This window comes from Setaria viridis, chromosome 8, assembly GCF_005286985.2.
Source record: "Setaria viridis chromosome 8, Setaria_viridis_v4.0, whole genome shotgun sequence".
NCBI classification, from domain to species: Eukaryota; Viridiplantae; Streptophyta; class Magnoliopsida; order Poales; family Poaceae; genus Setaria; species Setaria viridis.
In genome coordinates this window covers 8,473,776-8,544,036 of record NC_048270.2, presented here as the reverse complement: position 1 = coordinate 8,544,036, position 70,261 = coordinate 8,473,776, and the positions used below count along the sequence as shown (strand labels likewise).

General features: G+C 43.7%; 7 protein-coding genes and 2 pseudogenes across 11 annotated transcripts; 4 read left to right on the top strand and 5 right to left on the bottom strand.

The window, feature by feature from the left end:
- Window positions 1–13,084: 13,084 nt before the first annotated feature.
- On the bottom strand, window positions 13,085–18,754 carry LOC117833495 (acetolactate synthase small subunit 1, chloroplastic). Of its 5 annotated transcripts, none has more exons than XR_004635479.2 (13): window positions 18,484–18,751; window positions 16,961–17,177; window positions 16,734–16,817; window positions 16,468–16,536; window positions 16,305–16,388; window positions 16,071–16,223; window positions 15,230–15,316; window positions 14,866–14,970; window positions 14,654–14,776; window positions 14,399–14,551; window positions 13,930–13,995; window positions 13,486–13,721; window positions 13,085–13,384 (listed from the first exon to the last, which is right to left on the bottom strand). XR_004635479.2 is itself a non-coding variant. In XM_034713008.2 (13 exons), the coding sequence occupies exons 1-12, from the start codon at window positions 18,678–18,680 to the stop codon at window positions 13,638–13,640; spliced, it is 1,422 nt and encodes a 473-aa protein (XP_034568899.1). In that variant the 5' UTR covers window positions 18,681–18,752; the 3' UTR covers window positions 13,085–13,384; window positions 13,599–13,637. The 5 variants fall into 5 exon arrangements, 4 of the variants coding, with proteins under 4 accessions (XP_034568899.1, XP_072151650.1, XP_072151648.1 ...); XM_034713008.2 differs by having other exon boundaries at window positions 13,599–13,721; window positions 18,484–18,752; XM_072295549.1 differs by lacking the exon at window positions 13,930–13,995 and having other exon boundaries at window positions 13,599–13,721; window positions 18,484–18,754.
- A 9,874-nt stretch (window positions 18,755–28,628) lies between these two features.
- LOC117866702 (pectinesterase) lies at window positions 28,629–31,329 on the bottom strand. Its single transcript, XM_034750973.2, has 2 exons — window positions 30,202–31,329; window positions 28,629–29,698 (listed from the first exon to the last, which is right to left on the bottom strand). Exons 1-2 carry the CDS (start codon window positions 31,208–31,210, stop codon window positions 29,019–29,021), a joined length of 1,689 nt encoding a protein of 562 aa, XP_034606864.1. The 5' UTR covers window positions 31,211–31,329; the 3' UTR covers window positions 28,629–29,018.
- Window positions 31,330–37,228: 5,899 nt separating this feature from the next.
- LOC117834263 (uncharacterized) lies at window positions 37,229–38,439 on the top strand (annotated as a pseudogene).
- Window positions 38,440–38,832: 393 nt separating this feature from the next.
- Window positions 38,833–39,863, top strand: LOC117834262 (uncharacterized). The gene is made up of 2 exons (XM_034713880.2): window positions 38,833–39,264; window positions 39,342–39,863. The coding sequence occupies exons 1-2, from the start codon at window positions 38,833–38,835 to the stop codon at window positions 39,861–39,863; spliced, it is 954 nt and encodes a 317-aa protein (XP_034569771.2).
- Window positions 39,864–41,660: 1,797 nt separating this feature from the next.
- LOC117834196 (pentatricopeptide repeat-containing protein At3g12770) lies at window positions 41,661–43,575 on the bottom strand. Its single transcript, XM_034713824.2, has one exon. The coding sequence runs from the start codon at window positions 43,550–43,552 to the stop codon at window positions 41,858–41,860; it is 1,695 nt and encodes a 564-aa protein (XP_034569715.1). The 5' UTR covers window positions 43,553–43,575; the 3' UTR covers window positions 41,661–41,857.
- A 329-nt stretch (window positions 43,576–43,904) lies between these two features.
- LOC117834198 (uncharacterized) lies at window positions 43,905–46,782 on the bottom strand. The gene is made up of 3 exons (XM_034713827.2): window positions 46,540–46,782; window positions 45,280–45,417; window positions 43,905–44,361 (listed from the first exon to the last, which is right to left on the bottom strand). Exons 1-3 carry the CDS (start codon window positions 46,666–46,668, stop codon window positions 44,182–44,184), a joined length of 447 nt encoding a protein of 148 aa, XP_034569718.1. The 5' UTR covers window positions 46,669–46,782; the 3' UTR covers window positions 43,905–44,181.
- A 4,204-nt stretch (window positions 46,783–50,986) lies between these two features.
- Window positions 50,987–57,593, bottom strand: LOC117834261 (subtilisin-like protease SBT3.8; annotated as a pseudogene).
- A 6,882-nt stretch (window positions 57,594–64,475) lies between these two features.
- On the top strand, window positions 64,476–65,952 carry LOC117833668 (uncharacterized). The gene is made up of 2 exons (XM_034713254.2): window positions 64,476–64,910; window positions 65,010–65,952. The coding sequence occupies exons 1-2, from the start codon at window positions 64,607–64,609 to the stop codon at window positions 65,735–65,737; spliced, it is 1,032 nt and encodes a 343-aa protein (XP_034569145.1). The 5' UTR covers window positions 64,476–64,606; the 3' UTR covers window positions 65,738–65,952.
- Window positions 65,953–68,425: 2,473 nt separating this feature from the next.
- Window positions 68,426–70,148, top strand: LOC117834032 (shewanella-like protein phosphatase 2). Its single transcript, XM_034713645.2, has one exon. It carries the CDS (start codon window positions 68,503–68,505, stop codon window positions 69,787–69,789), a length of 1,287 nt encoding a protein of 428 aa, XP_034569536.1. The 5' UTR covers window positions 68,426–68,502; the 3' UTR covers window positions 69,790–70,148.
- The last annotated feature ends 113 nt before the right edge of the window (window positions 70,149–70,261 follow it).

The window sequence follows — 70,261 nt, the reverse complement described above, 5'->3', positions numbered from 1 at the left end:
CTCAAACATTACCGAAACAACTACCAAGCACTCTTACCCAAAACTCCTCCCGATATATTGCAACACTCCCATGATACTTGCCACCAATCATGCTAAACATTATATAATCTGTTCAGTATTTTCCCTCTCGCATGCTATCACCAGACAAGGGTAATTTACCACTGATTTCCTATACTATGATGTATCCGCAAAATATTGATTAATCACCACAATTTCGTCTATTTTTTACTGAAAGTATATGGTAGCCAGGCATATGAATAAGCATGAATCATAGTAGATCAAATTGAAGACAACAATAGATTAATATCAGATCGAGTGTACACATACCTTCTTGAATCCAAGGCTTGGCTCTGAAACTCCTCCATGGCTTCGCCAAGCAGGGACGACCATGGCGGCACTGGGACATAAACCATCGCCCAGGCAATTTCGAAGACTTGCGACAACCCTCAACTTTCTATGGTGTGTCTTTCTCTATTTTGTTGAGTTCTACTGAATAGATTGCAGATGCTGGTAGAGCAAGGGGTATTAGAGGCTGAGGGTGTCATGGGACAACGTTAAATGGGACAATAAAAGTCCCAGACCGACCAGCCAAGGAGGGTCAGGCTGATCAGTCTAGCCTTTTTCTTCCTAAAATGCGCGAAGCTTGTGTACGGTCGTATGGAAGTTTGTAGATCTTTTCTACCTACACAGTTTAGACACTAAATTCGTGCCAATCAAAGTCCGAACATGGGAGATATGGCATGTAAAAGATATGTTGCTCATGCAGGTCTTTTGATCTTCCAATCTTGAGCTTTCTTTGGCTTGACCACAAAACTAACTCGTCAAATCATCAAATTGTTTACCTTAAGTCTTCTGTAACGAAGGTTCATTGAATGTGGATACATTTAGAGGCCAAAACGAGCTACACTGATCGGCCTATGGGCTATGGGCCAATCACCCACCACCCTCTTTTAGGTCCTGCTGGTGCTTATATTTCTTACGTAGGGTCCTTACATTATCCAAAATCTAGGCCCATATCAAGATTGTATAAAACTTTCCTATTTATGTCATATTTCCTGCCATTTTGTAACAAAGTCCAAAATACAACACATGCAGATATGAGGTTATTTCAAATGACAAGTGTCAAATTAGTATAAGAAATAGTCCAGTAATTCCACTAAGATAGTATTGAAAAATATGTCATTAACGAGTGCCAATAAGTATCACTAGGGTAACATGCATATTACAGTGTGGCAATAAAATTCACAATAGCATTCACCATGAGATCCCTCGATTTCAATAGATGCACAAACCCATCATCCTTTGAAATAGACATACATATTCAAATCGACGTAGGTAGATAGATAGACCGGCAAACCGATATAGATTGATTGATAGGCTAACATATAGATGGATAGATATACACAGATAGACTAGCAGACATATATAGATTGATAGACAAACCAATAGATATATAGATGGATAGACAGATAGAGATATGGAAATCTCTTCTTCATGAATAATCACATATTTTGCCCCATATATATATTGGAACACGTATCTTTCTCCAATGCCCGATCAAAGAATTCTAACGTCCCAGACATTACTAGTGAGTTTTTTCCCTCCTATATACCATTTCTACACAGCACGTAGCAGTTGTTTGGTCCTTTCTCAATTCCTTCAACAAGTTGGTAACCACCTGCTAAACTAGCAGAACGATGTCCCATGAGAAAGTGGCAGTTTTACTCCTCCTGGTGTTCACAGCAATTTCTACGAACCCCGTGATTGGCACTAATTGCAGCGAGAGGCAGAAGGCACGTATCATGAAGCTATGCGAGCCATACATCAGGAAAGGAAACCTCGTTCAGCTCCCTACCCGAAATGGTCCCTGTTGTCTGAAAGTGAGATCTCTGCAGAAGAAGGACGCGCAAATGATGCAATGCGTCGCGGGACTGCTAAATTCTGAAGATATTCAGAAGTACGATGCGACAAAGGTCAAGTATCTTAGTGTTTCCTGCAAATATCGTAAGGTAAAACTACTCACGAACATATGCTTTTAACACTACTACGGAGTTCTGGACAGCAAGCAGCTGCTGCTGGTAAGCTATCTAAGGAATAGTTTGATCGTGTTTTGCCTTGCAGGCGATGCTGTAAAGCGGCCGGGCGATGGCGTCGATACCCTATAATAAGGTGTTTGGAAGAAGATAGTTTGTTAATTAGTTCGTTGAGATAATGATGAGTTCGTTCTTCAAGTGTAAATCAACCGTGACATGTATCTTTCATTGAGGAAAAGCCTATGATAAAGATTCATGGAGACATGTTGGGCATGGCAATATATTTGGAAAGAAACATTATATTTCAGGGACTTGCTATATATCGAATTACAAGAAATAAAGACCGAGAAAACTAATTGGTGTGCGGTTAGCACTGATGCTGTGTGACATTATTACACTGACGTATCATTCTGCTATCCTATGGTTGAGATTCAAAGACTCGACCCTTACAGAGCTTCTCTACGCGTCAGACCCAGCTAAACAAACCAAAAACCAGACATTATATGCCATACCTGAGGCACCGACAAACATAACCTGAATACAATCAAGTACACTAACGAAATATATATTGAAAATACATTCTGGCTGGATATGCAATTTAATAAAATGAACTCTGGAAAAATAACGAACTACGCCTAAACCGTGGCTAGTTGTGATCACTTCTTGCTGCTTGCATAAGAAATTATGCTTCTTGTTGTGCCATGACACCGTGCCATGACACCTGTGTTTGAAAATCCTCCTCATGATATGGGTAGTGAGGAGAATACTTGACCCCATTGAGCAGCCCCACATGGCAACTGCATCACCTTGTCATGCTTGTGGCTATGTGTCCCTAGACCATAATGATTTTGGTGATCAATGATAACATAGTTACTGGGACTAACGTGTTTGCAAGATGTATCTTTGTAGGTGTCTTATAGGTTCCAAGGATGAATTACAAAACCATCAAAATAAGAAGAAAAAGAAAGACTTAGAAGAATTATATGGCATCCAAATGATAGTAAAAATCTAAATATAGTTTTATTCTAAGGCTTACAAATGATGGTAATGAATCCGGGATAAAGACACGCGAAGATTTGAAGCAAATCTTGCTAGAAATATGCACCGACATATTCTACCGATTCATACTCTAGGAACAGTAACCATCACTGAATCAGTTGGTGACCACAAGCAGGGCCAAGGTAGGCGTGTGTACTATTACCACCGATTCATACTCTAGCAACAGTAACCATCACGAATCAATCGGCTCTGGAAGGTTTGGAGTATAATTTGGACCTCACCGATTCATACGGTGGCTATAGTAACTATGGCAGCGAATGTGAATCGATGATACGCAGAAAGTTACAACGGCTAGTTCTTGGAGCTGGGGCTATATATATCCTATTGTCCGGCCATTTGAGGTGTGTTAGATTTTGGAGAAGCTATAGGCTTGATCCTCACATACACACGAGTGCTCTAGCTACCAAAGTGCTCAAGAGAAGATTAAGGCAATTAACAAAAAGCTTAGGTCTTTATTAGTGCTAGTTTAGGCCTATTGGTGCATTGCTTTAGGGATTAGCCAAGAGTTAGGTGAGGTTTGCACACCTCCTTTGTATCGATGCTTGCGCGCACCAAGAGTTGTAAATCCAGGGCTTGTAACCAACCGTGTTTATGGAGTGGCTGCCGGTGCTTGTGAGAGGGAGGAGAGGCCCTCGGTGTTTTGATGAAGCCCTACCAAGTGAAGAGCATCAAGGAGCATCCGGGAGAGGCTAGGCGAAGACCCACTTGTGCGTGGGGAAGGCTCGTGGACTATCCTATGGAATTACTTGACCAGGGAGTTTATGCCCTTGCACAGGTATTTCCTTTGAGAGGGGCTCCAACAACGAGGACTAGTGGAAAGCTTTGCTTTCCTATACCTTAGTCTAAATCGCTACGTCACCACGCCGGGAGTTTGCTTCTCTACCTCATTTACCTTCCGTATTTCTTATTGCACTTATATTTCGCGTTTACCTTTCCTAGAATTACGATGTGTAGTTTATAGGATTGGATCCTAGGGTGTGAAACTCTTTTGCGGTAGAGATAGCAACATATAAAAAAACCTAGTGCATATCTAGATAGAAATTGATATAGGTTTTTATATATGCTTGGAGCTTTAGTTTTTAGAACATTCAATTCACCCTCCTCTTAGAATGTCACAGCCCCTTCACCTAGTACACCTATGAACAGATGTCCTAAATGCTTTAGTCACATCCGTTAACTAGGCATAATATTCCAAGTTTATTATCGAATCACGACCGTCATATTCTGATCGACAAGTTTACTTCAGCTTTATGTGGATTCCTCTGTAAAACTCTATTGAAAAGACATGCCACTTCATATATCCTATTCTGGGCATGGAGATAAGCGTTCACTACCAGAAATATGAGCATTCATCCTTAACGTTAGTACCAGACGGCTTTTCGTCGTCCAGTACTAATACGCGAAATTAGTACCGGATAGAAATTTTCAGTCCTCGGAAACCTTTTAGTACCAGGAAATAATACGAACCGGTACTAAATGGTCACGATTTAGTACCGGTTGGTGTTATTACCCGATACTACAAGCCTCTTCATGAGTTACATCAAAAGGAAAGCATATCTAACTCAATCACATGTGCTGTGTAGGTGAGATGGTAAGGAAGGTTCGCGCGAGGCTGCAGATCGTGGGTTTGAGGCTTCTTTATTTTTTGGGCGCAAAGCCTTTTAGTACCGGTCGGTAACAGCGACCGGTACTAAATGGCACATTTAGTACTGGGTATTTTGGGTATTTTGGCTGGTACTAAATAGCGTGGCCATTTAGTACCGAACAAGCGATACGAGTCAGGCGCCCGATACTAAAGCTAGAGGGGTTACTGACCGGTACTAAAGGTTGGTTCTCCAGTAGTGATTGTTTTGAGTGAAAACATATTTCTTCCGAAACAGCGAGTACTATTACTTCACGTCCAAATATACTATTCAAAATCCAAAATCTCTCCATCTATTCCTTGACAGACAATTACCTTTGAAAAAAATATAAACAGAACGATTTTTTTGTGCCCGCGTGCATGTACACCCAATGTAGTGCGGCGTTGAAGCATCGTGGACAGAATGTTTTGGATAAGGACGGGTGTAGAGTTATATCTCATGGTAGGACCTAGCACACAACAACCTCATTTTACGACATGCGCCCCAAGTTAGCCTATGCTATCATCACTTCTCTTCTGAGATTTGGATTAGAGAACTATTAGTATGATTGAATCCAAATTGACTTCCAAAAATTCATCAAAAAATAGCTTCAGCCATATTGTTGTAGCATTTTATTTTTTTTAGAAATTGCATCTGTTCGGTAATAATCAGAAATGCCAATCGAACTCCCATGCAATTAAATAATCCAAAAAACACGATGAGTCAATCAAATAAATTTCAGTTCCGATAGCATTTTTGCAAGGAAGAACAACTATAACAACCCGACAGATTCCAACAATAATCAACAAGGAGTAGGAATTAGCGTCTGTCCCAAATAGTCAGCACCATGATGCTAGCAGGAGAATGAGAACGATATGTTAAAAGATTTCACAAAACATATATTCCACTTCTAGCTGCGCGAAGCTTCCAATCCAAAAAAAAATTGTAAACCATCAAGCTTCTTCAACCATTATTGCAGGCTCCTAATTTGGGCTGGCAACGTGCTTCACTACTTACATTCAGATACCTTAAATATAGCTGAACTAATTGTATTGGCAGTTTGGTGTAAGATTAATACTGCCATGCCCATCAGAATGCCAGTCTTTCAGATTTAGCACTCGTATGCACATGAATTCAGATATTGGATGTATAAAACAGGTGTTGCCGGACACAGGAAATGAGCGTATTTGGATCAAATATAAGCTTGCTGCAGATTTTCTCCAAAAGCCAAATTCTAATATATCGTTTTAGTGGCCTTGTTCTAGCATGGATATAAATCTAGAAAATTATATCTCTATATTTGTTTCTCAAAACTGAGTATGAATTATCTGTTACCGTTAATTAAGGCCTTTATCCTTATTGCTAATGTGAGCATATCCCACTGGTTAGTACTCCACTTACATGAATCTTGAATGTCCAGTATTAACCTTCCGTGAAACTAATATTGGATATCTTTGGTACTTAATGGATACTGAGGGTCTGTTTGGCAGGGCTCCGACTCCTGCCAAAACGACTCCGGCTCCTTTGGTGAAGCGACTTTTTTGGTGTAGCTAAAGCCGTTTTGAAAAAACATTTGGCAAAATAACTTCTTCTATTTTTTTCATGAATGGATGGAGGAGGTGAAATGTCCAACATGGCCTTCCCAAATTAATGAATATAAATATAAGTAATTAATAATTTTATTTTTCCTCCATTTTCTTTTTTATTTTTCTCCATTCCTTTCTTTTCTTTTTGTTTTTATCTCCCTTCCTCCCTCTTCCTTATCCATTCATCTTTCTCCTTAGAGTATCTCCAGTAGTCTCCCTTTTCCCAAAAAACTTCTAGTATTGGAAAAAACTTGCTCCAGCAGTCTCCCTATACACCTCCCTTTTCCCAATAGTTTTTGGCCCATCCCAATAATTGCTCCCAACTCTCTCCTCAAATAGAGGGAAAAGTTTGACCTCGCGAAAACAACCGGTTCTGTTCGTGCCCATCTTTTTCCCCCGAAGGTTCTCCTCCCGCGCGTTCTTTCGAGTGCCCGTCGCCGCCCCTGGTCACCGCCGCGCATTGCAAATCACTTTCACCAAAATGTGAAGACACCCTCTAATCGATCAATCAGTTCTCTTAGTCATCGTTGGAGTACAATCCAAAAGAGTTGCAACCGTTGGGTTGTTTGTATTGTTAATGTTGATCGTGCCCAGCCAAGTGGAGTTACACTTCAGGATAGAGTAAGTAACATATATGGAGTATTGCACTCTTAGTTTCTTCGCAGTTTATTCTAAGATGGTCCATCCTTCTATTAAGTAACTATTTGTTCAATTCAACAGATCAACCACATTCAGAAGCTATACAAGAAGAGGGAGCCGCATAACAGGGCATTTGTGATGTTGCATTGTTGGACGTTACTCGAACGCCATGAGAAGTGGATCAATCAGGATAATGATTGTAATCCACTTAAGAAGAAAGCAGACTGGTCCTTTTCAGAGTTTGAGAATGAGGGAGATGACAATGAGGACGATGAGGAGGAGAGTGGAATTCCAAGATCGGTGGTGAACAACAAAAAGAGACCTCCAGGGAGCACTAGTAGAGAACTCACCTTCCATGCGTCCCCTTTAGTCCCGGTTTAAAGTTGGCCCGGGACAAAAGGTGTTTTAGTCCCGGGTCAAATATCAATCGGGACTAAAGACCCCCTTTAGTCCTGGGTCAAAAATCAGCCACCCGTGGGGGACCCTTTAGTCCCGGGTGAAAAAACCAACTACCCGTGAGGGATCTTTTAGTCCCGGGTGGTAAGACCAACTGGGACTAAAGGTCACCATTTTAATCTCGGTTGGTGTTACCACTCGGGACTAAAGCTCACGACACCAACCGGGATAGAATGGGATCTTTTATCCCGGTACCAACCGGGATAAAAGGGTCCCCCACGGGTGGCTAAAACAGAATTAAAGGCCTGGGACCCTTTTTATCCCGGTTTGTAATACCAACCAGGATAAAAGGGGGTTTTAATCCCGGTTGGTGTTTCAAATCGGGATAAAAGAGTCCCCCACGGATGGCTAAAAAATAACTAAATCTCTTGAAACTTTTTATCTCGGTTTGTAATAACAACCGGGATAAAAGGGGGTCTTTTATCCCGGTTGGTATTACAAACCGAGATAAAAGGGTCCCCAAGATTTAGTACAAAAGGATTGCATCCCCTATATAGTCAGATGTGGTGTGTAGGTGGGATGGCAAGGAAGCTACGCACGAGGCTTGAGGTTGTGGGTTCGAATCCCACGGACCATGCACGCGCATATTTCGTGTGAAATCGCATGACTTGTGTACCTTGCGACTTGCGCGTGGGGGACCTCCTGGGATCCTCCGGGGATTTAATTTTTTTTTTTGCAAAACCATTTATCCCGGTTGGTATTTCCAACTAGGACTAAAGGAAGTCTTTTGTCCCGGTTTAGGGACCCGGGACAAAAGGCACCCCCTTTTATCTCGATTGCGTTATCTCGGATTGGTTTTCGGGAGATTTTCACCCTACCAACCGGGAATAATACCGAGTTTTCTACCAGGAGGAAGCAAGAGAAGGAGAGAGTAAAGAAAGGAGGAGAGGGTGTTGTATTCCAATCCGTAGTTCAAGAAATGATCACAACAAAGAAGGAGATGGAGGCCAACAGGAAGCTGAGAAGGAATCAAGGTGGATAGAGGTTAAGGCAATGGAGGAGCGCAAGGAGGCAATTGAAGAGGAAAAATTGAGAGTATTTGGAGAAGAGGCACAAGCGAAGAAGATGGAGCAAGAATACAAGATCATGTTCATAGATACTAGTGTGCTTGCTGAGACACAAAGAGCATATATGGAATCAATACGTGCGCAAATTCTATCAAGGATGGTTGGGAGTGGGAGTGGAAATGGGAGTGTGTGATGCTCTATGTTTTACTTTATCCTTATTTTATTTGGAATATTTGATGCAATTGGACTATATGGTTTTTTGAATTTTCTTAAATTAGAATTTGAAATTTATGGATTTGAAACATTTATGACTTACGTGGGGTGTCACATAATGTTTTAAATTATTTGATATCAAAATTAAGTATTAATAGTTTTCATGCATGTGTGCATAGAGAAATGAAGAGAATTGGTTATTGAGGAAGGTTTTATTGGGAGGCTGCAAAAGCAACTCCTCCAATAATCTAAAACTGGTATTGGGACATGTCCCGATATCCTAAGGATTATTTTGAGACTGCTAGAGATGCTCTTATATCCATTCATTTTCCTATTCGACCTGCAGAACTCCAGAACTAGCGCACTGCTTCCTCTCTCTCTCTTCAGGAACCGCCGTGCGCTCCCTTGCCTGGCCGTTGCTACTGCTGCTGCTATGGCTCTGCCACCGCTCAAGGCCGCGGGGCGCGCGCTTCCCCGCCATTGGACGTTGCGCACTCAGCTGCCCCTGCTGTCCTTCACCGCTGGGCCACGTGCTCACGCCCGTGTCAAGGCGTGGAGAGCAGGCCCGGCTCCGGCGCCGGCATCAGCCGAGGCGAGGACGGTGGGCGGCGTGTAGTGGGGATACGAGGATACTATCACCATTTGCCGCGCATGACGTCAGGAGGAGCTGAGCCGAAGAAGCCACAATTTCTAGCTTCGTTCCCGCAGTGTAAGCCGTTTGGGTTTTTCCTTCGGCTTCAGCAGAAGAGCCGTTTTGGAGATGACCCTTTGGCAGGGCTCCGCCTGAAGCCGATGGTGAAGCCGGTGAGGGAGCCCTGCCAAAGGGGGTCTGAATACCTCTCGACAGATTCATTCTGAAACGACAGAATATCTATCCTATAGATTTTTAGATAAAGCAAAACAATAGGTATCCCCATAAGCCATAGATAAGGGTATCTATCTATCTTTCAGGATGTTGGACCAAAGATTTCGAGCGTCACAAGCATTACTGTATATTGGAGCACGTGCGAGGGAGATCGAGTTCCTCGCAACCGAGACGACGATATCGTTACCCGCCGGAAGAGTAGCTGCTCTCCTCCTCCTAGCTGTGCTTGCCGTCGTAGTTTCTCTTGACCCTGCGATTGCTTGGTGTTGTTTTCCCAAGATATGCACAAAGCAACAGAAGAACCGCATCATCGAAGACTACATCATAGGAAGTATAGTTGCTAGATCGTCTCTGGAGTTCGTTTCTCGCTATTCAGGTGTTAGCAATGGTTTCTGTAATAGGACTGTAAGGGGAGGTCTCATCAAAGGGCAGGCCCTTTGTGCCTAGCTGCTGTTGCTCCTTCTTTTGGTGGTTTGTGACCTGTAGCTTATTTTTGCAATACCTTGCAAACTTTGTAATTTCGTTGCTTCCAAAATAATGAAATTCAGGCGAGGCTCTTGACGGAAAATCATCGAAGAGTGCAAAGACCCCTACCTCAGGAGGGATAACCGCGTCCGCACGCTCCCACGCTTACCCCATGCCTGCTGCCAGCTCGTGAGAGTGTTCATGCACATCGACGACAGCGCCGACCGCCAGGGAGTGTTGCGGTGCATCGCTGGGCGATTCACAAAGAAAGAGGAGGAGTACGATGATCCGATGCTGCTCTTCCACTTTGCAATAAGTTGCAGATCGAATGCCCCCCTACCCCAGCCGTTCTCCTCCTCGATCATCCTGATGGCGAGGTAAAAAAGGTATCATGAGGAGCCCGTGGTCCTTTTGACATTATTAGCATATGCAAATCCTATCCTACGCTGCATGCAAGAGTGCTTGATAAGGTAAACAAGTGACTAATCATTTAACCCTTTTTTTTTTTACGGCCAGGTCATGGGGTAAAAAGAGGACGATGAAGTGCGTGGCCGTAATAAAGTGGTTCGAATGGAGTAGTAAAATCGATGAAAGCGTGAGGATTATTGTAAATTGTATCTTTCATTGAGGAAATTAAAAGTGTCTCGTCAATATCCCCAATACCATTCAGGCTTTCATCACTAGGTATACATTCATCATTTCGGGCTACTGCCGTTGGGCCAAAACTGTAGGATAGCTTTTATATGGTTGGGCTTTTTTGCACTGTAACCGGTCCGTAGAAGTAGAACCGACGACCCTCCCTTTTTTATCTGGTTTGTTATTACCTGGCATCCCAGCCCGGTAAAATGTAACCTGGCCTGACGTACACAAGCTTGTCCGTCTGACTTGGACAAGCATACTCAGCCCAGAGAAATTTTTCTGTTGGGCAGTGCCCTGTAGCTGTAGTAGTTTGACCGGGTTCCGTCACGGGCCTCCATCGCTGGCTACAGCTATCCACTGAAGAACGCCGAATTTTTTTATTTTTATATTTTTTTTAATTTTGCAGAAATATATAGTCGGATGGAAAAATTGTAGATTTGGACTATTGCCGCCGGCCCATCTATTGCCGCCGGCCCAGGCGGCGGAAGGGCGTTACCGCTGCCTCAGCCGGCGGTAAGGTGTCGACCCCACCAGCCCATAACATTACCGCCGGCTGGGCGGCGGAAGGACGTTATCGCCGCCTCAGCCGGCGGTAAGGTGCCGACCTCACCGGCCCATGACGTTACCGCCGGCCCCAGCCGGCGGTAACGTCCTTCCGCCGCCTGGGCCGGTGGGAAGGACCCGCCTCCCTGCTCCGCCACGGTACGGCGCGGTCACCCTCTTTCTCTTTCCCTCCTTTCCTCTTTCTCTTCCCTCTCCCTTCTCTAGCTTCTGCGGGCGAGCACTGGTGCGGGGAGAGGGGAGGGGCGTGGGCGGGTTATAAAGGGGCGACTGTCGCCGACCCAGGTGGCGTAAGGGCGTTACCGCCACCTCAGTTACGCCGGCTGCTGAACATTGGCGGGGGGCTTTGCCCTTCCGCCGCCTGGGTTGGCGGCAATAGCCCAAATCTACAATTTTTTTATTCAACTATATATTTCTGCAAAATCGAAAAAAATATAAAAATAAAAAAAATTCGAAGGACGCCAGCGGAAAAAAAAAGGCAAGGGAAAAAAAAAGCTAGCGCGTGTCCGCTTGAACCGTGTGGCCTGCTCCGGCCCCTTTACTGTACTGGGCTGCCGCGGCCCAGTCTTTTTTATTTTTGTTTCGTCTCGCTAAAAATGGTAACTTTCTTAATTGTTTGTTTTCATTTTATTCTCTATAACAAGATCTACAAAACTAGACCCATGATGCATACATTTCGGCATAAATTTTATGCACTACTAATTTATGTTGAATGTGCAGTAGCTACTTCTATATCAAGTGTGTAGCAATTTATGCGTAAACTTAACAATAAATATATACTTAAGTTGCTACTAATATATTATTTTACCTTTCCTCAAAACATATTATTTTATATAGTACCTAAGTAAGTTGCCAAATTAACTTTACAAAAATTAATACATTGTTATACAACACAACTTGTTATCAAACGCATAATAAGATTTAAATGTACATGCATTATAGTTATAAATTTTACCCTCATATTATTAGCTATCTAAAATATCCACGTAGGTTGTTACATTGTCTCTACATAGGTTATGATATCAGACATACTATATACGTTGTTATAGTTTCTGCACACAAGTGGTTACACATTCTATAAGTTGATAAATTTGTCTCTACATAAATTTGCTACTTAGGTTAGTAAACACATAATATATGTGGCTATATAGTATTTAGATAAGTTTGATACATTACCTCTACATAATATGCTACACTATATCTATAAAAGTTGTTTCTTGACCTATGCATAAGTTTTCATATGTAAACTGCTATACAGTTTGTACAGTGCAATCAATGTAAGTTGGTTGTCACGTCAAAACGCTTCAAAACCTATCAGGTATGGATCTTTTTTTAAATCTTGTTACGAGGAACACAATGGTATAAACGGATCTTATTTTATAGATCTTGTTACGAGGAACATAATGGTGTACACAGATCGGATTTGAAAACGGACGTTTGTGAGAGTTACGGGTGATTGAAGAAATTAAATCAAAATCACCTTGATGATGTCATCCATGATGTAGTTTGAAAGGAACAGGAGCTATTCCTTTCAACCAGCGCATGCTTACCAAAGTATGTGAAGTATGTGGCGGAAGATGATAGGGGTCGAGCGATCGGTCGCGCCTTAACGCGGTCCAAAGGTAAGAGTGCGTGACATTTCTTCATTTCTGAGTCTGCTCTGGGTCATGATTTTCAACACACGCCGCCTATCCGCGTGACATCGCCGGGCAGCTCGGTGGAAAACATCGAACTAGCCTCCCGCGCACCTCGTCACCTCGACGTCAAGCCCCTCCGGTCCTGGTGCCGTTTTGCTTTTTGTGTAATGCAGGGGTGTTTGGATACGAGGTGTTAAACTTTAACAATGTCACATCGGATGTTCGGATGCTAATTAAAACTAAACATGAGCTAATTATAAAACTAATTGCAGAACCCCATGCTAATTCACGAGACGAATCTATTAAACCTAATTAATCCATCATTAGCAAATTGTTACCGTAGCACCATATTGTCAAATCATGAACTAATTAGACTTAATAGATTCGTCTCGCGAATTACACTCCATCTGTACAATTACTTTTGTAATTAGCCTATATTTAATACTTCTAATTAGCATCAAACATCCAATGTGACAGGTGTTAAACTTTAACACCTTATTACCAAACAGGCCCGTAGTCCCCCGGGCTTCTCTCCTTCCCTCGTCACTTTCTGAGTCTGCTAACATCCCGTTGGGTGGTGCATGGCATTTCCATTTTTTCCCCTACAAAATAAGTGACACCTCCATAAGCAAGAAACTTACAGCATAAGCACATAGCAGTCCAGACAACCTATCATTTGTTTAACCAACTAACACGATCGTACAGGATATTCTTCCTATGGTCTTTGAATAATTCTTCTCTACTACAGTCACTCCCAAAGATAAAGAGAAGCGCTGCACGCCTGCACCATTCTTAGAAGACAATGGATGCGTCGACCTGAAATCGTGGAGAGTGGTATGTTGACAAAATGGTGAACTACACAGGGAGGGAAAACCCGCGGAGGTAATTGGAGTCGACTCCAGACTCACGGAGCAGAGCAACCCGGCCAGTTCGTGCAACCTGCAGGAGGCATGTGAAAACAGGAGAGAATTAATGGCATATACTTCAAGCATCTCCTAACGATTGCTAAAGTACAAACATCATTGGAGTCACTACTCCACAAACAAAAAAAACTTGTGCAAATTTTTTCAAAGATAATGCATGAAAAGGGTAAGGTAATGGCAGATATCCGCGAATCCGAATCAGAAGGCCAATAGTCAATACAAACCTCACAGATGCCATATTGCTCTAGCATCTTTTGCAATCTAACCATTTTGTCAATATCTGCTGTAAGCTGCACAAGCCAACAAGGTTATTGTTCACCAAGCATGATACTAATGAAACATGTTTGATTAAAGAAATCGGTGAAGATATGAATGCTTATTAATAAAAAATAAAGAAGGAAAATAATCATTGATCGAGTTCAAAATTTATAAATTTCAAATCACCCTGCTGGTTGCCAAAAATACGTTAATATATGACAACTTTTCACCTATCAGCATCAATATACTAGTCCCTTCATTGGTAGGACTACTACTACATGATGCATAAAAAATGACATACTAGATGAACAATATGACGTTCTATTGTGTACATCAATATGTTGTACATCAAGTCCACTAAATTATCAAGTACACTAAAGAATCTTACAATGACATGGGGCTTGTCCAAGTAAAAGTTCTTTCAGTAACAGTTACCTGCAGTGTAATTGTGTGGTCTGATATGTCAACTCTTTGGGCCTCAAATATTTGAGCAATATCAAGGACATCTCTTCGAGCTGCAGCATTTGCAGCAACCTTTATGATCATCAACTCTCTAGCAGCAAATGGTAAATGAGTAAAATCATGGACCTGAGAAACCAAAAATGAATTTGAGCAAGACTTTGTCTATAACAATCATGCCAACTTCTTTACTTCTATCACAATCATGCAAAGTGCATCATTAATGTTGACCTCATAAACATCAATGAGCTTGTACAGTTGATGTACTAGCTTGGCAATGGATTCATCAGTTCCAGGAACAACAGTAGTGATGCGAGAAGTTCCTTCCTTTTCAGCTGGGCCAACAGCAAGACTCTGAAAATGATGTTTACAGTTTAACATGGACTGGACCCTGCAATGATCTAATTAAAGGGAGCACAGAACACTAAATGAGTTTGAAGAACCTGAATATTGTAGCCCCTTCGGGAGAAAACACCTGTTACAACATTGAGAACTCCAGGGAAATCATTCACAAGAATCGATAGAGTATGTGAACAAAACCCTGTTGGCTGAAGCAACAAGAGATTATTAGTTTAGCTCGTAAATAGGTACATTTAACTGCGGTATAGTATAATTTATAATTCTTCGCTGCGAACCGTAATTTAGTCATATAAACTAGTCTTAAATTTGGATTCTAGGTACTCTTGCAGTCTTGTTTTTTAACTATTAGCAACACATAACTTCATGTGAAAGGACGGGTGGAACTAGATGCAGATCATTTCTAGCTAGCACCAAACAGTTCAAAGTGATTAGAATACAAGAGCTTACATCATTATCAGTGATAACACCCCAATGAGCATCAAGAATTTGATTTGCTGAGAAGCTTTCATAAGACTCCACTGGATAAACATCACCCTGTTTAGAAGAAAAGTTCATATAAAACCCTCATTCCAAATTCAAACTAACATTGTGAGGACGATAAAAGGTATTTCCAGAAAACATTATGCTGACAAAGAAAAAAGAATGTGCGAGCATTTTCTAACTAGTTATATTTAAGTAATTTAATGATACAACCAAAACACTAAGTGTCCAAAGTGAAAGCAAGTATGGCTGGGGAATTAGTAGATTGATTAATGGAGGTGCATAGCAGACATACATATACAGGCAAGGGTGTCTTAGGGTTTCGTTTATAGATAGCACCAATCAAGGAGGCCCTTGCCTAATCTACCAGAGACCCAAGGGGGTTGGGCACGGCAACAGGCCAGCGCAGCACCACCCACGGCCCAAAGGACCAGCCGGGGCCAGCCAGGAATGTAGCACCTAATACAGTCTAATACAAAGGACAAATTAAGTAATGAATTAGCACTATTTGAGTGCAATATCAGATTTATGCAAATATAAAAATATGTAAGTGATGTCATGACATGTACATGTACATGTAATAATCCATTTCTTCATAAAGACCAATGGGTATTTAGTACCCAGATCAACGGAACGAACAGCAATTAAAACCAAATCAAAAGAACAAATCGTTCATGTGAAGCTAATCAACAGGAAGCGTGAGTGCAAATTTATTCAATGCAACCAAGCAAAACTAGCTGTTAAGTGTTGAGAAACTAAACACATAGTACATCAATTACCAGGTAAAAGGACAATTGTGGTTTCTTACCCCTGAAGATTCGTTGGAATTCTGATTGATTGCATCCACTCCAGTGCTAAGTCGAGAAGTTGAAGGTATTGTCACTTCGAGATCAGGATAAGGAGCTGCAGAGAACCCCAAAAATGGAGCAGTTTCTCCCATTTTTTGACGGCGCACAGCTATCTATAAAATCAATAAGGTTCATTAGGTCTAGTGTAGAACAAGATCATGATAATTTTTCACTATTTTCTGAACAAGAATGACCTTGCCAGTTCTAGCAATTTCTTTGATCCCATGTTTGCTCAGAGTCTTCTGTATTGCAACCATCTTTCCTGGATCTCCAGTTACCTTGAACGTAATCACAGGAAAGAACCATAAGCACAACAACATGAGTTATCTTCAAGTCAAGACACACCAAGGACATTACCTCAATAGTTAGTGTATCGTCAGCAAGATCGACCACTTCTGCTTTGAAAATGCGAACCAAACCCATTATCTGCATTCACAACTAGAGATGTCAGCTAAACAATAAAGTTTAATGTGCTAGTTTGCACCAGGTCTGCAGAATTGATTTGTGATTTGTTGCCAATTTATATATTTCTTGCTACCAAAATGACCCATATTAAATGTTAACTTTTAAGTTTACAAGGCCAGAAAGTGCAGATACATTTAGGAAGATTTGTATGCTTATACCTCAGGCAGCTTATCTCGCTCCACATTTACTTTTATAAGCATCAGTTCTCTTTCAACTTGTGGTTCATTTGTTAAGTCAACAACCTGTTTATTAATCCAAATGTTAAGATATGAATACAAGATACACTGTTGAACTGACTCAGGCCAAAACAAAGAGCAATGACTTCTGTGACATATTAGTTACCAATCATTTTTGTAAGTCACATGTTATAAGGAAAAATACTGACCTTTATAACATTAACAAGTTTGTTTAGTTGCTCTACAACTTGGTTCAATATTTTGTCTGTTCCTGACACTACTATTGTAAATAATGCTTTATCCTTGTTCAGCCCAACAGCCAATGACTCGATGTTATATCCTCTTCTAGCAAAAACTCCAGCAATTCGATTGATCATCCCACTTTCGTCACCAACAAAAACTGATAGCGTGTGACGCTTTATAGACCTACAAATTAAAAAGGAAAACTCATCCAGGCACATCAATGAGAAAGTGCAGTAACAACTGTTAATAATAACTTATTAGGGGCACATGCTTAATAATGCTTTGCCACAGAATTGAACAATTTACAGCACTTACAATATAAGAATGCTACTTACAATATAAGGATGCTACAACATAAAGATCCCCACTAAGGCTGCAACACATTTGCCAATAGGATCATTAGTTCCAGTTGCTAACATATATTGACAATGTAGGGTAGAAACATTCCCTATTTTGGCAGCTTATCTAAAAAGGTACCACACCATAATGTATTTTACAAACCATTTGAATTGGCATTTTTGTATTACAAATGGCTTTCCTTTGCGATCTTGGTCGCATTAGGACAATCTAGAGTTCTACATAATAATTAAGAAGTTTTTTCTCCTCAAACGTGCAGGAGAGCTGTGTCATTTCATTAAATAAGACGAATGATAAGTTAAAGAAAGGAAGAATTGGGAAAAAAAAGTAAAGAAATGAAACAACCCTGACTCAAGCCCATATTTGCAAAATAACTGAGAATTTGGAAAGTAATTAAAACAGAGTAATCCCACGGCATAATCCTGGGATCACTCTGGATTTCAAGGGAACCTTGTTCACCATTCCATGCACACCTCTCATGGTCTCATGATATACTTTATCACAGAATTCAATAACCCATTAATTCTTTATGTCATGTGAATTAATCCTTTTTGTCATTTTTTTTAGTTTTTCAATCTGCTTTGTTAATATCAATCATACAGTAGCACGGCCATCAGGTTACATGGCATACATACATAATGATATCATGAAAATGATTGCATATTAATTCATTAATTTTCTTCAATTCTTTCCATATCAAAGATAGAAAAAAAAAGTTTCATATTAGTATGAACCCTAAATGTATACAATATATTTGAAACCAAACCTCACGAATGATCAAGATCGAAATGATTTCAGTCCCTTAAAGAAGTATTAAAATGGCCTATGATATATGAGTGACCACATCTAATTAAAGGCATGGCGATGCAGGATTGCAAATGACCAGCTGATGAGGTCAGCACGATCCATCTGACAAATCTCAGCTAAATCCAAGCCAGACAGCCGCAACCGACAAAGCTCGGCTAAATTCCTCGCACGAGACACATTCTCATCCGTGCCGTACTACAACGCCTTACAAATGGGGGAGAAAATAAACAGAGCTCGAACCGAGAGGGGCTCCTGCAAGCGTCCCCCACTAAACGCCCGTAGGGAACCAGATCCCGCAGGAAATTCTAAGAGAAGGTAGTCTTACGAGCGGCTGGAGCGGGGTGGCACCGGCGTCACCCCGCCGGCCGACGGAGGGGATGCCGCGGCCGCGACGGCCACGGAACGCGCCCTCTGCCCCGCCGGGAAGCCCAGCTTCCGCGTCGGCTGCCGGCGGTGTCCGCGGGACCCAGCCCCGGCGGCGGCGAGGCCGATGCGTGGGGCGACCGAGGCGGCGGCGGCCATGGCTAGCGGCGGGGAGGCCGGGAGGGGACGCCGCGGTGGCGGGGGTTTTGGGAGAGGGCTTTGGGGATCGCGAAACGGGACCACACGCGAGAGGGGATAGAAAGGGGTAGTCAATGCGCGGATGAGCTGTTGCTTCACCGGCAGAGGAGCCGGCTGAGAGGCTGTCCGCTGCGTTTGCTCGCCGACATGTGGGCCCCACCGCGTTCGCTGTACTGACTGGGCCACTGGGGAACGGGAGATAATCTCGTCCGCAAATCACTTTCAAGTTTCAAGGGGTACAAAGTAAAATTGTGCTGGAATAAACATTACTAACTGGGGCCAAATACAAAGCCATCTTTTATTGCATTTGCTTCAGAAAAATATGTGAATTTTCTTTTCTTTTTTCTTGTGAATATAGAACATTATCCTCATGCAAGTTGATTAGTGTAGAGTTTAAGTTTTGATTTATATTTATAGGGGTGTTTTATGGGTGTTACTCCCTCCGTTTCAAATTTTAGATCGTTTTGAATTTTCTAGATCCCCATATATAATTAGAAAAATCTGATAGGAAAAAATTTAAATTACTACCTAAACTATATTTTGGTTCAATTTACCCCTTAAACTATATTGTTTGGTTCAACTTACCCGAATGCATTTTGTCATTTTTGTTTCTCCATACACAAGTTGATTTAATTTAAGACTTTGTAGGGTAGTAGTGGACATCATAATCTATATAAAAAATTATGAATTTTTCATCATTACTTTATATAATTTTATATCTCAAGGATAAAATTTATTATTAAATATCCTACCCTTTCAAAATAATGATAAAAAATTATGATATATTTTTCTAACAAGTCTTATGATGTCTACTATCATCCTGCAAAATTTGAACTTAAGACTCCACTTGTGCATGGAAAAAAAAACAAATTGCATTAAACCAAATGACATAGTTTAGGGGGTAAACTAAACTAAGAAATACTTTAGTAGGATATCCAAACTTTGGTTATATTTGAAGGGAGTAATTTGAACTTTTTTTAAAAAAAATATGCGCATAGAAAAGTCAAAACAGCGTACAAGACGGTACTTCCCGGCTTGCGTTTATTGTTTTTGTCCTCAGGATTTCTGCTGATTGGGATCATTATATTCCCCAGTTATGGATTTTATGCAGACCCATATTATGTGATGTTGGCGGGCTCATAGTTGCTTTTGGTGAGCTGGGTTGTCTTTATTATTTATTTACTAGAAACCAGTCCAATTCTTCGAATCCATAGAAACCAGCCGGGTCAACCGATTTTTACCGGTTCGATTGCATGGATTCTTTTTAAGTGAATCGAGCCATTATAGTCTCCGATTCCTGATTTTTTAAATCCGACCTCGGGTCGTGTCCGATGCTAATAAATATGCTCCGCACTCGCTCGCCGCCATGTAAGCCCCACCCTTGGTACGGGGCTATCTGTTTCATAAGGGGTGAGAAAATCGGGGAATGCGAGACAACCTCCGCGTCATTTTGTAGGGGTGCTAAAGTATAAAATTATACTGATAAATATTGCTGGGGCCAATTCAAAGTTTCTTGAAGGCCTTAAGATAACCAAAAAACCATCTTTTATTGCATTTGCTTCGGGTAACTTAGCTGCATTACATGCAAGAGCAGAGTTGGCCTGTAGATATTGCTCAAAGCAAGGAAACCGTCATGGGCCAGCGCAGCTATTTCACATCAACACCGGGCTTGGATGATGACTTGGGGGGACTCGGGTGGTGTCCTGATGGTGGTGGGCTACCAACTTTAACCTCGCAGCAACACTGATCCGGGAAAGGAGGAGTCTTCAAGCAATACACTTTTTCGTAGCGGTGTTCTTGGCCGTACAACTTTCCGCAGTATTCCACGTGACAGTTTTCTTCACTGCAAATTCCTCCCGGTATGAGATCACAACCTGCAAAAAAATTTGGTTAGTGGATTTTGAACGCTCGAATATTTGTGGAACAAATTGAAATAGGTACGTACGTGCATAGGTGGTGGAAAAGAGTGTACAAGACACGATCACAACAAACATAGCAGCAGCTACCAGGAACACAGCCCTCATCTTGCCGCTTCTGGTGGTTGCCATGACTGAGGAGAAAAAGAGGAAGTTTGCATTTGTACTTCTGCTTAGATGGTGTTTATATAGAGGCTTGGCCTATGGTATAATAAATTGAATGGTTGTTTATATATTAATTTCAGCATATCGCAATGGCATGGCTTGTAATCTTGATATATTCATATAAATGTGACCATATCCAGTTTACATGGTTTCTAAATTCAAATAAATGTGACCATATCCAGTTTACAAAGGCATTACTATCTTTGAATCCCTTTCCCTACGTGGTGGCATTAATTGCTTTTTGAGCACTACACTGTGGACTACATTGTACGATCACTACATTTTATTTGGGCCATGGGTATAGGATCACATAGTTAGAGGGTGTTTGGCAGCACTCCACTTCAAAAAACACAGCTCCACTCCAGCAATTCCTTCCTTTTGCAGCTCCACTCCACCAACTCTGCAAAAACATGGAGTTGTTGTACGTGTTTGGCTGGTTGCAGTGTTCCAGCTCCAGAAACCTGAGGACTTGTTGTGAATAGTCTAGTTTACCCTTTTGTGAATGGTCCCACATGTTAGTCTCTCCTATTTCCCCCTTCCCTTCCTCTCCTCGTGCTTGCCTTGCGGATGATGACGAACTACGCCAGAAAAATTATAGCTTGGCACCGGAGAGCACAAGGGAGCGGGAGGGGGTAGGGATGAAGCAGCTGGCGTCGCCCTTGCCTTCCGGGCCAGTAGCGAGCCATCCCGTGCCGCCCTTTTCAGCCCGGGCCTATGCTGCGCGGGGAGGCCGCCCGGCCGCTTGGCGCTAGATCCGAGCGTGGCAGCAGCACCGGGGCCCTCCTGGAGCTCCTCCTCCGGCCTCCCAGAGGCGACGCGGGGAGCCCCTGGCGGCGTGCTCCTCTCCTCCACCAATAAGCCCAGCATGCTCTCGTCGGGCCGCCTCTCGCCCATCTCCCCACTCCTGCACTCCTCCTCCTCCAAGCACCCCACCCCGAGCTCCTCCTCGGGCTCCTCCGGCTCCGTCTCCCACACCTCCGGCCTTGCCTCGTAGAGGAGCCACTTCACCTCCGGCACCAGCACCTGCTCCAGCTCTGCCACCTCGCCGCTCACCAACGTTCTCCCGATGGGGAACATCTGCCCCTCTGGCTGCATCGCCAAGCCGCTCCCCTCCTCCTACTCCGTGGCCACCCTGCCGCGGTGTCCCGCCACGACGTGCTCGGCTCGGGCACCGCCAACTATGGCCACGGGAGCATCATCCGCTCACGCAGTGGCGATGCCGTGCCACGCCACACCATCATCCGCACGGCGGGAGCCATTTTAGGCCAGAGAGGGGCAGAGCCTGGCGAGACTCGATGGCCGGCGGCGGAGAGAGGTCTCTCCTATCGTCTTGCAGCCTCGGCGCAGCCATTTTCGTCGAAGATTGGGGCCGGTGGTGGCGCTAGTTCGAGGAGGGGGTGATGGGAGGATGGGAGGGGGCGACGGAACCGCCCAATTCACTACACTGTGGACTACATTGTACTATCACTACATTTTATTTGGCCCGTGGGCATATGATCACATAGTTAATACCAATTAAAATTAAATTTAGTTAAACCTATAATAATTTTATGCCAGTTTTGATGTGTACTCCCTCTGTCCCACAAAGACAGTTTGTTTAGAAAATTTTAGACAAGATAGTAGCAATGCTAAAAGTTCAAAGTACCCCTAATAACTTTTTCTTAATCGGATGAATTACCGAGTAGTATTAATTATGCTTGCACGCTTGCAGTAATTGTCGGACCTATTAGCCTTTCTTATTTAGCGAGTTTGGATCAGACATCAATGGTGGAAGTTAATAATCGATTCGTTAACTCCGCCAGAAGGTATTAAGAGGGTATTTGTTAGATGGTCTTTAAAGTTATATAAACACTTTTTGTGGGACAAGTTTTAGAGGCTAAACGAACAATTTTTTTGGAAATTAGCCTTAATATATTCGTCTCGCGAATTAGCCTCCATCTGTGCAATTAGTTTTATAATTAGCTCATGTTTAGTCCTCCTAATTAGTATCTAAACATTCGATGTGATAGTAAGTAGTAACTGAACTTTAGTACGTGGAACCAAACATCCCGTATTGGATACCGGTACTTCATAAATGATATTGCATCTAGGTTGCTCCATAGGGTATCTATCCCCAAATCATTATTGGATCATCAAAGATTTTTTTTTTCAAACATACTTTATTCAATCAAAGATTCACGCATAAAAAAGCATTAAACCCTTCTAATGCCCCCGCTGCATTATTTGCCTCCTATATGTAGGAGCACATTTGTACGCGGGAGTTCTATGCATAACACTAGGCTTAGGGTCCTTGTTCTCGTTAACCCAGTTGGGTCAGCACCTGCTAAAACTAGCACCAAGATGTTAATTGGGAAAGCAGCCGTTCTCCTTCTACTCGTGTTCGCAATAGTTTCCCTTGATCCTGTGAGTGGATGTTGTAATTGTAAGGGTCGATGTACAAAAAGACAGAAGAACTACATTCTGGATGTGTGTCACCCCTACATCCTGAAAACAAATCCCTCCCGTATACTCCCAGGTAAAGATGATATCTGCTGCCAGGAGGTGAGAACGTTGCAGACCAATGTCAAGGGGATGATGCAGTGCATCGTTGATCTGCTTACACTTGAAGAGGAGGGGGAATACGACGCAACAGTGATGCTGTATTTGGGAAGATACTGCACACAACCTCCGTTTCCTACTCCTCCTCTTGAGGTAAAAAGAAAAAGAATCACATGTCATTTTTTCAGATTAGTCCTGCATAACATACAAGTGCAGGATATGCTAAGGGCCTGTTTGGATACACACTCCTAAATATTAGGACTCCACTTTTAGGACACTTTTAGGACTTGTGCATCCAAACATGGGTCCTAAAAGTGCACTCATAAACTTTAGGAGGGTTATTTTCATTAGGAGGTCCAAGGCATCCTAATGGGTCCTTTTTCTCCTAAGGGCCTGTTTGGATACACCCTCATAAACTTTAGGACACTCATAAAATTTAGGAGCTAGAAATTGGTAGTCCTAAAATTTATGAGTGGGCTGTTTGGATGGAATCATAATCTTTAGGATGTTAGAGGGGAAATGACTTTTGTACCCCTAATTACTCCACCCTGCCTTGTTTCTAGCGCCGTGGAGAGAGAAGAGGAGGGGCAATAGGAGTAAAGGATGGGTTGTGGACCACTTTTAGGAGAAAAATGACCCATTATGATGGTTTGATCCTCCTAATGAAAACAACACTCCTAAACATTATGAATGCACTTTTATGACATATGTTTGGATGCACAAGTCCTAAAAGTGGACTAAAAGTGAAGTCCTAAAGATTATGAGTGTGTATCCAAACAGGCCCTAAAAGTGGTCCCCAAACCCCCTTTACCCCTGTTGCCTTCCCCAAGCATTTAATGACGTGAACAGTGCAGGAGCATTTAGAGGAGTAATTGGGGGTAAAAAAGTTATTTTCCCTCTAACATCCTAAATATTAGGATTCCATCCGAACAGCCCTCTCCTAAATTTTAGGACTACCAATTTCTGAATCCTAGGACAATCCTAAACTTTAGGAATTTGTATCCAAACAGGTCCTGAGAAATTTATCAGTCATTTAACCTTGTCTGCCTTCCAGGTCATGATTTGAAGATCCCGACGAAGTGCATGCTCATAAATAAGGAGTTTGAACAGAGATACATCCGCTAGTTAATGAATGAAGTGAATCAAAGCATGATCCTTATGTTGTAACTTGCTGTACCTTCCGTTGAGGAAATGTGTATCATCAAACCAGTCCAATTCTGTCTTTGGTTACAAGTACATTGACATCCTTCCAACGTTACAGAGAAGTATAGCTTATGGTTTGACATCCTTCCAACATTACAGAGAAGTATAGCTTATGGTTTGGCTGTTTTTCGTAGGTAGACAGTACACGCAAGTGGTCTCATAGGGTGTCTCGTATAATTTCATGTGTAATTTATTTTATGATTTTGAAGGAGAAGAACGGATCGGAGGTGAGCAAACGTGATGAATGTTTCGCGGAACTTATTTTGAGTGGGGGCAGTGTAGGCCCTTTTTTAGGCTTGTTTAGTTTGCAATCGAACTGATTAACCTTAGAATGAAGTGTTCTTGCACTTCGTGAGTCACAACCCCGTGGAACGTGTCATGCATGTGCGCTACTAGTGTACATAACAAAAAACAAGCAAAATTGCTTGTATAAGAACTTAATGTAACACCAATGGTGTTTACAAAGAATTAAACCTCACTTAAGCACTAAAGAGGAGAAATATAAAGAAAAAAGAGAAAGGCAAAAGAACATGAAAGCATGGTCAAACAAGGTCAAATTTGGAAGTTGACCAAGTCAACCATGATGACCTCAAGTCAAAGAAATGATTTTGGATCAAAGTGACAATTTAAAATGGACTTAGTTCAAATCCAATTCAAAAATTCAGATTTGAACTGAATTGTGAGAAGTGTCAAATATGGTCAAGTACCTATGTTTGGATCCAGATTTAAAAAGATTTTGTATAGCAACTTTGGAAAACGTTTTTCTGAAAGTTGATGGAAAAGGTTGATGCACACTTTGGACTAGTTGTTGATCACATAAAATGGAGTTTGGCTATTGTGTGTGGAGCTCAAAATTTGAATTGTATGCTGTTTTGGTCACTGTCAGGTATAGCATTGAAGTCTGAAACTGAACGTGGAAGTATCAAGTTTTTGGCCGTGATGTTCAGAGCCTTTGATCTCCCAAACTGTGCATTCCCTGGGAAAACTTCCTACCTATAAATTGTAGCTCTATGGTACATATACAACTTTGGTTAAAGATTCTCGGAGAGTTTGTGTATGATTTTGGACAAGAATCATCAAAGAAGGGGCTGAATTTTTGTGCATTTTGGAGCTCTACCTGACGGCAAACAGCTTGTCTGCTTCACCTGCTTGCTAGCCAGCTCCACCGCCGGTCACCGCTTAAGCTGCTGCGGCCAATTTTAACCGTGCCACGCGCCAGTTCGCTAGTGCGACAGCAGCAAGCAGGCAGACTGGTGCTGGACGCCGGTGAGGCGGTTAGTTTTTGAAGTTTAACCCTGCGGCCGTCGTCGTCATCTGCTCATTCTCTCTGCTTCCCGCCCAAGTTCCAGCCGCCAGAGCTCGCCGCCAGTTTCACCGTCGATAAGCCGTCGCCAGTCGATTCCTCTCACTCACCGCACCGTGACAACCTTCAGAGAACCCCTAGCCATTCCTCGCCCGACGAGATCAACCACAGCGCCGCCGCGACCCCTCCCCTGTTCCGCCGGCCCCCGTCGATGCCCCACGGTGAGAATTCCCTTCCCGACCCTCTCCACTCAAGTTAGCTACGGGAATGATCTCTCCAAGGCTCCGTGGTGCTCGTGCGCGCGCGTGTTGGAGAAGCCCAGGGCTAGGGTGGCCGGAACGCACAACTCTAGCCAGAGCGCGCCGCGGCCATGGCCGCCGATGGGGATGAGCATGCTAGAGCTGTGAGCCGGGGATAAGAGCAAGAGAAGGAGATGTCCGAGCTCGCGTAGGTACTCTAAGCCTAGTCCTTGTCCGGGTTTTGGTCGCCGGGTGACCGGAGCTGCCGCGCCGCCGACGTGTCCGTGCGTCGGCGCCGCCGCCGCGTAAGCTAGCCATCGTTGGTCACCGTCCCGCGTCGATGACTCCACCCGTGGATGCGCCGTGCCAATCCGAGCCGAGCCATGTACTTCTTGTCGCGGGGAAAGCTCCCCGCCGGCGAGGGCGCCGCCGGTCAACCCCGCCAGGTAAAGCCAATGTGGTAGCACTGTATTTTACTCAGCAGAGCAGAGGTACAACATGGAACGCTATGTGAGGAATTGGAGAAATTGAATATTGGAATAATAAAATAAGGGTAGATATCCAATCTAATGGTCACCACAGATATTAGAGATCAAATAATAGTTGCTCAGAAGAAAGATGTTGAGTTCATATTTTTATGTGTGATGCAAGAAAAATCATAAATGGTATAGGAAAATATTTTGTTTTTCCTTTATTTAAACCTCCTTTCAAATTAGGATGTTTTTACTTTAATTACCTCCTTAAATAGATAAAATTAAGGAAAATATTCAAAATAAGAACTAAAATCTATTTTGTAGTTAATAAAAATAAGTGACCATTTAGAATTTATGAAAATGGTTTATTAGATTTAAAATTCTTTAAAACGCTTTTCTTTTATTTAAAATTAGGATAAATCCTATTTAATTGGTTTATAATTATTCCTTGGTATATGGGTAACTCTTGTTCTACAAAAAATATAAGGAGCTCTGATTTCATTAAGTTAACATTTATAAAATTAAGAGGATGCTTATTTTACATTGTTTTTCATTCATTACATCATTTCCGTGTAGATTCGAAGCCGCTAGAGGTGGAGTACATGGAGATCCCATCTGAACCAGCTCAAGAAGGCGAGGACGTGATCATGGTAGAGCAAGGTCCCATAGCTGCCTGAGAGCTCGTCGTCAAGACCGCCGACCCCGAAGAGCAGCAAGGCAAGCCCCGGGGCATTAATCCTATTTAACCTTGCTAATTTGAGTCCAAATTGTTATATTTCATGATTGTGCATCAAGTCTAGGACTTGAGTGGAGTCCTTTTATGCATTCCTAATTCCTTGCTTTAAGGACATCTTTGCCACCTGTTTAAAACTAGAAGGTTAAGTCTAATCTGCTAGTGCCGCAGAAGTTAAGTAATTCCTCGTTACTTGCATAAGGACAACATCTAAAATTTGTTAGAGTGCAAAACAACTTGTTTAATGAAGAGCTGGGCGGGCCATTAGTTTCATGTTAAAGGATGTTGATGAATGTTGTTGGAAACGAAGTTGGAAGTTTTGGTCCTGTCTGGATAATGGATCTAAGGCCCGTTTGATGGGTGGTCCTTTAGGTCAAGCTTTGAACGCACTAATCACATGCCAGTATATGGGACGTGGTAAACTGATGCACTTTTGAGGTGCCAAAGTTTGAACTGTAACTCGCCGTGCTCGACGGATATAAATACCGCTTGATCTCTGACCATCATCGTAAAGTTGCTTGCTAATGATGTTTATAAACGCTTTATGATGTTAGCATGCTTGTTTTGGCTTGGACTCCAAACTTTGAAATATAAGAAGTCTAGCAACTAACTTGAATTAATACATGCTTTTAAGGATTTACTCTTAGTAAGCTTTTTTCGTTTAACCTGAGTTAGCAAGAAACCCAAAGAAAGCCTTGCATAACCTTGAGTCTTTTCCGTTGACGGGTTAGTCTTACTAAGTACCTAGTACTTAGGGTGACCCTTGTTGCAGTTGAAGAAGGTCAGTAGATGGCCTATGCTTGAAGGAAGGAGCTCTCGAAGATGGGGAAATACGTTGTGGGCACGACGTGTTTCTTTAAGTCACGTTTGTTTAAATAAGCCTTTATAATGTTACCGTCCCTGACTATAAATGAAGTGGTTTGTTTTAAAACTCTTAGGTACTAGTATCGTATGTTCAAGACAACTGTCTTATGATTTGTAATAATCCACCGCTGTAAATTTGTTTAAAGCTGTAATGTCTGTAACGAGCTCCTGTGTGTGCGATCTTGGATGTATGGATGTAACAATAATGTGGAGTCTTCGGGTGAATTAAGGACACCCGATGGACTACCGGGTTTACACTGATTCAAATACGCGGTGTGTTGGATGCCCAAGGCCTAACCGACGTACTTGAGTCAGTTTAAACTGGATGGTTCTGCCACACTTAAGCTCCAAGCAAGCAAAGATTTTTGTTTGCAAGGACGAGTCGTACATTTTGCTATAGCCATTGGCGAGCAATAACAAGAATGCTCTGTTTCATCAGCATAGAGAATTCGTCCGAAGGGGAGTTCCATAGAAATGTTCAAATTGTCTCCTTTTCTCCTATGTTCAAATTGTCTCCTTTTCTTTCTATTTGGACAAAGAGAGATATGTTGCCTGATGGGAACTTCCCCCATATTGCTATCAATATCTTCATGTCGCACGACCTCTTAACATTACACCACTAAACGGTTGCTTGCTATGAGCTCTTTTACGGTACACAAAATCAATCTCCAACACTGCTGCCACCACGCACGGGATACGCACAATTGGGCTACGCTCACACTCCTGACTTGTGTGACTTCCCTACAAATCAAGGCAGGGCTCTTGCAGATTTTTTTTTCCAATCTTTTATTTATTTAAATTGGTTCATCCTATCATGGTTAATCATTCCCGATCAATGGCAAATACGGGTAGACCACATCCTGCCTCACAGTCCAGAATCATAGGCCACTCCAGTGCCACCCAACCATGAGTCTCCCATGATAAAATTCGCCACAGTAAACCTCGTGGCATCTGACCTGGACAGTGACGTGTGCACTCCAGTCCACGTCACCCGATTACTTGTCCCGGCACCAGGCCCGGTGTTACCGTACTCCCCATAGTACAGTGTGCTCAGCGCGAACTGTCCCGACCACTCGAGCCACCCGGCCGGTGAGATCGAACTATCGAGAAAGCTCTCCATCACGACGGTCCGCGAGTACTTCTGCCACGGACGGCCCAGATACACCGATGTGCTGCCGAGGTCCGACGCTCCGGTGATCCTGCACTTGTGGATTGAAATCCCCGTGTTCTGGTTCGGGTCGGTCCGGCCCTGGGCTGTGACCGTGTCCTTCTGCCCCGGGCTGGGCCTCCGGGCCTGGATGTCGCAGTTCTGGATGACCACCGCGGAGTTGCCGAAGATGAAGTCCACCGTGCCGGCGATGTCGTCCTCGGCGTAGAACTGGCGGTTGGAGTGCACGTAGAGCGTGTCCTGGTACGCCTGGATGGCGCACTGGTACACGACTGAGAGGTCGCCGCCGACCCGCAGCGCCACGGCCTGGCCCTTCCCTGGCCCGGCGCTGTTGATGATGGTGAGGCCCTTGGCGATGAAGCCCGAGCCCATTGCAGCTGTACCACACGCAAAGATCACAAAGTAAAGGTTTAAGGTGTGAGAATGTATGGAAGACAATGGGAGAGTGTACTGTCGAGCACAAAGGAGAAAGGGGTGAAGAGTGGGCGACATGGCAAGTGAAACGTCGCTGTCGACGCTGCATTTGACGACGGTGCTCCATGTTGTTACAACCACGAACCATGCATTGATGCGTAGGCAGCGTAGCTACTGGTATTCGTGTGCTACATGTAGACGAGATGGCAGCAAAGCCTAGAAAAGTGCAGGCATCTAACGACCAAATCGAAACCAAATAATTGCAAGAACCCTACCATTTTGGGCCTCGGCCTCAAGGCCATGTGCAAGTAAAGTAGGTTGAAGATTTAAATTTACTTTGTCTAAAAGAAGAAGATTTGAATTTACTCTTCTCTCCAAACATGAAGTGTGGTCTGTTGCAACTTTTGCATGTAGGTATGTGTAGCTTTTGTGCATGAGCAGATAGATGCCGACGTATAGCACGTACCGACGGTGGCGGTGGCGTAGGTGGTGTAGCCGTCGGCGGCGCTCTTGTGGCCGGCGATCACCGTCTTCCCCTTGCCGTCGCCCATCAGCATCACGTTCTTTTGCTTGCTGGAGATGCTCACGCTCTCCTCGTACCGCCCGGCCTTCACGTAGATCACCTTCCTCCCTCCGCCGCCACCACCGCCGCCCTTCGCAGCCGTCACGGCCGCGATCGCCTCGTTGATGGTCCTGTGCGTCCCGCTGCCGTCGAGCGCCACCACCGCATCAATGGCGACGCTGTCTACGGGAGAACGAAGGAGTTTCCTGTCATGCTGGGACACCCATGACGGGAACGTCGTCGTCACCGGTGGCGTCGGCGGTGGGCCGCCGCTCGCGTCTGGCTTGAGCTTGCTGGCGTGCAGGGCCAGCGCCGTGGCGATGAACTGCGTGAGCGCGGAGATACGCGCCCGCACGGCGTCGCGCCCCGCGGAGTCCGGCTCGGCGGCGAGGCTGTCGGCGCACGTGCCCTGGTTCGTAAGCGCGGCGCTGAGCCACGTGGTCGCACCGTCCGCGTCGCCGGCGGCGGCGGCGAGCGCGTCGCCGAGCTGGGCGAGGCTGATGTCGAGCAGCTCCGCGCAGTCCATCACGCCCGACGGCGGCGCGCCGCGGTGGGGCGTGGACCGAGAGGCACCCGAGACGTTTCGCGCCAGCGTCCGCGCCGACGCGGCCCGGGCCATCGCGAACTGCACGGACGCCGCGAACGGGTCGTCCCTGGCCGGCCCTGGCGACGAGAGCGCCGTCTCGCACGCGCTCGGGTACGGCGTCGACTGGCAGATGGCTGAGACGTTCATGCTCGACGGCGCCGCAGCCGCTGAGATAGTAATCCTCGAGACGTCGACGACCGCCACATTGTTGTTGCCCCTCGCCACCACCGCTTCATCTTTCTTTCCGGCGGCAGTGGCAGACACCACCGTCGCGAGAGCTAGCAGCACCGCCGCAATGTTGCGCGACCATGGCCGTAGCCCACGCATGTCGCCTCTTCCGGAGCTTGCCCTACCACTTTTGAAGCTAATAAGCTGCTTGCGCGTGTTCTTCTTTGCTCGGTGCAAGTTCAGCACTTGGGTCTCTGCTGTTGATTTATAGGCGTAATGGCAGTTGGAAACAGACCATTGCGAGTGTTTTGTGGAGTAATGCTTTTGCATTTCACCAGTGTCTTGCCATGTCACAGCTACAGGCATGCATGTTCGGCCAAGACACGCCGATAAGCCAGCGAAAAGTAAAATACTACGAGCGGTCTCTAAACTTGTCATGGGTGTCATTTAAATTTGTAAACTCTCAAAATGCATTTTCAGGTCCATTAACTTATCTCAAGATGCCATCCGGGTCTCTAAACTTTCAAAAATCCACCAATTTATCTAAGGGTGTCATCCAAGTCCTTAAACTCTCAAAGTGCATTTTAAGATCCCCAAATCAAGCGCCAAGCAACACATGTGCAATCACTAGTATAAGGTGGTTGTGAAGGCAACAAGCAAGAAGGAAGCATTGCCATCAGTAGCATGTGACAAATTTTAAGATTTAAAAATATATTTTGAGAGTTTAGGGACCCAGATGAAACCCGAGGACAAGTTTGGGGGGCCTAAATATGCACTTTGAGAGTTTATGGACCCAAATGACACATTGAAATAAGTTTGGGATCTGACAATTCATATTGAGAGTTCAGGGACTTGGATGACACCAAGATAAGTTCAGGAACCGCCAGTATATTTTACTCAGCTAGCGAATATTGTTTGTTGCAGTGACGGGCAAGCTGATGCGGTTAAGGTTTAGAGACTTGCGATGAACTTGCCATATATGCCTATAGATCAGCCATTTCGCTTGCGATCGGATGGCTCAGAATGCTCCTCCACTTTCATGGAGCATTGCATGGTGGGGAGTGGGGAGTGGGGACGTGGGCAAAAGCTCAACTCTCTTATAAAGAAGATCCATGAGCAGACGTAGAGCAAGGAATGGTCCATCATGTATAAAAGGTTGGGAAAACATTCCTGCAGAATGGCGCATGCCGAACAAAGGTGATGAAAAGCCAATAAAAAGGCAGATCAAGTTTTGTTATTTCGCATTTGTCTTACGTGTCCCGTGCGTTCATGAGAACTTTTTTCTTGTGTTGGTTACACATGCTGCTCTCGAAATGGAACAATCTTTGTATGGTGAAGTTCCTGCTGTGCAGATCCGATCTGGCTGAATGATTAGCTTGCGATCATTCTTCACTGATGTGGTGATTTGAGTCACTGCCTTTTTATAAACACTGTACAGCGGCACGTAGCGCATGCAGACATACTTACACCTATGTACATATAATTTGAGATTAATGAAGTCTCTGCACTTGCTACTTCAAAAAAAAAAAATTGTCTCTTCACTTGCGTTATAGTCGACGGGAACATTGCTTACTACTCCCTCCATCCTAAATTACTATTCCCGCCCACAAATTATAGGTCGTCCTAGCTTTTCTAGATATATGGTTTAATAAAAACTATGAACCTAGAAAATTAAAACGACCTACAATTTGAAACAAAGGGAGTATTTTTTTGACTTTTCTAAATGCAAAACTTTTACTATGTATCTAGACATAGTATATATGTAGGTGCATTCAATGAGACAAACGGGATGCCAAACCAGAGCTATAATCTCTATCAGGTAGCGGGTGCAACCAACCTACACTAACCATCCAGGCATTGCTTGGCCATTCTCGTCTTGATTGACTGAACTAACTTGACATGTTTTTTTTATCCTGATCGGTGTGCTAACCCAATGACCTGATTAGATGCTGACTGAGTTATGGGTGAAGTGGTTAGAGCTTTGTCTAACTGGTAAGTTTCTAATTTCTACAACTTTAGTGCTGTATAATTGTATATACATGTACTTAGGGTACAACAAGTTTTAGTGCTAACCAGCAAAAGAAAACAGTCAACAGCTTTTATTTTCTTCCCCAAAAATGCAAGGGTAGGAGCCCTGTCCATGCATCCAAGAGAGGCCACAATGGCTACCTTACTAGGTGCAGTATTTACAAGTTACAGTAACTGACCTAACTTGGCAACTTCAACAGCCCTCAGGGCTACCTTTACTTCTGATTTGAAATAAGGATGGCATGACATGCCAATGCGATGAGCACTGATACTCATCTAAGGATCTATGAAGCTACAGTGCTTTTGAGCAGTCACAAACTCATAGCTAGGTAGTGGTAGTCATTGTCGATATATCCTGTTGGTGCTACCGATCTTGCTCAAGATTGGCAATTCAATTGCAAAAAAAGGAAAAGAAAAAAACAAGGCTTCAGATTTAAGGAACTTTATCAGAAAAACTACAAATGTAGCCTTTTGCACTGAAAATCGATATTCCATTTTTTTTTACCTCGTTGCATTGATATCATACTTATATTTGATCGTGGTGCTAATACGATACTTGATTAGCACTTATTTATTATGAATCAACGAGTTAAGTGGAATAATTTTCTCTAACCATGCTTCACCTTCTTTGTCGAACTAGCAGTGATATTTGTAGTGCAATTCCTGTGCATGCAGGAGCATCTATAAAGATGGCACAATGGGATGAGCACTGGTGGTCACCTAATAAGGAATCTATGATGCTTATGAGAACAATCTTCAATCTTTGCTTTCCTCCACACTACCACGCAATTCCTTTTTAGCAGAACCAAGGTCAGAGCTAGGCGATAAGCTCTAATGCTATCCAGTTGGTGCTTAAAGTCGATATATTCACAACAAGAATCATCGCTTAACCAAAGGCAAAACCAAACCAATTGAAATTGGATGGTGAGGAGAAATCACGTCCCATTTTTTGGCAAGCCACAGTTTGCAACAGTAAACCAAACAGTCATGTAAGAAACAGTGACATGCCTAATAACGTTTTTGGTGTTACAAAGTTTGGCAGCCAACCAAGCGGATCCCTAATCAGATGACTTGGAAAACCAAAATGGTTTAGTGCAGAACTGCAGAAAATACCCAATCACTCAAAACCATCATTTCTTCTCCGGCCCACTTCAAGATCAGATACGATGCAAATGAGCTCCTCGATCCGTTTTTTAAAATGTGAGATTGCCCATACTATCTAAATGCCGAATTTGATGAGTTGACACCAGGGCTCCATAGTACATCAGGATTTGAGACCTTCACTACAGTAAGGAACAGCGTACCTCCCGCCCTAGCCTAAGTGCCTAGAAAGACGAAACACCAAGCTAGGAAAATTCAATAGTTCATCACGGCCGGATGGGTGTACCTTTACTTCTGATTTGAAATAAAGATTTGCATGAGCTGAAGTGCATGCAGATATATGATGCGGCACTCCTTTTGATCACTCAGAAGGTAACAGCAAGAGCCCAAAGTGTTCTGTTGCTAGGTAAGATGTCGTGTAGCCATGGTCAAACCAAGGAATTTGGATTGATGAAAAGAATTGAAGATATATAGTATCTTGATTGCAAATTGAATATATGAATTTCTTTCCAACAAGCTTCACGTCAGTGGTGTATAAGCTTTTTACCAATATGCTATTATGTCATGTCATTTCTTAATGACGCATCACCTTATTGTTGCATATATTTATAATTAATTTGTTGCTAGAAAGCTTTTGTTACTCATTTTATAAAGTGTATCAGGATTCAGAAAAATCTTTAGAAGTATACGTTGACCACCAAATTATTCTTACAATATACAATCAATTGCTACAAAATCGAGTTTTCTTAAAAGATATTTTAAATGTGAATCTATGTTTACAACGTTTATATACTAATCATGCAAATAATTAGACTAGCTACTTATTGATCAAAGTTTATAAAGTTCGACTCTCTTTTTAACCCACCTTATATTTTTAAAGGCAAGGAGCATACCATCTTTGTGTTGATAAAATCACACTTGACAAGGTTAATGCTTGGCTGTATTCTTGTTTCAAAATGATAGTTGTGGGGCAACCTTCCCATGTTTTAGTTGTGGAAATACACGGAGATCGGAACAATGGGGTTCTTCATTTATTTTGAAGTAAGTCTCTATGGAAACTTGCAAACTTGCTAATGCATCTATGGAAAGGGAATCAATATCAATGAGGAATCGTATATTAATGCCTTTTTGTTATTTTTATACATGCTGAATCTATCTAAAGCAGTGAAAAGGATGGTGTGTGGATAACAGAATTTCTTGTATATATAATATAAAGCCATCAAAACTTATCACAACGTGTTATTTGTTTTGGAATTCACAGTGAAGTGAACACATAGAGAAGGGTATTATTATATTCAATATGTGACAAATAATAGACTTAGTTTGGTTTACTTCTAATTGTACTAGTATAGTTGCAGGTTCACTAACTAAAATCAGAAATTATTTTATAAATATGTTACACATACGGAACTTCATTTTATGAATTAAAATGTTTTAGTCAAATGGGAGACACAGGAATTTTTTAGTTTGAAAAAGTATTCATATATTGTGGTTCATTATTCATATATTCTCTGCTAATAATGGAGGAGCAATAGATCCAGCTCCTATTCTTGTCGAGCTTCAGGTTGGAGCTCCTATTCTGGTTCTTCGGTGGTGGAGCTGCGGCAAGGTTCCCTTGGGGCACGGCTCCATCCGATGTACATTCAGTGATGGCTTTGTCCAGTCTTCGGTGGCGGGCATATAATGCGGCTATCGTAGCCATGCTCAGTGTGTGACGAAGATCTCCGAGCTGATTTCTTCAATCAGTTAGGGCGTGTTTGGTGTCCTGCAGCTGCGTGAACCAGGCTCACCGCGTGCACCCTCCGTCTGTTCGGTTGCCTGGTCCCCCCCCCCCCCCGCGAGCCAGGTTGTGCGCGTGCAAAAGAACCCCCGCAGCCAGGCTCCGCGGATACGAGAGGAGCGGCCGTTTCCGCCGGGCCTGGCTCCCGCGGTGCGACGGCGGGCGCGCGGGAGGCGAAAACTTGGCCGGCGGGAGCTCGCGCCATTTCGCTGGGGTTACCTCCCCCTTTCGCGCCACTCACCACAGTATTTATCCCCCTCCCCGCCGCCTCCGCTCCCCCTCGGTCACCATTCGTCTTCGCTAGATCTGAGGTGCTCCCCTCTCCTCTCTTCCTCTGGTTTTCATGGATTCGGTTCATCGATTCGTGTTGTATTGATCCCCTCCCTCCTTCGTTGCTTCCTAGGTGCTCTGGATCTGAGTTCTTGCGCAGGTAATCTGATTCGCCTCCCCCCCCCCCCCCCGTGTTCTTGATCTCCTAACCCTAGATGCATCTCTCACTGGTTTTTGTTCAAATCGATGCAGGGATCTCAGATCTGTGTTCCCCGCTTGGTTCGAAGGTACGAATCCATGTTCTTGGTTAGGGTTTTTTCCCTGTTTATTTCGTTCATTTTCCTAAGGTATGAATCAATGTTGCTTAGGGTTGTAACGTATGAATCCATGTTGATGGTGCCAGGTTGCAGATCTGCTGTCGGTTGTTTGTTCGTGTGCAACATTGTTTGGGTGCTTGCCGTCCGCGTTCGGTATAAGCAATCCTCCCCTCCCTCTCCACCTTTTCTGATGAATGCTGGTGCTATCGATGGTGATTGTGTGCGCTACAGATCTGATAATGCTATTTCTTCTGAGCTTATGTCCAAGTCAATGATGTTTTCTTTTTTAATCTGAGCATATGTCCATGCCAATGCTGATGCTTGTTTTAATCTGAGCACTTGTTCAATGCCAATGATGATATGCTGTTTTAATCTGAGCACTTGTTCAATGCCAATGATGATATGCTGTTTTTATCTGAGCACTTGTTCAATGCCAATGATGTTGTCTCATTTTCCCTTTAATCTGAACATGTGTTGCATGGCAATGAAGTTTGTCACCGTATTGCTGCTTTGGTAGTCATGGTAATTGTCTTGTTTGCTTAGATGGCTTTGGAGGACCAGCAATGCTTGCTGTTTGCCCGAGCTGCTGCTTTTATCACGGCTATGTATGCATTCTTCTTCACTAGGATAAGAATGCAACGTAGTTCAAGGCCACAGATCAGTTATGGCCCTTTGAGCGCCATGGATGAGGAACGCCAAAAGAACCTGGACAAAATTTACAATTGCACTGATATAGAGTGTGTTGCTATGCTTCGCATGAGAAAAGCACCTTTTTTTGCACTGTGCAACTTGCTTAGGGAAAGGCATTTGCTGTCAGATAGCCTTCATAGTTGTGTTGAAGAGCAGCTAGCAATGTTTCTACACATTGTTGGCCACAACCAACGCTTTAGAGTTATTCACCAACATTGAAGAAGGTCAATAGAAATAGTGCATAGATATTTCAAGGAGGTCTTGTATGCTATTGGGGAACTTAGACAAGAAATGATTAGAGCTCCATCTAATGAGACACCAGTTAAGATAAGCAATAGCCCAAGATGGTACCCATATTTCAAGGTAATAAATTTGTCATGTAGTTTGTAGGTTAATGCTGCATACTTGGGTGCATATCATGTAACATGCATCTATTGGGTTTTCATGTAGGACTGTGTTGGGGCAATAGATGGGACTCATGTATATGCTAGAGTGCCAGCCAAGATCCAAGCAGCATTTAGGGGAAGGAAGCACTACCCCACACAAAATGTTCTTGCTGCTGTTGACTTTGATCTGAAATTTACTCATATCTTAGCTGGTTGGGAAGGGTCTGCTCACGATGCTACTGTTCTTGCTGATGCACTAGAGAGGGAGGATGGGTTAAGGGTTCCACCAGGTAATTAGCTGAATTGGGTACCTAAATAAAAATTGTAACTTCATAACAATGGACTTAATGCATTTCTGTACTTGTTATAGGAAAATTCTACTTAGTAGATGCTGGATATGCTTGTCGTCCTGGATTCCTTCCTCCTTACCGTGGCACTAGGTACCATCTGAAAGAGTATGATGCTAGGAACTACCCAACCAACCCAAGGGAGTTGTTTAATTTGAGGCATTCAAGTCTGAGAGTATCTGTTAAAAGGGCTTTTGGTGCTTTGAAGAACCATTTTCGCATCATTGATAATAAACCATTTCATCCCTACAAGACACAAGTCAAGTTAGTACTTACTTGCTGCATATTGCATAATTGGATACTTGGGCATGGGGTTGATGAGGTAGTTCCTACTGAGTTCTCATGGGTGCCCAACAATAATGATAGTCCTGGACATGGGGTCCAGATGGATGACAATGCTGTTTGGGCTCAAAGTAGGGATGAATGGGCTCAACACATGTGGTCCAATAGGGGCAACTCTCACATCTAAGATGTATCTGTTTTGTATTCTATGTATGTTGAACAATGTTTGTTACTTATGTTCTGAGGCATTGAACAATTGCAATGATGATTTTACTTATTTCATTACACAATATAGCTAAGGCATTGGACATGTGCAATGATGTTACACCTCTTTTGATACTACACTAGACCTGAGGCTTGAGACATTTGCAGTGATGATTTTATTTTCTCTGATATTTCATTAGAGCTGATACTTCTTCTGAACTGAGGCATGAGACATGTGCAGTGATGAATTTTTATTCCTATTTTCCTCTTGAGTGCAATGCATATTGATGACATAGGCCAGATGACACATGCAATGATGTTTCCCCAACTATGTTGTTCCTGTTTCTGAGTGGGGGTGTGGCAATTGGAAATAGGAATGGCTGAGGAGATGAATGCTGAGATCCTTGTTGCTGATGAGCTTGTGTTCCCTGGTGGGGCTGTTGGGGCTGATGGGGATGATGGCCCTGTTGGGGCTGTTGGGGTTGCTCCTGGTGCTGCTCAGCAGAGACCTGCTATGAGGTGGACAGATGTGATGTCTGGATTTATTCTTCGCCGCATGTGCCAGCTGATTTCAACTGGTGTTAGGACTGATAAAGGTTTCAAAGAAGCCCACCTCAATCAGGTTGCCAAGGCTCTGCATGAGTTCAGTGGCAATGAAGTCACTGATACACAGGTGTATAACCACTTGAGGAAGTGGAGGCCGAGGTGGGTTAAAATCTCAAAGCTGAGAGAGCTGAGTGGAGCCTTGTGGAATGGGGACAGCTCCATGATTGTCCTTGAGGAGGAGCACTACAATGGCCACATCAAGGTATGTAGTAATGTTGCTGTTTTTTTTTATTAAATGTTTAGCAGTTTAAGTATCTAACTTCAGTTGTGCTAATGCAGGCACACCCCAAAGATGCTGAGTACCTCAACAAGCCAATTGTGTACTACCAGGAGATGATGGTCATCTTTGGTAATGGTCAGGCAACAGGTAAGTATGCTATGGGGTCAAATGAGGCTCTTGGTAGTCCTTCTGAGTTTGCCTACAGCCCAATGAAGCATGACCTTCCTGAGGAGCTTACTCCTGGAAAGCCTGAGGCAGCTTATGTGTCCAAGTCAGAACCACCTGTTGGAAGCAAGAGAAAGAGGTCCATGCTGTCAGATGATGATGTCCTTGTGTTCATTGGCATGACTGATGCAGTGAACAATGTTGCAGATGCTATACGTTCTACCAAGGTTGAGGATTCCCACCCTGACTTGTATGGTGCACTGATGTACATGCCATGGTTCAGTGAGGAAGCTCTAATGCTTGCATATGGTCATCTGCTTAACAATAAGGCCCAGGGATCTGCTTTTGTGCAGATGTCTCACTCACACCGTGTTCTTTGGCTGAGTACCTACTTGGACAAGAACAACTACATGTGAGTGACTGGGCTTGGTTGTTGAGCTGTTCTGGTTGGGTAGTGATTCTTTTGGACGACCTGGTGCAGTTGTGGCTTCTTTTGTGCATACCTGTTGCCTGATCTGATGGTCTTTTGTGCAGCTGACAACTTGATGCATTCTTTTGGGATGGGGACTTGATCCTGTCTCCTGACTATATGGCTAACTGTAGCCTTCTACTTGCCTGACTTAGATAAGCCTACTGTGAAGTCATCTTATTCTGTCTGAGTTAGATAAGCCTACTGAGCATGTGTCTATTGTGCCTATTGTGTCTGTTGTGCCTATTGTGTTTTAATCTGAGCACATGTCCATGCCAATGATGATATGCTTTTGATATGCTTCTTGTTGATCCTCTCTGTCCATGCCAATGATGATATCCTATTCATATGGTTCTTCTTTATCCTTTCTGTTAAGGTCTTTTATGCTGTTGTGCCTACTTCCTGCCTGTTTCATAAGTTGCCTGTGCCTCATCCTCTATGTTTCATGTTGTACTTGCTGTCTGGTCCCTAACATTAGAAATCAACACAGGTAACATCAAGAATTCCACAAGGAAAATATCCACCAAAACATTGCATTACGTTTCACACAGTATCCATCAGAAAACCAACAATAGTTAATTAGACAGACATTTTATTACAGGAAATAAGTATATATTTCCCAGAAAAATAATCCATACAGCTTATATATTTTTAAAGTGTTGCATTCAAGTCGCATAGTTTGCATCAGGTGTTTATTGTGAGAAAAATGTATTTTAAAATTCCATAAAAAAATACTTAGTTTGAAACTAGGTTATAGAAAACCCTGATAATTTATAAAAGCTCCTTGACTAGGCCAAAATTATTCCCTTTATTGGGCTAGTCCATCTCTCTTTTGTTTTCTTGTTGCTGGGCTGAACTAATTCCAGCAGCTAGGCCTGTTCACCGGTTGGGTCCCGTTCAAACGGCCCAACCAGTGGGGCAGCCAGAATTTTCGGCTTGGGTATTCCCAACAGTAAAGTTACAACACCAAAAAAAAAATATGCGAGTATAAATTGCTGCGCAAATGGCTTATACTAAAGACATGCATGACCAAATCACCACTGATATAGAGAAAATGGTTCAACTATGCTGCAAAATTATGCCACAAAATTTAGAGAACGCAGACGAGCAGCGGACTCCGCGACTGCGTGAGATCCCTACCTGCTTTCCAGGTTCGGTGGGCCGCGAAAGTCAAGGGACGTCTCTCCCTTTGATCGAGTCTTTAAAATTTAGAGAACGCATAAGGAGAAGTGAGGAGATGGAGTCAGAGGCGATTTGCAAGACTCAAGATGGATAGATGAGTGTGTTGGCTAAATAATCATATAAGAAACATACATCTAGTTGATCTTTTGCAAAATATGTTGGGTATTCCAGGGACCCAGACCCAGACAGGACCCATAGCTGTTTTCCTGGTTCAGCCTGCAATCCCACGACGTGGGCTAGGTTGGTGAAGCTTAGAACTAGAAGAAACTCATTGTACCCACCCCCATGGTGGAATCCTATTTGTCGATCAGTTGGAATCCTATGGCATGGGTTAGGTTGGGCACAGCTTAGAAGTAGACAAACCGATTGAACCCATCCCCATGGTTGACCTCAAAAAAAAAACCATCCCGATGGTGGATTCCTATTTGTCAGCCAGATGCATTTCAAATGTTTTTGTTGCTTGATATGACAATGACACCAAAATCAAGTCCTATGAAAACCCAGGAGAGGATATCACCAGATTTAGTTCATGGATGGATAGAAAGCCATTAGACATCTAGGATAAAATGGTTAATGAAAGGACAGGACTATATGTGTTCAATTCATAACTATCGTGCCATATAGCCTACAGGAACTACAGATGAAGCAATTTGACCATCAAAAATGCATGTTAGTGCATATAATCAGCAATGATCAAGCTAACTAATATAGGAAGTACAAATTGTACAAGTTTGCTACCTCATGATGTCTCTTCTTTCCCTATTGGTTTACTGCACTACGACCAGCTGTCTTCTTGAGTTCCATCTCCTTCATGGCCCTTCTTATCCTTTCCGCATCTTCCAGCATTCCAGCTTCAAAGTACATGTTTGACATCAAAACATAGAATGTGACATCATGGGAGCCTGACTGGAAGAGGTCCTTGGCAACAAATTCAGCTAGCTCCAGATTGCCATGAAGCCTACAACCACCAAGGAATGCACCCCACACACACTTGTCTGGGCGTATTGACATTTTCCTGATGATTTCATATGCTTCGACAAGTCTACCAGCACGCCCTAGCATGTCAACCATGCAGGCGTAGTGCTCAAGTGTTGGTGACATCTGGTAGTCTGTCAGGATGCTGTTGAAATGCTTCAGTCCTTCATCCACAAGGCCTGAGTGGCGACAAGCCACTAGTACCGCAGTAAATGTGAATGAATTAGGCCTCACCCCATCACTTTTCATCAGGGAGAAGAGCTTGAGAGCCTCTGCAGACTCCCCATGGTTGGCATATGCGTTTATCATGGCACTCCAGGGCACAACACCCCGTACATGCAAACAGTCAAAGACCTCCCTTGCAATAGCAATCTCACCGCACTTTGCATACATGTCGACAAGAACATTACCAACCCTTGCATCTGTGTGAAGCCCATGATTCCGGGCAAACTCATGCACCCACTTGCCAGTATCGAGGGCTCCTGAGCGTGCACACGCTGACAGAACACTGACAAGAGTCACAAAATCAAACCCCACCTTCTCAGTCAGCATCCTGCAGAAAAACTTGATTGCCTCAACGGCATCACCATGCTGCTCATACATCGCGACCATTGTGTTCCAGGAAACCAGACTGCGGACCGTCATTCCCTCAAACAGAGCTTCTGCCATGGCAATGCTCCCACACTTCCCATACATCGCGATGAGTGCATTAACAAGCTGAACGTTTGCGTCAAATCCAAACTTGATCACAAACCCATGAACCATCTCCCCAGCATCCAGCCATTCTTGGCCCTGCAAGCAGGGCAAGAAACTGATCAGAGTGATCTCATTCGGAAGCATACCCTCAGCAATCATCCTGCCGAACAGCGCAACTGCCTCGCCAAAGAAGTAATTTTGCGCGTATCCAGCAACCATGGCCGTCCACGACACAACCGTCCGGGAAGAGCCATGGCCCTCCCCAAAGACCTGCTCGGCGTCTGCCACCTCCCCCTCCTGAAAGTACAACGCGATGAGAGCGCTGCGCACGAACCCGTCCCCGGCGAGCGCGAACCGCACCGCGTCGCCGTGCACTGCCCTCCCGAGCCGCGGCGCGCGGGCAGCCGCGCAGGCCGGGAGCACGATCGGGTAGGTGTAGTGGTCCGGCGCGACGCCCGCAGCGCGCATCCGCTTGTAGAGGGCGAGGGCGTCCACGGCGTGCGACTGGGAGTGGGCGTGCGCGCGGAGGAGGGTGTTCCACATGTAGGCATCGCGCTCAGGCGCGGCGTCGAACACCCTGCGCGCGTAGGCGAGGGAGGCGGGCGCCGCGGCGGCGAGGAGGCTGGTGGCGAAGGCCGGGTTGGTCGATACGCCGAGCACGACGGCGCGGGCGTGGATGGGAAGGAGGGCGCGGAGGGAGGCCGGGGAGGAGGAGGCGGCGGCGGTGATGAGGCGAGTGTAGTGGTGGGCGACGGCGGCGGCGGTAGGGGGCAGAGCGGGCATTTCACCATTTGGGCCTGTCAGGTTTGTCTGCCTGGGTGGTACTTGCGTTTGTATTGCATTTCGAACGCTGATTTGTTTGGTAACAAAATATTTTGTTTGAATCGAGTTGCGAAAATTAGATTTTGCTGATACTATTTTCTTACAAGAAATTTTTCCTGTCAGCTACGAGACAATCTCCCAGCAAACAACACCGACACAAAAGGATCTTGTGAAATTCATGTTGCAAACAAGGCCTGAATAATTTCCAATTTATACATCTCACCAAACGTGCCCCCGTGTACTTTAGACTCAAGAGAAACAAGGCAAATCGCCAAAAAAAAAAGATTAATGGAGACACGAGCAAGGACTGATGGGAGCAGAACATGTTCTTCCATCCTTGTACTATTTTAGATGCATAAGCTGTGAGCTCAGTACAATTCAAAAGAACGACGGTGTCGAGTGTCGACAATATCCTCACGCTAGGAGTAGCAAGATACAGTGGTTATGTTATACCGACATCGAGTATGAGCTCTGCATAGTTCTAGCTAACCGTTTTCCACTGAAAAAAGTGGAGTTGATCTGCAACTGTGAATTTGAACGATTCTCTACTATCTGGTTCCCATGAAAAAAAATAGCCACGCCTGACGCCTCTAATTCATTTTGAGGGAGGACTTGATCTGCTCCACCACATGGGGAAGCACCCTGATGCTGTCATCGATAGATCTGTTAACACAGGATTCCAGTTCCTGAGTGGCGTCCGTTTTCATCTTCTGGAGCTTGGCCGCTTCAAACTTGTCTTGGCAGACCATCAACGACCGATTCAATCGCTCCTGGAGAAGATTAATAAAGGTTTATCGATGGACAGAGAAACGCTTGCACAATCTAAAACCTAAATTACAATGGATAGACCAAAATAAGACTCCAAAGATTTTAATGCAACATTAATCAGTCATGCATATTCCATATAGTTTTTCTTTACCTACAAATGGCCATAGCATTCTGTTTTCTGTTAGAAGTAACAAGCTGTGTGACATTTGTGTTTTTTTCAAGAATTCCAGATACTTGAGAAAACCATCTTCAACAATCCTGACCACATTTTATCAAAAAAAAAATCCTGACCACAGCTAGCAGTACTATTATGACAAAATAAATAGGTGGTGCATGATTTAGGAATACACTGCACGGGAAATATTATAAAACTCTCCTATTGTGACATTGAAATCATAATAGCATTTCAATAAAAATCAAATAAAATAGACCTAGGAATCTAGGATCAACTACTCTGGCGTTTGAATCCAATACTATCTTCTGGGAAGAGGATTTCCTATATGATAATTAAAGCCATTTATATGTTGATTGTTTGCATGAAACAGATACACCATGAATTTATCAGCCACACACACCATGTTTGTTAAAGCATTTGAGATGGTGACTATCAAATAAACCATTGAAACTATCATGTATATAGAACTTGGAAAATATGACTATCCATTTATGCAGTATTCAGAAGGTAGCAATGGAAACAAATGACAGAAGCTTAAATTAACAAAGGTTCTGTAGTATCAGTTATAACTGCAAACTGTAACTGATATATTCACGGCAACAAAAAACAAAGCAGTCAACATTTCAGTACTACAAGCACAAAGGAACTAAGTTACTTTAACTCAAAACATAAACAAGACAGGCCTGATCGATGTTGTTCCGTTTGAAAAAATAATGACAAGACATAGGCACAAGATTAGAAGTACCTGAAACCTGGCCATTTCATTCTCAACAAGATTGTTGGCGGTCAGGACAGGCACACTACAGTTCTCCACGCAGTTGTTGATCCCTTCTTGGTTCCTTCGCCGATCGAAGCACTCATATGCGCACTTGAAGTATGCTTGCTGAAAATAAATCAGAAATTCACAGGAGAATCAGCACTAATGTTTCAATTCTGAGGCATACCCCCTCCCCTCCTACAATGATATCGAGCATACGAACCCTTCTCATGATAAATTGTACTCAGTCCAACAATATTTCCTACTAGTGAAGCCCCCATTCTCTTATCTCCAGAATGGTTGCCGAGGAACTTCATATCCACAATTACTGCTATTAGTCTAAACCCATTTTTCTCTCATATCAAGAATAGTATACAGAAATATGTTTGGTAACAACCTCATGGATTCGACAGAAATACGACACCACAATGATATACAAACTCCCAAGAGATTGTAACAAACAAAAGATAGATAAAACAATCATCCAGAACTGAACGCCGCATATCCCAGTACTACACTAATAAGCTAGAATTCCTACAAATTTGAGCTACAACAACTAAAATCTAACCTTTGCATTTCAAAAGTATATCCTGAATTCCTGACCAACTAACATCTATTCATGTGCTTGGAATTACATCAGGAAAAACTATAAAAATCCAAGACTTGCATATGAGCCCAGAACCTCCAATACTCCGCAGCATCATATTACGGCACCTCTAATCCATCAGTGAAACATCTACAAAACCCACAAAATTTCAAGCACAACAGCAATATTGGCGCTCTCCTCCACCCTACACTTCACCATCTGGACAAGAAAGCTTGCAAAAAAAAAACTATACTGATATATCTTACAAGTTACTAGCATTGGTCCTCCACAAGACCACAACAGCAATATCGCTCTTCAACCAATTCCTACAAAAAGAAGCGACATCCACAGAAGTCTTGCAGTCCCAATCATCCAAGAGTCGCATCTGAGCCGGAACCTCCAAATCTCCAGTAATTCGGTTCAGAAAATCGCGCCACTACCCAATCAACGAAACATCCAGAGAAACCCCACAAAATTTCACGCACAGAGCAAGATTAGCGCCCTCCTCCACCCAACTATTCCCCATCAGGACAAGTGAACTACCAAACCCCAAAATCCAGCCAATGGTTCCGAGGCCTACTACCGCAGCTACCTCACTCCCCCTTCTCAAAGCTACAACCCTCGGCGGATCCAAAGAACCGGCCCGGCCCCGAACTCCTTACCTGCATGGTGAAGTTGACATGGTCCTGGACGCCGGCGAGTTGCTGCTGCGCGGCGGCGTTGACCTCCTCCAGCTTCCGGCGGATCCGCTCCGTCACGACCCGCTCCTCCATCGCGCCGCTGGGGTCCATCTTGCGCCTTGGTGCTTCCGGTTGGCCTTGCGGCTTGTGGGAGGGGAAGAAGAGCAGCAGAGAGTGGAATATAGGGAAGGCGCCTCTTTCTTGATGGAGAAGAAGACGGAGACTACCAAGCAGAGGGGGGTTTAAGGCCACGGGCTAGGGTTTTATGATGCGGCCCATTGGGCTAAAACCGACCCACAGAAGGAAGGAATCTGGGGGGGCTCCTGTATATATCTTCCGAACGGCAATTTGTCTATAAAGTCGATGTTAAGCTCATGTACATCAATATTTATTGATATTCATCAACATTTTAAAAAATACTGACTTAATTGTTATCAACATATCTTGATATTGTCCAACATTTTTAATATATACCAATATTTTTCTTTAATTTTTTTACGTTCACCAACATTATAGCTTAACAATTTTTTACATGCACCAACTTTTTTTTCACTCACCAACATTTTTTTACATTCACCAACTTTTTCACGTAAAAAGTGTTGAGATAGTTCATATAAAATATTGAGATAGTTTGTTGGACCGTTGTAAGCCAGTTATTAAGCTAATGCTGGGTTATAGATGTTTAGTTATCTATCTTCTAGAAGATGGATAGGATTTCCCGCCGAATAGCGCATCTTTGGAGGAGCCAGGCCCATATAGCAGGGTCGTGGATTTCTCTGTTTTTTTACTGTCTGTTTCCATTTGGACTGCACAGTCCATTAGTTTTTTCAACCAAACAGGGTTTACTGCCGAAATTTTTTTTCCATATCTTACTACTATTTTATTTGACCAAGTCAATGGATTTCATTTTTTCATATCTTCATCGAGTTTTGCTTTAGCAATTGCAAATGCAATCAGTCATATTGCAATTGCTGGAACTGCACAACACTGGAATGTCAAAATACTGCATAATTATATTTTTAACTAGTTATTTGGATGGTTGTTAATATCGTGAGTCTGTCGTACGATACTACATCTTTACGCCTTAGATTTGAGGGCTTCTACGTGCAACCAACGCTAGCTACGATTGATGGGCTAGAAAAGCAGCAGGCCCGTGAGCAACACTAGCTAAACACGCGATATGCTGGAAAACAGCAGATCGACCGGCCTTCTTCCGCTCCCTGGTGGGCCAGAAAAAACAACAGGCCGCCCTCCCGCTCGCTCGCTGATGCAAATGATTTGGCATGCATAGATTTAATAAGTAATCTGGGCCAGACATTTCGCACACCAGTCACGCACTCAAACATTTATTATTATATTAAAATCATTAATAATAGAGAAAAATCAGTTGCTCAATCATGCCTAAGCAAGTGATGGATAACTAGACAACTCGGTGGGCACCGGTGCTGGTGCAATGGAGGGTTTTGGTAAGCAGCAACAGATGGAGGACTGGGCCCCCGTCCCGCATTCCCCAACACCTATGTCAGTGCACGCTGCGTTGCACAACATATCTGTACAGCCATGACTTAACAAGCCACAAACTGGTTCCACTGCCGGTGCCGGTGCAGCCGCTTCCTGTCTTGCCGGCACAGCCGTAGCGAGGAGAGCCATCAGCAGGAGGACGACGAGGGGAACAAGAGTCTTCTTGGAGCACATCGTCAGTAGCGCCATGAAGCTAGCTGATCAGCTTTGTGTGGGATCAGTGGTTTCAGTTTAGTTTCTTGGTGCTCTTTCATTTTTGGGGTTCCAGGCTTATATAAGCAAAGTAATCATGAACAATCAATTCCTGCCATGTTGAAACCATGACTTTGTGGCAGTACTTTTTTCTCATATAGGGTATGCATTTATTAGCTGCTAGCTAATGCACCATCATTACATCAAATTGAGTTTGCTTTGGCGACCAAGGTTTTCCTTGGCAGCCAAAATCAAGCCGTCAAGGAATATAATGTTTCCTTTGGTAGTCATAGCAAACAGCAAAGAGAATATAATTCCTTGGTTGTTTTTACGAACTGCCAAGAAAAAAGTTGGTTTCCTTGGCTGTTTGTATAAGCCGCCAAGCAAAGGATGGATTAACTTGGCTGTTTTGACAAACCGCCAAGAAAAGGATGGGTTTGTTTGGCTATTTATAGGAATCGCCAAGAAAAGCATGCATTTCCTTGGCTGTTGTCATCAGCCGTTAAGTAAATAAGGTATTTTCTTGGCTATTTTTTAATGAGCCGCCAAGTTCGCGAAGAATACAAACTGCCTTGGCAGGTAATAATCACCAAGGAAATAAATTAACTTGGCGGGACTTAGCCGCCCAAGAAAAGCGTTTACTTGGCGGTTGAGATATTTTATTGGTGCATTTGCAATTTTAACGTTGCGCCAGTTACCTTGGTGGCCAAACTGCCGGGAAAATAATCCTTGGCAGTTGGCTACCAAGCAAATCATGTTTCCTTGGCACCCTACACTTGGTGGATTTTGCTTGGCGGTTGCCTGCCAAGGAAATTTACCTTGGCGGTATACCTATATTTCCTGATGGTTTTCAGCCGCCGAGGCAAACTCAATTTGGTGCAGTGCATGTACCTAGGTGCATTTTTATTGGGTGCTCATATACCATATCAAAATTTTGTTCTAGCCAATGTTGATCCTAATCACTCAGTTTTAGCATTATTCCCGATCACAAATATTTATCTACAGTCTAAATTTCAGCTGACCAGAGACACATCCGAATTCCTATCCTAGCTATCAAAATAGGCACCGATGTCAATTTGAAGCCAAATTAGCATCGGTACCTAATTTGATATCTAGAATAATTACCATTGGGTCCAACTTCATGATCCTTGTCAGATCATGATACTAACCGGGAATGATAGTGTGATTATGAGTCCGTCGGAGAAGTGATAATGCTTGCAGCAAGGAGACAACCGATGTTCTTTCCGTTCTCCTAGCAGCTACATATGGGGTTCCCTGCTTTTTAAGTATCCTTCCATCCGAGAATCTTTAAGTATGCATAAATATTTGCTTGAGTACATAAATTTTACATATCAAATTCGTATAAGCACATGCATGACTTTAAAGTATATAGTACATATATTTTTTAGAAACCATGTTTTGTATTGTTAACAAATATATTTTTGCATGTATATAATAAGGGAATATGAGCACATACATATTTGACCTACATGAGCCAAGGGCAAAAGGTACTTTTCAGCGTTAGTCTCATGCCAACAAAGAGAACCATATTAGCACAAGGATGAGTTTGATAAAAAATGAAAGTTGAGGAATTAAATTGGACTACCTGAAAGTTGAGGGCTGAACTTGACCCTCAGGTCAAAGTTAGTTGAGGGCTGAACTTGACCCTCAGGTCAAAGTTAAGGACCAACATGCCTATTAAACAGCTCAAATATCCTGAAGTGGCTTCACAGCAAATCTCATGAATTGTTCCAAAATCTCAGTAAATACCCTGAACTGTTTTTCAAGCTTCGCCAAAATTAACAGTTACTTGAACTGTTCCATTTGCCTTTATTTGAGCAGGCTAATGCCCAGTTTCTCAGATACCGGAGGAGGAGGAACAGTTACCTGAAGTACAGGCTCTGATAAAAAATGATATATGAAGCTACATCTGGGGTAACGGCTTAGAAGCTTCAGTTCAAGCTTACAAGATTTTCAAGGGTAAAATAAGTCAGGCTTCACCTCAATTTGAATGGCCCTGGAAGAGTTACTGTGAAAAACAAACAGGGTGTTTCTTCTGGCTTCTCCTTCGTGATCGATTAAACACGAGAAATCTATTAAACAAAAACGTTCACAAGCCGTCGTATAACTGTGTTTGCTGTGACTCTTCACCGGATACAGATGTGCAGATATATAATGCAATTGCTGATATGAGGAAGAATTCAATGGTTCACTGCTATATAGCAATAATCATCATCTCTGCCTGGAGCATTTGGATTACCCGAAACAATATGGTTTCCAACCAGGTGATCCCAACAATGGACAAGTGAGATTAAAAATTCAGGAAAGAATTTTCCATGGTTATGCAGACAGCAAAGCCTAGTATTTCTGTAGAAGCCCGCTTGAGTGTTCAATTCAATATTTTAGTTTGCTCCACCTTTTCCTTTCTTTGCATGTAAATAAACTCTTTCTCAATCTATCGACAGTTTTTTAACAAAAAACCCACTTAGAACAGAGAATAACTAAGACACCAAGTATCCTACTAATCCAAGCCATACTTCACACATTACATAATTATTTAGAATCATCCTGCAAATACTACAAATAAGAATTTTTTTCACATTTCTTTCTGAGTGGGTTTTCATTTTATTTAAGAAGAGATGGAAACACCAAAAATATCCAAGAAAATGAAAGAACAAAAATGCAGTAACATTTACTTTCATCTTCGTAAATAAAAGCAAAAGATGCCATATGAGAGCTCTTTAAGCCCTGTAAAGTGTTTTGCTCCAACTTTATTCGCATAGGGATAACCATAAACAGTCAATGATTTTACACATCATCACGGCAAAACGAAAACCATGAAGAAGTATGGTTTAGAAGACAGTGGAATATAAGTTTTGGATTACAACACGAACTGCTATTGGAATACGGACCCAATGGCTGCCTCCATCATGCCACACCAAATTACCAAATGAGTAATCCCCCTGGACCTTGCGCATCGCTTTGAATGTTGCCTTGAATGACTATGACCTCTTCTTACCAAACATTAACATTGTTGGCTCGACTGACATCTCCACACCAGTAGGAGGCTTAAAAAAGGCTTTATACACTGCATCAGGTTGGCCCACGTTTGTGACTGCCCTTGATACTGTTTCTGAAGTCTTGAGGTTTGGAATCGCAATGGATGGAAGATTCAGATTCAATAACGATCTTTCAATTACTGGGCAAATACCCTCTGTATCGGATAAAATAGAACAATTTATTAGTAACTTTTGATAATCTGAAGGTTCGATGTCGTATATGAGCCCAGGATCGCTTGCTTTAATCGGATTAACAAATCCAGCTCCAAAATCAAAAGGATTTGCAATCTTTACTGGGGATCCATCAGCTAGCAGGGGAAGCTCATTGTTGTCAGTGACAAGTGCTGCACAAAAGTTTAAAAGAATATAATATGCACGTATTAGAAGAAATAGTGTTGAAAATGCTGTTCCAAGATTATAGAATGACTATGTAGCCTAACAAGTTATATTAGTTCTGTACATATACTAGTAGTCATGAGTGCCGATTTGAGAGCAGCAGGTGACCAGTCTGGATGGAGTGACTTGAGTAAGGCCACACTGCCTGATACATGAGGGCATGGCATTGATGTCCCAGAATTCAAGAAGTAGGAAATCCCATGTTCCTTGTAAATACCAATCTGTGGTGCAGCTGCTAGAATATTCACCCCCGGTGCAGCAATATCAGGCTGTGGAAATAGAAACTTGTAAATGTAGTTAGTGATATAGTTGCTGTATTTATAAAAGTCTATACTCCTAGAGCTGCTACAAGCCTACAACTTATGATTTGTCTTTGATTTGGAATAGTATGCAAGCTCATCCTCTATATAAAAGCTGACCACTAAAAATTTGTATTCATATGAAGTGGACAACATGGAGACCACTCTCCCTTAATTTTTGTCTAAAGTTTTAAGAGTAAAATAAAAAGTTCCTTGTTGTTAGATAATATATTATTTTAAGAAGGTATATAACAAAATTTCCTAATAAGGTGCCCAGATCATTTAGTGCATGTTAAAATTTACAACATTAAATCCATTTTGTATATTTATCTGTAACTGCTAATGTCCAAGATTAATGTTTGAAGAGACAAAATTATTTGGTGAGATAAGAAGAAACAACTTTCATATTCACTAGTTGTCTTGGGCTATCTCTTAATTCATCCACAAAGAGTTAAAACATTAAATACAGGAAATTAAAACAGATGTCATATTTTAAATTTCCCCCTTGCTCTAGTAAAATTTTCTTGTTAAACTCCAACATTCCAACTTATATATCATTAAGTCCGCTGTATACTAACTGCATATTGTTATGGAGACAGTTTTTCAGCAACAAGCAGTTCTCTTATCATTAAGGTTTGAAGTAATATTTCTGAATTTTAACTGTCAAATGCAATTTCTCTCTAATAAAAATGTTCAGACTTTAAACAAAAGATTATTAAAAATGTTCACTCCAATTAAATGTAAGATAATTCTCATGATATGTCAGTCATCATCATTCTATTGATAGAAGGCCTTATGAAGCTTGAAATGATCCATAAAAAAATTAAAGTTAAAGCATTAAATTAAATAGTACCATAAATGAACCTGCTGTATAACACCATATCTGAAGCATGTCTATTAAGCATGCTTGTGAATCTATTATTACGGATTCCATTAGGAAATTAAAAAAGGATGAAAAGGTAAATTCAGTTTAGGATCTTGTTTACCTTTAGCACCCCTGGAAATAATGGACTTGGCCCTCGAGATGAGAAAGCTGCAACCTTTGGTGCAAGAATTCCACCTCCAATCATTGTTTGAGTCAAAGATATTTTCGCTTCCGGTATTTTGTTGGTTCTGTTGGGTTATATGAAAAATCAATATTTAAGACTACCATAAAAATAGGAAATATTTCAGCTAGTGAAGCCTGAATGAGCATAGTTGTAAAACGCACATGGATTTTCAATGAATGGCTTATGGCCTCCCAAAAGAGTACTTCATTAATTGCTACCTCTCAGGACTATTGAAATATATGCTACACACTTGCTCCAAATCCCCTCATTGCGATTCTACCATCCACTCCTAATGGGTCTAAATCAGCTTAGCATGCCCACTTTTAAAAAAAATTCGGGTGACAATACAAGAGTCCATGTGGTAGAATATGGAATGGCATCTTTGAATTCGAATTGGTAGGAGATGTGTGGATTACCTGTAGTATTGGTATATCTGGTAGGAGACCTCCTTATTGATGGCAACACATGGAGTACTCATGGAGACTGAAGTGCAAATATCAAGAAGATCTGTGCTATGCTGGGTGTATATGAAACCTCGTCCACCATTCAGTCTGACTGTTTTTGCTATTTGAACTAATCTTTCCACTGGCAAAACGGCAGTGGTCGTAAAGCAAAGAACGATCTTTCCCTTTATGGATGTAGTGTTCGTTTCAGTCTCGTTGCAGCTGGAGAAATGTACAAGTATAATTACTATGCAATAGGAGGTTTAATAATTATAACTTCCACAACAATAGCAAAGGTTTAATAATTGATACAGTGCAATTAAAGAGGTAACACTGAAAATTCTCGCAGTCACATGAGTCTATGAACTTCCTGATCATTGACCCAAATAAGGGAATCGAAAATACAGATTTTCTTGTAGAAAATGATAGCAGAAAAGCCTGGGGAATTTTCTAAGGTAAAAACTAGGGGCATATTGGGAAAAAATAGAGTATTTTTGGTGCACTTATAAGTTATAACTGACAACAAATGAACAAAATATGTAGCTGTGCCTGGATTTGATGTCCATTAAGTTTCCGTGCAATATTTGGCATGCAAATGGATTTGATTTAGAGTTTTCACCAAATGAACAGTCAGCAGCCAACTTCATATATCAATGAATTATCTAAATAGGGCAATTCAAAACTTTTACATGCCACACAGTAAATATATTTTGTGTGTAGTCGATCCTATAGGAATTTTCACCCATGGTAATGTTAATAAGTACAAAAGGAGAAACAAAACACTCTATGCTTCATCGGCAATGTGGCCCAGGAAGCATCAGTCCTTTTAATGGAAAGCACGCAGTGCAGTACTTATGAATTTCCACTTTCCTTTGTGGAGTGATCTTTTCAGTTTTTTATTCTACTCTATATAATAATAATAATGGGTCATATCAAAAAATAAAGTTATATTTGTCCATGTCTCTATGCATGTTGGTTCTATCTATGCGTTGAGTAGAAAAGAGGGTGATAACACAAGTTCAGAACTTATACTTGTTCAAGAAGAGCTCCAGCTTGTGAAACCTATTTCCCTCTTTCACATCCGTGAATAAAGATTGTCCTTGCAACCATGGCGAAAAAAAAAGAATCAAGAAAAATTGTAAATCAACAAGTTCAGAGATATAATGCAAATTCCATTTTTGGAGTACATGATCACATCATCCATTAGGAAATAAAAAAGGCCATGACTTTTTATCCATGTTCTAGTTAGTGAATGCCTCAGCTTCTGGCTATTATTTTTGGCAAAAAGAAGCAAGATTACATTAAGATTATTATTCATAGATATTTCTATAATTCTAGGCCCATTTTTTAATTAAAAAAGATATATGTATCAGGATATGCAATACCTTTCCAGTAATATAGTGTAGTATTCCGTCCAAAAAAATAAAATGCCGTATTTGATTAGAGAATAATTGTTATATAAGAATCATACCACAAGCTTCTGGCCACTTCCAAGAGTTTTGGTTGTGGGGAATAGCTGATCAATTGTGGCTGCGGCAACAGTTAGCAGCCATGGCGCCATATTTTGCACTGTCTCAGCAGAGGGCCCTTCATTTCCGACTGAGTACACAACAGATACTCCCTTTGCAACGGCGAGCAATGAGGCTGGAAGAAATAAAGGTCCGTACATGGAGATAGACAAGACATCCACCCCGTCATGGATTGCATCATCTATTGCTTTGGCAGCAGCTGCCTCACTGCAGATAAGTCGGACTGACCGAATGCCCCAGCAGACCTTGTAAACAGCGATACGAGCACGGGGGGCGCCGCCTCTCTCATCCCCAGCCGCTAGCCCATGTAAGCTAACATTGTGCACAAGATTTCCGGCAGCCGTCGATGCGGTATGGGTGCCATGGTCGTTTGCATCTCGGGGTGACAAGAACTCGCCGTTAAGCAGAGCCTTGTCCACATCAGCAGTATACCATCGTGCGCCAATAATCTTGCCATTGCATTTCTCTGGACCAAAGGAGTCACCGATCTGACAGATTCCCTTCCATTTTGAAGGTGGTGGTCCATACCCAGCTCGGTGATTCTGGCCAAATGCCTGCAATGTGAAAATTAATGTTATTTTTCACATTGCACAACATGAAAAGGTGGAAGATCACCATTGATATGGTGGTCGTAGTGGACCAATTTAGATTTTGTTAGGTAATGGTATGCATTGCTAGTTTGGTATATAGAACTTGGAAGTTATATATACTTTATTTATCTAGCTAAAATAATATAATGCTAAATGGACAATCGCGGTGGAGGACCAGCCTTGTTATGGTCTCAACTTTAATAAAGACCTTACCACCTTTAGGTCATATCCCAAAAATTTATTTATCCTTATTCTCTTGGGAACTAAGGTTCGGCATTGTGCATTGTGCTAACTAAGGTACAACATTATGTAAGTTAAATTGCTTGTTTCTTACATGAACATGAATGCGAAATTCATCTTAATTAACATGTACGAGAGAAGAACAACAATTATTATTGCTTGACTTGTTCAAAGTTAGAATAGCTAGTTTGACATATAAACATAGAACCTTATATTTTTTGACAGAGGAAGTATATAACTGAACCGTCCATATTTTCTAATCAGTTTAGGCTATTGGGGGTCAATTGCTGAGTGCATGAAACTAATCATATCTTGGCCAAAGGTCTTGAGTTTCAAACAAACCTGGTGCAATATAATGAAAGAATTGTTGTCCACTCATTCCACATTTCAGGTCCAAGGGAGCCTCATTGTGAGAGGGAGTATCAAAGTATGAGTGAATTGCCGGTATTTGCTTATATACTTAGATTTTTGGATGCATGGAGATTGATATAATATCAAAACTAGAGGTTTTGAGTTTAAAATATGTTGTACTGTTGCTTCTATTCCACCTCTTAGAGGCAACACAATCCATTTATTGAAACACCTTTCCCCCCTAAGATCCAAACTATTACATACTCCTCCGTCAAGGGTAATTAAAGGCAGCATGGAAAATATATGTGCATTTTTAAGTAACCTGAGTCAAGGACGCCGATGATAATGTCAGCCCCCATTTTGGCATTTGCTAGCAGTCCGTTTGGCTGGTTGTATGGCAGCCCCATGAAGTCCCAGCTGCGAGTGGTATGCACGCTATGCATTTCGTTCTTCCTTATGCTCGCGACGCCAGGTAGTAGCCCTGCGGGCAAGAGAGAGAGAGAGATTGCTCATGCTTTCTTTTTGATGTTTTCGCTGTGTTTTGTGATTCGTTGTGTGTAGTGTACTCCACGTAGTACGAACTTGGTTACCTCTGATTTTCATTGCCTGTAATTCAGTCAGCATCGCTGCGAAGCCAGAGAATCCAGGCTTGTAGCTGTAGACGATTGACTCGACAGCAGCTTCCTTGCTTCATTTATAGGAGGGAAGACAGAAAAAGAAAGGGGCTTACATATATAATAACCTTTTCTTTGTTTGTCAAATATGTCCTAAAACTCTACAAATTCCAGGCTCTTTTATTGAAGCTATGGAGGAATTAACGAAGAAAAGTTATCAGTAGACGTTTTCTTTTACCTCCCGAGAACTGAAGCCAGCATGTCGTGGTGCGAGGCGGTCACGAGATCAGCATCTTCATGCTGTCTCTCCCCCAGGTAGACGATGTATAGCTGGTGAAAAAAAATGACCACAAAAACGGAGTTCATCATTAACAAAATATAAAAAAAATGCAAGAAAAGTTCAGTTCAGCACCACTTTCTCTTCCTCCGCTGAAGCTCCAAACGATGTGGAGCCAAGGCCATGGGAAGCCAAAAGCGAACCAAGGATCAGGGTAAGCACAAACAGAGGAGCTCTCTCAATTGACAACATGTTGTGCTGCTGGGTCGGCCTTGTGTGCTATTGGGTTGCATCTATAGCAGGCACCACAAATGCTATTTGTAGTACCAGATCGATGGTTAAGTACTAAATCTTCGTCGTGAAACGGCGATCACGCTGTACATGTTTGAATAAGCTGAAGATCAATTCAGCGGCGTCACTTCCATCACTGAGGGCCAGAGAATGGTCACCAGTTGAACATAGCAATCTGTGTGACTGTTCAGCTAATGCTTTTATGGTTTGATTATTCCACACGGTGGCTACTAACAGGCTACGTACTGTAACCATTATGTGGATGCAGCCAAGCAGACGGGTCGTTGCGCACTACATGTACGATACTAGATTTAGATATCTGTTCCACTCCATTTGTTTTAGATTATAGCATGTGGTAGAGAAGGTAAAAGACAGTCGCAGTTGAAGGTATTTCAGTTCCATTGAAATATATACCTACCTGTTTTTTCTATGTAATACACAAGTACTTCCGTACTGCAAAATGAATGCATTAATTTATATACTTTTAAGTTTGGTTTCTTGTTGAGGCCTTTTAATGCAGTAGTATGCATGGGAGGGATTAAACTTTTAAGGAGGTGGTGTTTAATATATGATGTGGTAGTCTTCTTTAATTTTAAGCACTCATGCCTACTCCTTGTATTATCTAGTTGGAAGACCTGGTATTGGCCCATGTCACGTGAAAGTGACTAGTTGAACTTCCCAAGGAGCTGCTACTGCTACTGCAACTGCAAGAGTCGCGTTTAAGGCCTAGTTGCTAAAGTTTGGAGGTGCCAAATTACTGTTACAACACTGTAGCACACTGTAACGTTTCGTTTGTATTTGTGAATTATTGTCCAAATATTGACTAATTAGGCTCAAAAGATTCGTCTCGCAAAGTACAACAAAATTGCGCAATTAGTTTTTAATTTCATCTACATTTAGTACTCCATATATGTACCGCAAGTTTGATGTGATAAGGAATCTTCTTTTTGCATAGTGCTAAAGTTAGGAGTTGGGGGTGAACTAAACAAGGGCTAAATCTTATCCCCATGACACTGATTGAGAAGCACAGCAATCGGTAGGGAGGAAATGATTAATCCCTCGTTTGACTATATGGTAGGAAGGACAAAAAATCACTATTGGAAAGGTCAAGTCTCATCTACAGGCCTCCTTTCTTTCCTTTTCTGTCGAGGACTGTTATCCAAGTTTAGTACTAAGTCAGTACATGACAAGGAAACCCTCACTCCTGGAGAGATAAGCTTTGGCTCTAGATCCCCTTTAGTACCGGTTACACGGTATCGCTACGTTGGTATAAAGGGGGCATTTTTAGTATTAGGTCATCCTGGTGCTACTAAATTTGGACCTGGTACTATTAGCATTACTACCGGATCTAAATGTGGTAAGTTGAACGAAATGTCATTTTTCAAGTAGTGCCTGTTAACATAGAAGCAATGACGATGCTTACTTGTAGTATATACCAGTGGCATTATCCATCTTCCCACATAACTTTTAGTTTGCTCGTGTGGTGGCTGGAGTCTGGATAAGCTATAGGGTCGCCATCGGCTAGCAGTCCATTCAATCAAGTCGACCCGGATAAGGAACCTGCTACGATCTGGAGGGACGCGTTGGGCATTTTGATGAGGTGTTTGGATACGAGGTGTTAAACTTTAATAGTGTCACATCGGATGTTCGGATGCTAATTAGAAGAACTAAATATGAGCTAATTATAAAATTAATTGCAGAACCCTATGCTAATTCACGAGACGAATCTATTAAGCATAATTAATCCATCATTAGCAAATGGTTACTGTAGCACCACATTGTCAAATCATGAGCTAATTAGGCTTAATAGATTCATCTCGCGAATTACACCCCATCTATGCAATTAGTTTTGTAATTAGCCTATATTTAATACTTCTAATTAGCATCCAAACATTCGATGTGACGGGTGTTAAACTTTAACACGATGGAGCCAAACAAACCATAAGCAGCATGTGTCTAAGAACTTCTATTGATAATTCTCTTCAGGGACCATAATTTCAGCAGAATTTTCTTATTTAGTGTGACTGAATACTCTTATAACCATAGTTATGAGAAAATTTATCATGTACATTAGCTAGGGGTTTAGCAGATAAATTATTGTTGAACATAGTTCCGGACTGGCAGATGTTTCAGTGTTGAACTAGATATTGATAATTCTCTCCACGGACTATTCACTGGTGGAAAACGAGCCTCTAGTCCCGAAAATCCAACCAGGACTAACTATTCGAGACAGGGGGTGTTCTTTAGTCCCAGGTCATTCACTTGAGACTAAAGATCCCCTTTAGCCCTGGTTGGTAAAACAAACCAAGATAAAAAGATTCCCAAAAAAAATTAAAAAAGGCCGAGCGCGGCCCACGCCGCCACGTCCCGCCTGCGCCCCGCCGCCTCCGGTACTGCGCTGCACCTCGCCCTGCTGCCGCTCCTCACTGCCAGTGAGGGCCGAGTAGAAGGGGAGGGGCAGCAGAGGGGGAAGGGGTGGCGGCGGCGGGAGGGAGGGGGAGGGGGCGGGCCGGGAAAGGGAGGGGAGGGGCAATAGGAGGGGGGAGGGTGCGGGAGAGGAAGGGGGAGGGGGCGGCGGCGGCGGGAGGGAAGGGGAGGGGTCGAGCTGGGAGAGGGATGGGGAAGGGGTAGGAGAGGGAGGGGAGGAGGCGGTGGCGGTGGGAGGGAAGGGGAGGGGGCAGGCCGGGAGAGGGAGCATGGGAGGGGGCGCCAGCGGGAGAGGATACGGGAGAAAGGGAGAGGAGGAGGAGATAAGGTGGAGATAGACCCGCCAGCTCAACCAGGCTGCATCCACTGCAGCCGCCGGATCTTGACGTCCTGATTGCCACCGTCACCGGCCAAAACCTGCACGAGCCAACTACGCACGGGATCACTAGTACAGAACTGACCTTCCATCCAGTGATTTTGTCCCAGTTGACCTTCCATCCAGCCACAAACAGGATGTGGTATTACGACGCCTGAACCTGTCTAAAATCCGTGTCTTTGTCTCTTGTGCTACCATCAATCCCTCGATCCGATGCTCTACCCCATAAAGATTATTGCCGGTGTAAGATATCGACACCGTCCCCCACCCCCTCATCTGTCCCTTGCCCGTCGTGCGCCACTAGTACAGTAAGTGTCGTTAGTGACGCAATCATTAGTGGCGGATGTTAGAAGACTGTCACCATTAACATCAATAGCGACGGATGCGTATACGGCCGCCACCTACGACCTAACCTGAGGGAGATAGTGTGGTAGGGGGCTAGGTCATTGGCGAGGGACTTTAGAGGCGGCCGTCACCAATGTGACGCCTAGTCATTGGTGACACGTACCGAGCAATGTCAGTCACCAATGACTTAGGTGATGCCCTTTAGCTAAAGTCCGTCACTAATAATGGTGAACCACAATAGTGATGTCCGTTGGCTAAAGCCCATCACTAATGATGGTGAACCATAATAGTGATGTCCGTTGGCTAAAGCCCGTCACCTTTTTGTGGCCAGACATTGGTGACGTACAATAAGCTGCCATGCCACTTTTGTGGATAAGCTTCCTTTAAATGATTAATCTCCTTAACTGAATCCATTGACAATCCGACTGCTGACGATTGATACTTTCCATCGGCCGATTGTAGGATTCTGAAGCCGATGCTGATCCTATAGGCTAATGATGACTTCCATCGGCTGATTCCAGGGCTCTTAAACCGATGCTGATTCAGGCCGATGCTGATAGCCGAGGCCGTGAGGCCGATGATGATTTCAGGCTTCGCCAAATTTTGGCGTTAACAGTTATATGTGCACGTACAATTCATTCAGTATACTAAAGTGTACAATTCAGTATAGTAAGTTGTACACCCATGACCTTTCATTTGAATTATATATTACACCACAGCACAAATCTCAACAAAAAAAAAGTCAATGGAAAAAAGGGTGAGAAGCCAAATATTTTCTTGCGCATAACCGACAGGAAATGGGATCAGCACGAATCTCCAAACAACATCTGAGGGCTAGAAATCAAATAATATCAATGTAACATACGCATGGCGTATTGACATACCGATGGTGATTCGGTGCGGCAGAGTTGCCGTTGTACTGGAAATGTTATATTATCGTTACACATTGGAACTATGATTGCAGGAATTATAAAATAATGCAAATGGAACATGAAATCAAGCTGGCCGGTTCCGTCGCATCTAGCGCAAGCGCTCCGCCTCCGCAGCGACATTTATTCCAAGGAATGAATGAGTGAATGATGAAGGCATGGACGTGGCAGCTATGGGCCACCTGCTGCGCAGGCGTCAACGACACAAGTTAGTACGGAAAGAGGAAAACTGATGAAGCTGCTCATAGCCGTGTCAAAGGCGGCGCACGCGCATAAGCTGTCGGCGTTGGCAAGGTCGCAGCAATTCTGCATGGACTGAGGATTCTCAAATCGGTCGGCAGCAAGTCCACACGTGGTCAAAATCTCGACCATGCAGTCCACAGTATCCTGTGCTTCAGAGAAGGATAGGAAGGCGGAGAGCACCACCGCGACCAGCAGTGCCGCGCTGGTCATGGCCGGCACTGCCTTGTTGACGGCGGCGGCAGCCATTTGTGGATGGACGAGCGCTCGATCGCCTCCTGCAGCGCCTTGGTTAACTAGCTAGCTGACTGAAATAAACATGTATGTATTGTCTGGAGAGTAGACGGACTAACCCTGCTTTGGCTCGCGCGCGCTTGCACGTTTTTATAGCCGGGCTTAGCATACCCAGATCCAATAGCTCCTCATCCGATCCTCTCCTGTACCCCCATGTGGCATCCCAACTTGTACATGGCTGTCCGTATATGCTCATATAGACCATAGTATATAATACTATAAAAAAATACGGTGGGACGTTTGGTTACGATCAAGTCAACTAGGGTCTCCAAAATAATTTAAAGCAGCGCATGTGGATTTGTTCCGTTTGCATGCTACCCATGCACCGTGCTTGATTCCTGCTGCCCGGCCTCGAGAAAAATGGAGCGTCCTACAGATCATTTTTTAGCAGTGATTTACGATGGATCCATCGCACCCCCAGCCCGCACAGCACCAAACTAATTAAGGACTGTTTGGATATTAGAGGCTAAACTTTAAATCTTATCACAACAAATGTTCGGATGCTAATTAGAAGTACTAAACATGAGCTAATTATAAAACTAATTGCAAAAGTCCTGAGCTAATTCGCGAGATAAATGCATTAATCCTAATTAATCCATCATTAGCAAATGGTTACTGTAGCATAACGAACTAATTAGGTTTAATAAATTCGTTTTGTGAATTAGCCTCCATCTATGCAATTAATTTTGTAATCAAAGTCAAAGCATCTGGTCAACCGTGCCGCTGCAAAATGGGATCAGAGCGAGGATACGTGCTCGCATTAATTGTTTATCAGCAGATTCCATTCTGTTCGCTGTCGAAGCCGCTGCACGTGTCGTTCACCTTTTTGCGCATTCTTCAGTCTTGGCCAGACTGTTTCCACTGATTGGGCTACCTACCGATGATGATGATGATGATATGATACGGAGACAGGCCTGATCAACAGGCGGCCCGGCCCATTTCACTACGGGCCAGCTAAATACGGTGGCGTCTGCGTGTTAGAACCTACGTAACGTAACGTGCTACTCCCGAGCTCCCGACCATGGCGGACGGCCGGCGAGGTTTCAAGCAAAGTTTCGACGGAACGGTCCGGCCGGTCCGCGGCGGCCGGCGGCGGAGGCGGCAACGAGCAACTGGTGCCTGGTGGTGGCGCTGCCCCTAGCCGGCCATAGGAGTCGCCCGTACGTGAGCGTTGCATGCCTGCCAAGTTGGGGTTAGTTTTGACTTGACCCGGCCGTATGCGCGAGCGAATGTCCCCCAGGTAGAGCACTGAGCACGCGTCAGTTAACCTAGGGCTGGAGTCGAGAAGCTCAAATATTTGGACGATACTTCTTCCTTCTTCTTTTGTTGTTGCGTTTTCACGCTGTACCCTTGGTATTTACTAGTATTTGGTTGACGCGGAAAAGATGGTTTAAAGTTTAATGGCATGCTCTTTTGCGTTTTGCAAGATGTGGTGACACACGCGTAAGCCTACAGTGAACTAGAGAGGAAATTACTTCACGGCGGGACGCGGGCTAGCTAGCAAAGATTGCGGTAGATGATAACTCCTCTTTGACATATAATAGGTAATTAAGTATACGATGTCAACTCACCTCCACCTCACTTATTTTATAGTCGAGAATGGGAAAGAAAGAACCTATAGCCTAATTCAAAGGCCACCGTTTGTTTGGTCAACACTCTAGCTATATATAGTCTATGTCATTTCCTTTTTTTTTGTGAATAGTCTATTTCATGTCTGGTTCACGCTTCTAAAAGATTTCTATCAGCTACTAGTAAATTAGGTGGAACTAAATTCCTGGTTATTTGCTTCACTAGATTTTCCATGGAAATGGATAAAACAAAACTTGCATCTCTAAAAAGTTGGAACATTGAATGTGGTATTCTTTTTTGACAAACACAACCCACCATGCGCATGCATCGGAGGCTACAAGCTAGGCCGGCACATGCATGGTAACATTGACCACATTACTTACACACTTTTTTTTTTGTTAACAAGCATGTCACCTATGGCTAAACTAATAGAAACATTCGTAAAGATTACAGCTAGTTTCACAAAAAAAAAACGAAAACCACCTAAGCAATACTTAGTTCTCACGACATGAGGTTCCTATATGCAGCTATTAGAAAGGTGAAAAAAATGACTTTTGCAAGTCAACTCGATCGCCCCCCGTTCACCCTCATCAGAGAAGGCAGAACTAGGGCAGGGCGGCTCTATGATTCTTAATTAACCCAGGAACGGCACCGTAACACGCATGCACGCCTGACTGCCTGCCGCGTACCCGCCACCATTTCCACTTTCAACCCGTCGACGGCCCCTCAATTCCGGCAAACGAATGTACGCTTGCGCTGTCACTTTGCCGGCCGCTACGCCACTTCGCCATCAAGCGTCGTGACCTCCAATCCATCGACGCCGAAGCCCCACGCACGAAAGTCACACGCCTCCTCGACCTCCCCTCCATATAACACTCCCTCCCTCCAAGGTCAGAGAACACAACACTTGCATCAAATCCAAGAGCAGTTTAGTTGCAAACAAGTAATCTCAAGCAGTACGTCTTCATTCCTGTCCGTACGTAGCTCCACTACACCTCGACCGATCTCGTCGGCCGCAATGGCGGTCCGCGGCGGCGCCGTCGCCGTCCTGCTGGTGGTGGCGCTAGCGCTGTCGTGTGACGCAGCCTCGGCGCAGTTCCTGAGGAAAAAGCCCAAGCAGCCACCCCAGACGTCGAAGCCGGGGAACCCCAAGCAGTTGCCTCCCAAAGGCAAGTACACCACCGTCAAAGCCAACAAGTACCACAAGCGCGACTACGAGATCACCTGCACCACCGACTTTGGCGCCGCCTGCTACGTCAAGTGCCCCGCCCGCTGCCCCAACAAGTGCCTCGCCTACTGCGCCTACTGCCTCACCTTCTGCCGTCAGTACTCTCTCGCTACATATATACATACTTATATCTGTACATATGTGTGTGTATATTTATATATATGTATATATGTGTGTGTTCTCTGTCTGCCAGTGTGTGACCTGATGCCGGGCACCTCGTGCGGCGACCCGCGCTTCACCGGCGCGGACGGCAACACCTTCTACTTCCACGGCAAGAAGGAGGAGAGCTTCTGCCTCGTCACCGACGACCAGCTCCACATCAACGCGCGCTTCATGGGCAACCACAACGCCGAGTCCGGCCGCGACTTCACCTGGGTGCAGGCGCTCGGCGTCACCTTCGGCGGCGGCCGCCACAGGCTCTACGTCGGCGCCCGCCGCGCCGCCGAGTGGGACGAGGACGAGGACCACGTCGTCGTGGCCCTCGACGGCGAGCCCGTCGACCTCGAGCCCGCCGAGAACGCGCGCTGGGTCTCCAAGGCCGTGCGCGGGCTGTCGGTCACACGAACCGGCACTGCCGCCAACGCCGTCACCGTCGAGCTCGCCGGCGTCTTCATCATCTCCGCCAACGCCGTGCCCATCACCGACGAGGACTCCCGCGTCCACAGCTACGGCAAGACGGAGAGGGACACCCTCGTGCACCTCGACGTCGGGTACAAGTTCCACGGACTCACCGGCGGCGTCGACGGCGTGCTCGGCCAGACTTACCGCCCGGACTACGTCAACAAGCTCGACATCGCCGCCAAGATGCCCGTCATGGGCGGCGAGGACAAGTACCGCTCGTCGGGACTCTTCGCCACCGACTGCGCCGTCTCACGGTTCCAGCGCGCCGCCGGCGACGGCTTCACCTCCTTCGCCTCGTAAATGGCGGCACAGAGGCGCATCCTGCTGATCCGTGCCATGCAATAAGTCAACATCCGCCAACGTACGTCGAGTCATCTAAACGTAACAAAAAGTCTCGTGTATTGATAGATTTGTTTTTGTGATGAAAACTTAACATATATGATGCAAAATGAAACTATATATATTGTTCGATTTGTAATCTGGCTGACGAATAAATTGTGTCTGCGTTAACTATACTTTTCTGGCACATCCATCTCTAATATACATTTGATTTTCTACAAAGAATGCCAGAAGTTTAAAATGTCCATTTTCATGATGGGGCAGGGCTAACAGCGCCTAGCACCACAAAAATTCCTTCGCCTCTGTCCATTTCATTTCTCATCGATTGATTTAACAAGCTTGCTCCCTCCGTCCTGTAATACAAAAGCGTTCAAAATTTATCCTAAAAAACAAAGCATTTTACGAACATTTGGATGATTGCTATTTAATTCTTTCTATAATTAACAAGATAAGGGTGGCTGATTGATGGATTATTACATTAACTCAAAAGTACATGCGTCTTTTGGTACTCTAGAAATATGTAATTTTAGGACGTCTTGTATTCAGGACGGAGGGAGTACATTACATATTTGATGAAACTTCTGTACAACACTTGGGTATTTTAATTTGTGCTTGTAATCGAATTTTGTGTTGTTGATCTGCTCCAAGGTTTGTGTAGGGCGGCTAATTTGCATTGTTTTTGCGTTGAGTGGTTTTGTTTTATGGGCCTGATTCTTGGTATGCTTCGGCCTGCTTCATTTCTGGAGCAACCGGTTTTGCATCATGGGTCCGATCCACCACCTTTTGTTAAAAAGGGTTTGCGGTTGCAAGATGGGCTTCTCCCTGGGCCTGATTTGTGTTCCATGGGCTAGGGCCTAAGGTCCATTCTACCTATATGTACTAAAATTATGAAAAGACAATTCAAACTTTTGAAAAGAAATGTGACTAAGAATTATGGGCAATTGATCACTTCCTGGTTGATCTTGTCTTCTTTTTGGCCGGCTTGAATTGGTGCCTTCTTTCTCTCCTGCAGTGGGATGCCTTGATGCTTGAACCTTCTCTCTCCTAGTTCAAGCATCGGTGGCTTCAACGATGTGGTTAGTCTTGGAGACATAGAATCTTTATTTCAGTTTTTTCTTTACATTCTCGCTACGTTCAAATTGTGTAGTTGTAGTTCATTTGTAGTGTCATTTTAATTTTAAAACTAAACTTTTCCATATTCTGATAATGGAGGTATGCGACGCACCCTTTTTGTTTTATGACTTTCTTCTTTTGTCGTTAGAGTTGGCAAATTAAAAAGTCATTAAGGATGTGAAGACGCTAACTATACAAATTCCTTGATATCTGCCATTGGTAGAACATAGTATTAATCTGATTATAATATGAGAATTTTAGCTAATTTTTTTGGTCACAAAAATTTATTCGACCACATGCCTTTTTTGGGCTCATAGAAAATTGATTGCAAACCAAAATAAAAATAGCTGAATGTCATCAGTGAAGTAAAAATTGATTCGTATTGGAAAAAAGTGAATCACTTACCAATTGGATGAAGATTTTGACTGAAATACTTAAAAATCATTACTTTAACTCTAGCTAGACTTTCTTCTATGTTTAAAATTCAAATAGCAACCTAGTCTTCTCCACAACTAAAAGTCCGCTGAGTTTGAATTACACCATAGTCATGTTATAATGCGAGATCTAGAACTAAACAATTTCTAGTTTGAAGAATTCCACATTTTGTCACCATGATGCAACTTGCACAATTTTATATTCCACAATCTCAATTAAGTCGATATACCTTAATTTTAAAAGTCCTTACTCTACTACTGGTCTTGGATCGATTCAAGATATGACATCATGGTATGATTGTCATTAGTTATTATCGAATATCTTTTTTTTTCTTTTGCGAAACGATCATCTTCAACCCAAAAACGTTCCAGCCACTAATCTAAATAAGGTTCAAACTTACATAATGTATAAACTGCAAGCTGATGTTGTCTTCATATTGTTCTTATTATTGATAACGACACGGCATCATATAATGCTTTAGCATGTACGATCCACCATATATCACCGAGTTAGAATTTACTAATTGGCGAGGCCTCTTTTTTTTAAAAAAATAAAATTAGAACAGTTAAAAATTGTGCTGCAGAAATTTCGTAACCAACAAAATCGTTGTTGGAGATCTTCCTATGTGTTTGTACCAACACCGATCAAAAATTGGATGTTTCAGCACTTGGCTTCCACTGGCACGTATTTGAACAAGTCATCCCATCTTCGTAGAAGTTTCGTCCTCCACATTGAAAAAGACATCTTTCGAACGTATACCATGTTACCGGCCAAATTCATGCATAGCTCCACAAGCCATCACATAATAACAAAAAGGACAAGCAAGAACCTTCAAAGAAACACACATGGTTTCAACAAATGTTTATCAACTGAAAGTACATGAATTAATAAGTAAATAAAGTACGAAACGGAAACTGAACATCCATCAAGCATCCTTTGAAGTTCAAAAATGTTTTTCTACCGTGGAGTAATCATTTTGAAAATATATTTGAGCGTTGACTTTTTCAGAAAGGACATTGACCATATGAGCAGGGTGGGCCACCCACCCATGGCAATCTTTTTATATGGCGGGCCGCAACCCATCTGCAGCTTCCGCAGCCCACGACGCCGCCCCGCTGCCCCCGCCCAATCGCAGACCGCACGAATCTGAACCTCAGCCGGGAGCCCAACTGCCCCAGATGGCGGCGGCGCCGCCCTCTTCCGTCCCCGCCTGCGGCGACCTCCCCGCCGTCGTCTCCGCCTTCGCCGACGCCTTCGTCGACTTCGCCGTGTCCGGCATCTTCTTCCCCACTACCTCCTCGTCCTCCGCCCCCGCAGCGCCCGCCTCACCTCCTCCTGCCCCGACGACCCCAACCACCTTCCTCCCATCCCCATCCCGCCTCGTCGCCATAGGGGACCTCCACGGCGACCTCCCCAAGTCCCTCTCCGCGCTCCGCCTCGCCGGCCTCGTGCCGGTTTCCAGCGGCCCGGACTCCCCCTCCGCCTCGACCTCCTGGGCCGCGGGGCCCACCCTCGCCGTCCAGCTCGGCGACATCCTCGACCGTGGCGGCGACGAGCTCCGCCTCCTCTACCTCCTCCGCCGCCTAGCGCTCTCCGCCGAGGCCCGCGGCGGCGCGCTCCTCCCCATCCTCGGCAACCACGAGGTCATGAACGTCTCCGGCGACTTCCGCTTCGCCACGCCGCAGGGCTTCCAGGAGTTCTCCGCCTGGGCCGGGTGGTACCGCGCTGGGCTCGCCATCAAGCGCCGCTGCGGCGAGCACCTCGACCCGCAGCCGAGGAACCCCTTCCTCGGCGTGCCCAAGTCCTTCCCCGGCGTCAAGCCGGAGTTCTGGGACGGGATGCGGTCCCGCCTCGCCGCGCTCCGGCCCGACGGGCCTATTGCGCGCCGGTTCCTGGCCGACCTCCCCACCGTGCTTGTGGTGGGCGACTCGGTATTCGTCCATGGTGGGCTCCTCGAGGCCAACGTCGAGTATGGCCTCGAGCGTATCAATGCGGAGGTCAGTGAGTGGATCCGCGGCGAGGGTGGTGACAATGCCAGGGCGCCTGAGTATGTGCGCGGCCGGGATGCTGTCGTCTGGCTCAGGAGATTCTCTGACGGCTTCGATTGCGATTGCCAGAGGTTGGAGGGGGTGCTTGGGATGATCCCGGGCGCAAAGAGGATGGTGATGGGGCACACAATTCAGACAGTGGGGATCAATGCGGTGTGTGGAGCGCAGGCAGTGAGGGTTGATGTCGGGCTGTCCAGGGGGTGTGGGAATGGGCTGCCGGAAGTGCTTGAGATCAATGGGGGTGGTGCAGATGTCAGGGTGATCACAACGCCTCCCTCGGAGGCCTGGATGTACCGCAAGCAAGAGGTGGAGAAGGCTGCCGCCGCAGTGAAGGAGAAGAAAGGGGAGTTAAAGGATGGGCTTGCACTGCTGGTAAGAGAGAGCCATGGGTTGAAAGAGGTAGAAGCTAAAGCTTAATTTAGGGGTAACTGGAGGGTAGAGATTGTTTTGGTAACTCACAATTGGAATTGCCATGGTGAATCCAGGTACATGAGACTATGTGTGGGAGGGATTGGTTGTAGGAATTGCTAGTGGATTCAATAATAGTATCCAAGAAAGAGAAAAATCTGCCATGATTGTTGTTAATTATCAAAATATGATAGTCGATTCCTGATATATACCTATAACTATTGGCCAATTTGTGGAGCTAGGATATTTTTCTTTCAGATGTGTGTTTCCCAATGTTTCTTTGCTGCTGGTGCTTGCAGTCATGAACAATTTTGCTTGTATTTGGTATAAAGAACTAAAGACTGATGCTACGAGGACTGTTAGCGGAACACCTTTGTGCCAGATTGGCTGCTGTTTGGCATGTAGCGAAACCCTGCAGAAAATGCCTAGAATTTCATTGACTAGCCAAACTCCCAGTGCAGCCTGTACTTTGTGGATCCTG

Excerpts from the sequence above, each read along its gene's own strand:
- LOC117833495 (XM_034713008.2), bottom strand. The coding sequence starts at position 18,680 with ATGGCCGCCGCCGCCTCGGTCGCCCCACGCATCGGCCTCGCCGCCGCC. Across the intron at positions 17,178-18,483 it reads CCACCCCGCTCCAGCCGCTC|GTCTATAAAGCGTCACACGC; the intron begins GTAAGACTACCT and ends TTTAATTTGTAG. Across the intron at positions 16,537-16,733 it reads AGCGAGATAAGCTGCCTGAG|ATAATGGGTTTGGTTCGCAT; the intron begins GTATAAGCATAC and ends TTGTGAATGCAG.
- LOC117833668 (XM_034713254.2), top strand. The coding sequence starts at position 64,607 with ATGGCGGTCCGCGGCGGCGCCGTCGCCGTCCTGCTGGTGGTGGCGCTA. Across the intron at positions 64,911-65,009 it reads CTACTGCCTCACCTTCTGCC|TGTGTGACCTGATGCCGGGC; the intron begins GTCAGTACTCTC and ends TCTGTCTGCCAG.
- LOC117834262 (XM_034713880.2), top strand. The coding sequence starts at position 38,833 with ATGGCTGAGGAGATGAATGCTGAGATCCTTGTTGCTGATGAGCTTGTG. Across the intron at positions 39,265-39,341 it reads ACTACAATGGCCACATCAAG|GCACACCCCAAAGATGCTGA; the intron begins GTATGTAGTAAT and ends GTGCTAATGCAG.
- LOC117834032 (XM_034713645.2), top strand. The coding sequence starts at position 68,503 with ATGGCGGCGGCGCCGCCCTCTTCCGTCCCCGCCTGCGGCGACCTCCCC.
- LOC117834198 (XM_034713827.2), bottom strand. The coding sequence starts at position 46,668 with ATGGACCCCAGCGGCGCGATGGAGGAGCGGGTCGTGACGGAGCGGATC. Across the intron at positions 45,418-46,539 it reads ATGTCAACTTCACCATGCAG|CAAGCATACTTCAAGTGCGC; the intron begins GTAAGGAGTTCG and ends ATTTATTTTCAG. Across the intron at positions 44,362-45,279 it reads ATGAAATGGCCAGGTTTCAG|GAGCGATTGAATCGGTCGTT; the intron begins GTACTTCTAATC and ends AATCTTCTCCAG.
- LOC117834196 (XM_034713824.2), bottom strand. The coding sequence starts at position 43,552 with ATGCCCGCTCTGCCCCCTACCGCCGCCGCCGTCGCCCACCACTACACT.
- LOC117866702 (XM_034750973.2), bottom strand. The coding sequence starts at position 31,210 with ATGCGTGGGCTACGGCCATGGTCGCGCAACATTGCGGCGGTGCTGCTA. Across the intron at positions 29,699-30,201 it reads CTACGCCACCGCCACCGTCG|CTGCAATGGGCTCGGGCTTC; the intron begins GTACGTGCTATA and ends CGTGTGGTACAG.